The 54,408-nt window shown below is 43.9% G+C and overlaps 6 protein-coding genes across 8 annotated transcripts; 1 reads left to right on the top strand and 5 right to left on the bottom strand.

Annotated features, from left to right (window-relative positions):
* Positions 1-8,381: 8,381 nt before the first annotated feature.
* LOC101766741 (mannose/glucose-specific lectin) lies at positions 8,382-10,849 on the bottom strand. The gene is made up of 7 exons (XM_004960704.1): positions 10,770-10,849; positions 10,468-10,665; positions 10,012-10,377; positions 9,720-9,917; positions 9,262-9,618; positions 8,943-9,140; positions 8,382-8,853 (listed from the first exon to the last, which is right to left on the bottom strand). Exons 1-7 carry the CDS (start codon positions 10,785-10,787, stop codon positions 8,602-8,604), a joined length of 1,587 nt encoding a protein of 528 aa, XP_004960761.1. The 5' UTR covers positions 10,788-10,849; the 3' UTR covers positions 8,382-8,601.
* A 6,349-nt stretch (positions 10,850-17,198) lies between these two features.
* LOC101766328 (mannose/glucose-specific lectin) lies at positions 17,199-19,785 on the bottom strand. Its single transcript, XM_004960703.1, has 7 exons — positions 19,727-19,785; positions 19,380-19,574; positions 18,890-19,159; positions 18,603-18,794; positions 18,167-18,520; positions 17,839-18,042; positions 17,199-17,719 (listed from the first exon to the last, which is right to left on the bottom strand). The coding sequence occupies exons 1-7, from the start codon at positions 19,745-19,747 to the stop codon at positions 17,468-17,470; spliced, it is 1,488 nt and encodes a 495-aa protein (XP_004960760.1). The 5' UTR covers positions 19,748-19,785; the 3' UTR covers positions 17,199-17,467.
* A 1,723-nt stretch (positions 19,786-21,508) lies between these two features.
* LOC101765918 (protein ENHANCED DOWNY MILDEW 2-like) lies at positions 21,509-23,856 on the bottom strand. Its single transcript, XM_004960702.2, has 7 exons — positions 23,650-23,856; positions 23,143-23,189; positions 22,877-23,003; positions 22,671-22,784; positions 22,231-22,478; positions 22,031-22,123; positions 21,509-21,952 (listed from the first exon to the last, which is right to left on the bottom strand). The coding sequence occupies exons 1-7, from the start codon at positions 23,758-23,760 to the stop codon at positions 21,673-21,675; spliced, it is 1,020 nt and encodes a 339-aa protein (XP_004960759.1). The 5' UTR covers positions 23,761-23,856; the 3' UTR covers positions 21,509-21,672.
* A 7,000-nt stretch (positions 23,857-30,856) lies between these two features.
* On the bottom strand, positions 30,857-36,345 carry LOC101765508 (la-related protein 6B). The gene is made up of 10 exons (XM_004960701.3): positions 35,753-36,345; positions 34,927-35,008; positions 34,333-34,427; positions 34,123-34,194; positions 33,961-34,040; positions 33,783-33,879; positions 32,544-32,591; positions 32,396-32,464; positions 31,975-32,115; positions 30,857-31,417 (listed from the first exon to the last, which is right to left on the bottom strand). Exons 1-10 carry the CDS (start codon positions 36,176-36,178, stop codon positions 31,043-31,045), a joined length of 1,485 nt encoding a protein of 494 aa, XP_004960758.1. The 5' UTR covers positions 36,179-36,345; the 3' UTR covers positions 30,857-31,042.
* Positions 36,346-38,669: 2,324 nt separating this feature from the next.
* On the top strand, positions 38,670-44,064 carry LOC101764829 (outer envelope pore protein 37, chloroplastic). Its single transcript, XM_004960700.3, has 6 exons — positions 38,670-39,172; positions 42,477-42,566; positions 42,908-43,078; positions 43,160-43,254; positions 43,503-43,623; positions 43,807-44,064. The coding sequence occupies exons 1-6, from the start codon at positions 38,771-38,773 to the stop codon at positions 43,936-43,938; spliced, it is 1,011 nt and encodes a 336-aa protein (XP_004960757.2). The 5' UTR covers positions 38,670-38,770; the 3' UTR covers positions 43,939-44,064.
* A 4,769-nt stretch (positions 44,065-48,833) lies between these two features.
* Positions 48,834-53,116, bottom strand: LOC101764431 (protein FAR1-RELATED SEQUENCE 5). 3 transcript variants are annotated; one of them, XM_012844694.2, is made up of 6 exons: positions 52,963-53,116; positions 50,477-52,629; positions 49,948-50,148; positions 49,718-49,853; positions 49,467-49,564; positions 48,834-49,195 (listed from the first exon to the last, which is right to left on the bottom strand). In XM_012844694.2, exons 2-3 carry the CDS (start codon positions 52,562-52,564, stop codon positions 50,098-50,100), a joined length of 2,139 nt encoding a protein of 712 aa, XP_012700148.1. In that variant the 5' UTR covers positions 52,565-52,629; positions 52,963-53,116; the 3' UTR covers positions 48,834-49,195; positions 49,467-49,564; positions 49,718-49,853; positions 49,948-50,097. The 3 variants fall into 3 exon arrangements, with proteins under 3 accessions (XP_012700148.1, XP_012700149.1, XP_012700150.1); XM_012844695.2 differs by having other exon boundaries at positions 50,477-52,626; positions 52,963-53,103; XM_012844696.2 differs by lacking the exon at positions 49,467-49,564.
* Between the last annotated feature and the right edge of the window lie 1,292 nt (positions 53,117-54,408).

Genomic DNA, 54,408 nt, shown 5'->3' with positions numbered 1-54,408 from the left:
AATTCAGCAAACCACTTATGTTGGGAAGCGACGCATACCTCCACAATCATGTTGCGGAAAAGCATCCCTCTTCATCTTTGGTTGACATGGCCCCAATGCAATGTATGCCCTTCTAACTGAATCTTGGTCATTGACATCATAGCTTGAGATTGGAGCCCTCAATCCAGGATCATGCTCAATGCCATAATCATTCTTGTCTTCATCACTAGAATCATTTTCTTCCACAGGTATGGATTCACCATCTTCTGTTGTACCGTTCTCTGGAGTTGTACCGTTCTCTGGAGGCTGGTTGGATCTCATTGGTTCATGTGGTACCGTGCTTGTTTCACTACCACTCTGCCCTTGGAATAACACTAGTTGCATTTGGCTTTCATTGCAAGATTGATTTACATTCTTCGGTTCAGGTTGTCTCTTCTTTGCAGCAGCCCTTGCCATGAAAATCCTCAAATCAGTAGCGGCACTACCCTTCCTCTTCATGGTTCAAACCTAAAAGTTACACAATTTCACATTGAACTAAATTCATGAGCATCCACATTTTGCAAGTTGATGTGCTATCCTAATTTGACAAACAATTGAAAATGCTCACCTCAATTTCACAAACAATCAGGAATAGCAGTTCACAAAATCCTCAAATCAGTAGACAGTAGGGGCTCGGCCGACTGGACTTGCGGAGGGCGGAGCCGGCGAGCCGCGGCGCCGAACGGCCAAAGCGTGGCGCACTGGCGCGCCCAGCCGCCCACCAGTAGCGCGCTGCGCCTGCGCACCCACCGCCGCCGGCCCGTGCCCGTCAGCCGCCGCTCGGCTCCAGGCTGTGTGCGCACAGTGCACTGCGCAGGCCGCCGGCCACCCTCGGCCCTCCTAGCCCGCCAGCCGCAGACTACCGCCGAGTGCCGCCACTGCCGGTCCGCCGCCGCCGGCCGCCGCCGCTGCCACCAGCCCGTCGGCCGCCGCGACGCCTCCTGCGCTCGGCTCCAGGCGCAGGCCGCAGGCCCCGCGCCACCTCCTAGCCCGCCAGCCGCGGCCTCTCGCCGGTCCGCCGCCGCGGCCGCCGGACCTGCGCCCTAGGGTTCGCGCGCAGACCTGGAGCCATGGACCGTGGTGCGTGTGAATGTGCTCACGCGTGGGGTGGGCCGGTGGGGGACTGGGGGCAGTCGAGTGGGCATGCACAGGCCGGATGGGTCGGATGGGCCAGTTGGGCCAGTCGAGGGATAAGTGGGCATGCGTAGGCCGGATGGTTTGTGTATTTTTGTTTTTTTCATACATATACCTAAAATACACTATATATATGAAATTTTTTTGCAAAAATAATGGGTATTCAATTGAATACCATTGAATCTAAGTGGGCCCGCCCCTGCGACCCTAGCTTACTGACAAGATCAGCATGTTTTCTCATGTTCCTCCAATGCAATAATATACTATATATTTTTGCGATTAGTAATACATAGCTACTACTTTTAAAAGTTAATTATATTAATAATGGGAGAGGTCCTTCATTTCATAACTGCGCCTCAACCGTACCCATGTATTTGGAACTCCAAGGGGCCAAGGTGGTACAGAGTACATATAGAAGAACACATGTAAAATAAACACTCTTGCAATACATCAATTTTTTTATGTTGTTTTTAGCTATGATTATTAAAAATACAATTCATGAAAGTTTTTTTAAAACAACTCTTATGTTATTATCTCCGCTAATAATAATTAAAATTGTCAGTTCCCTGGCATTGTTGGCAATACCTCATGCATGCATTCGTCGTCTCAACATCTTCCAACATCGTTACGGCTTCGAGACATGCATGGGATGTGCGTGCATCAGCATTATTATTAACCAGCGCGCGCAACCCTCACCAAAAATCTCTAGCGGCAAGAGTGTGATGTCTCAGGGAACGATCTGTCCAAATTAGCAGTAATTTCACAATCTTCACTTTTGAAGTTCTGCTATCTGATGCATGTACTGTCTGTCGACTACTCCCTCCATCCTAAACTCCATCCTAAATTATAACTTATTTTTATTTTAGCTTTTTTAGATTCATAAGTTTTGCTATGCACCTAGATATATAGATTATGTCTAGATGCATAGGTGAAGCGTCCCCACATAAGTAGAGACTAAATGTGACACAAATACCAGTCCTAGGAGGCTGATAACACACTTATTCAACAGATGGTTCATAAACCGTACAGCTCCGAAGGAGCGAGCGGGCAAACCACACCCAAAGGAGAAACAAACCAATAACGATACAGATCCAAGTTACGGTCCAGGCGGACACTGGGGTACAATCGGAACTAAGCAACAGCGGAAGATTCTGCAAAGGCCAACACCACAGACAGTGTTGGGTGCGGAAGCAACCTCCTACTCGAAATCCTCGGCGACAAAATCCGGGTCTTCCTGTGGAGCAACAAAATAAGGGTGAGTACAAAGGTACTCAACAAGTCCAACCCCATCCACAGAGGGGGATACAATCAAGAGTATGCACAGGATATATCAAGGATAAGGTTAAGTTTGATTTGCAATAAAGCTAGATTTTCAACACATGCAAAGGTTCATTTTCCAAAAGAGTTTTCACAAAGCATTTCTTTTAGTAACTGAATCATCAAGTGGGGTTGATCCTATACAAAGGATCCAAATTTTAATGCTATCGGACTCCCCATCCGCAGTAGCTCACGGCACAACTGCCAGACACTTCCAAAATCCAACACACGCTATGAAAATCATCCATCTCCAAGTACTAGTTATGTGACCAAGCTGTAACTCGTCCAATGCTGTGGACACGGCTACCCGGATAGGTTTTAACTTTGCAGAGATTGTACACTTTTTCCACAAGTAGGGTACCGCAGCACGATCACCTTAGTGTCGGTGCAGATCCTATCAAAGCCATTACCCACCTTAGCTAAGCCTGACTATCCAACACGGAAGCGACCAAGGGGTTAATGACCTACCAACGAGGTCTTAACCGGGACCTAAGTGCACACAGTTCTTATTCCTTCTCCATGGTCTCCCATTGCTCACCAGCTCTCCTGATGACTAGCAGACTAGCTAGTGAGATTTATGCTAAGCCGTTGCTGCATACAACGGTCGAGTGGTTGCACGAGGGTTGGGTTAGACAAGATGACACATCAACTTGGTCCTTAATTTGTGACAAGATAGATATCTCCCAACCTTGCTCAACCACGAAGGTACGAGCCCAACTTATTAGCATTTCACACCAGAAACACCCATCCATCTCATCTAAGCATTTCTTTCCTTCATTTCCAAAAAACCCATTTTTCCCTTTTAAAAATACTCACACATTTATTCTTTAATAAAACACATTGTAGTCATGATTGAATCGAGTAACAAGATTCTAAGTATTCTAGCAGTAGTTATCATCCAAACAGAGCAAGTCATATTTAGAGATAATTATAGGATAATTAAGGAATAATCATAACAATCAAGGGGTGGCTATCCAACCATGTTTCAGTGGTAAAACAATATGCAATTTATAAAACAGGTCAATAGGTTGTGTTTGAAAAATTAGGATAAATATGTATCAAAGGGTGAGATGGACTTGCCGTCCTCAAAGCCTTCCAGGAGTTCTTGCTCACGGTGTTGGTCTTCGGGCTCGGGCTCGCGGTCAAACTCCTTCTCGGGTACTCCGCGATCTATGACACACACAATCGGGCACACAATAAATAAAAGAAAAATTAAAGCTTTACCCATTGAGCTCGAACAGAGAACACGAACGGAAAATAGAATGAATGAGTATTTTTATGAAATTTGGAGATGACTCGGCGGAAGTATATTGGAGGATGCCGTGGTCAAATTTGGGATTAATTGGAGGAAGTTTGGCGCAAATGATGAGATAACTGTGTATTAGGGGCTTAAAACAAGGTTTAGGACTAAACTGCGAGAACCAGGGACCTATTTGTGAATATTCCTGGGAGGTGGAAGGGCATACTCGTGAGAGAAATTTGAGAGAGGTGGGAGGGCTGGTTTGTGAATATGGAAGAGGAGGGGGTTAGATCAAAATTGGAGGGAATTTTGCCTTCTTCTTCCCTGGACTGTGACATAGAGATGGGGAGGAGGGGAAACCGGTGGGGGCCGGCCGACCTAGGCTCGCCGGCGGCGAGGATTGGCGGCAGGGGAAGGTAGAGGAGGCCGTGGGGACCCTCACCTTGGCGAATCGGCGACGGGAAGCGAGGGGGCCGGCGCGGGCAGGGGCGGCCGGAGCTTCGGGCGTGGGCGGGCAGCGTGCAGGGGAAGGACGGTGCTTGGGGCGCAGGGGGAGGCGACGCTGGTGGTGTGGGAGGAGGTCGGGCCTTGGACCCCTTTTATAGGCGGCGGGAGGGAGCGGAGCGAGCGGCGCACAGGGACGGCAGGGGCTGGTGTCCAGCGAGGCGTTTTAATGGCGGCCGGAATTCTCGGCCGGTGGCGTGGCGAAGTGGAGCTCCGCGTGGAGGGCGTGGCGGGGCTGGGCTCGGGCGGCGAGGAGGATAGGGCGCATAGGGTGGTGGCTGGCGTGGAAAGGGGTGGCGAGCGGCGGCCGGCGTGCGGTCGGGGGCTGGCGTAGCGTGCAGGAGGGGAGCTGCGGCGCAGAGGGCGAGGCGTGTGGGGTCGGGTGTCGGGCGGCCAGGGAGAGGGGCCGCGCGTGGGCTAGTGGTGCTGGGGCCGGCCAGGGAAGGAGCAGGCGCCAGGGGAGGGGCTGGTGTGCTCTCGGCCAGGAAGAAAGGAGAAAGAGGAAGGAAGAAGAAGAAGGAGGAAGGAAGAAGAAGGAAGAAAGAGAGAAAGAAAAGAAAAAAGGGAAAAGGGAAAAAGAAAGAGGGAGAAGAAAGGAAGAGTTGGCAAAAAATACGGAAAACGGTTGGGCACGCGTGACGGATTTTGACGGGCACACAGTAAAATTTGCGGAGGAAGAAAAAGATTGTTGCCGGCGTTGGGTGCCGGGACGGCGAAGTCACCGGGAAGAAAAGAATTTCCGGGAGCTCAACGGTCAAAAGATTTTGAAGATGAATTTTTAACTAATGATTTGAGTTAGTAAATTTTACGGATGTTACCATAGGACAAGATACGAACATTGAAAACTTAAAACGACCTAAATTAACAAATAATTTAGGATGGAGGGAGTATTTCGCGTCACCATGATATGCTGAAAGTGCTGATGCTATTCCGTTCTGCTCACCAGCACCAAAGGAAAGTGGCACATGAGTTCAGCGGACGTGTTTGTTTGTCCATACAACTACGCCGCCTCAAGAGATGGTCATCGGACATGACGTTTCGTATTTGGTTGCGAATACATAGCCAGATTGATTTGTCTTAGGACTTATGCTTCTCTCCTATTAGTTAGCTTGTATGAAACGACATTGGTGCTACAATGATGTGACCTATCGAAGAGAAAGTGGAGAAATCCTATTGCTACACTAATTAAGATCTTGTTGTTCAGTTCTAGTGCTCATGTTTCCCTCTTCCGTTAAAATTACCTTACTATAACACAATTTCAATATTTCAGATTATTTTAATTCATTTTAACAATATGCTTCCAACCAATTAGAATATATTAAAAAGTCTTGATATAATGCTTCAATAATTGTATGTTGTCGATAGAGTGAAATGCACAAGCAATCATTAAACTTGTCATGGAGTGTCATCTAAGTTATAAACTTTGAAAAAAATGCATACTCATGTCAACAAAATTGTTAAAATGTGTCACCTAGGTCCAAAGTGCCAAAAATATATACCCCTATGATTTTGACTTGTCAATGTGAGATATATATGCTATTGTAAGGGTATTTTGGGAACTAATTGGATCTAGATAACACATTTGACAAGTTTAAGGATCTGAATAAGCATTTTCGAAGTTCATGGACAAGGAGTGCCGATGCATTTAACTCTTGTCGATATCTATCATCTATCAAAATCTGAAATTAATGCACAACTTATAGCATGGATCATTTAGGGTGAACTGATGTGCTTTCAATACATTAGTTGTAAAGAAAGCTGGAAAATAGTTTGCTAGAGTTTTTGGACCATTTTAACTCTTTGGGTGAGAAATATATTTCTCCCCTTCTAAAAATCATAGAGTACATATAGATGAGATGGCGGTGCATGTAGCCTAACCCATCAACTAATTGAGGGAAGGCTTTTTTTGTATAACATATACTAGACCAAACATTTACAGCGGTAGGGATTCATGCAAAATCATAATTTTCAATGCAACACAAAAGGTTATCTTAGGCCCTTTATCACAAAACACTACACTCGTTTTTTTTTTCAAGTAACACTACAATATTTACTGATAGTTTATACGAGTGGCCAACAGCTTTAGTACTTTTACTATTTTTTCTCGAGTGGCCGATGATTACTATTGTAATTTGCACTTTTCCAACATTTTATCAAATCACAAACACTGTAATTCTTGATATACTAGAAATCATTGGCAATTTATATAGAAAATGTTAGGAAAATTAGTAATATTATAGCAAAAATTAGACATCTTGCTTTGTGAGGTGAGTTTGATTGGCTATGGTCATGCGAAGACTTTAAGCTCAGTAAAACACATCAACTTCATGAAACCTATTGTGATTAGACTTATTGAATAGGGTTGTGTAGCACTGTACCACTGTTATTCTCTACTACCTCCATCTGCAGCCGCTATCATAACTTTATCACATACTTCCTCCGTTTCAAATTGTAAGTCATTTTGGCTTTCATAAATACATAGATTTTATTATATACGCGTACTATATATCTACTAGAAAAAGTCAAAATGATCTCACAGCGCAGCCGATCCCAACAGGGAGAGGACCAACCCTTGTGGGAACCCTTTGCGGGTATAGTTGTCCATTCATGCCGCCCGGCCCAGTCCGGCACGGGCCGGCAAGGCACGGTAATTTTCGTGCCGAGCCTTCTTACCTTCTTATCGTCTGGCGCCTTCCTGAAACAACTCCTCAAAGTCATCCCATGCAGCCGATCGCAGCTTGGTACCCTTGTGGACACTGGTGCCCGTTGAGGTAGACGACGTAGACGATGGGGTAGAAGTAGAAGCTGGGGCAGAACTGCCTCCGGTAGCATCACCAGCAGAAGCACCAGTATCCACATTGATGGGAGTAGTAGAGCTACTAAAGATTGCTACAGCTCTGGCAGCCAGGTCGTCCTCATCGTCACCTGGCAGCCTACAAGCCCTGAGGTCATCGTTGATGGTGTAGTTCTCATCCATCACGACGACCTCGTGTGGCAGGTGGCAGCCCTCCGGCGTCGTCGCCTCAGCAGCTCCATCCCTCAATGGCGTGTCACTATCATGTGTACATAAGCCTTAATGATCACAAGGCTCGGCTCCGGAACTCTACCATGGCTTTGCCGCACAGGGACGACCATGGCGGCTAGGGTCTAGCCTAAGCCATCTCCTAGACAACCTCAAAAACTTGCACGGCCTTTAGCTCCCTATGGTGTGTCTCCCATGGTTTCCGTTGGATCCCTGAGCTCGGTGAATTTTTGAGGTATTTATAGTCTGGAGAGCCCGTGGGTTAAATTGGAAGGTGAACGGGCGAAGGAAAGGGGTAGGCCGATCGGCCTGGAGGGGTCCAGGCCCTTTCTTTTACCCCCTCGTGTCTAGCTTCGGCGCCAAGCCTTCTTCAATATTTTGGAACCTTATTTTTGTATGCATGTGGGCCTGGCACGTCGATACCTTCGGAATGAGATTGATCTTCAATAACTTTTCAAATCTCCGCTTGATCTTCTTTGATTCCTCCTTGATCCCGAAGTGATCCTTACCATATCTTCACAAACTTAGCCCTTAAGTTATCTTAGAGGATTGCTTGCGAAAAATGAGCGTTGGTGAAGGCTAGAAGATCCCAGGCCGATCGGCCTGAGGGGTACCAGGCCGATCGTCCTGGGCCCTTTTTTGCCTCATGGTCTTTGTTTTTCTCTGGTCCACTGCTCGTTCATGGCTTTATCAAAAAAATGTATATTTAGCCCAATTTCCTGCGAAAATAGAATATCCTTCAAAATATCTTGCATATGCGAAAACGGGGTTATTTCAGATGCCAAGTGGCGAATTAGTATAAGAATATGCATGAAAACTAGTTAAATTACACTAAAACTGTATCGAGCGTCAACACCAACAAGAAATGATCCGGGATAGAATGGGTCGCGGTGCTTACACGCACTGTCGAGGGCCCAGCCCATATAAATCAAGGGCACAATATCAACCAAGCTTTCCTCCGCCTTCAACAACTTCATCCTCTCCCACACAACAAGAATTACTGTGCCTTGATTTTTTTGCAAATTTTTAGAATTTTTTGCTAGCATGTCTCGTGAAGGTTAGTACGGAGGTAACAAAAGAATTGAAGATTCTAATAACTAGTAACAATTAGATGGATTTTTACAAAAATCTATGAACAATATCAAATTTGCTGCATCCAAAAGAGGCAATCCCATAGAGATTTTATTCCACAACTTAGGTGACAACAAAAGCACTCTCGATCCACAAAAGGTCTCACAAACACACACCATGCTCATGCATGAATGCATGATCATCTTATTACGACCGAAACACTGGAAAGCTGAACTCGCTGAGGATGGAAATCCTGACTTAATTATTTTAGGTGCCTTTTCGGGCGCTGCTCACACTAGTTTGGGATGGAACCATTCATCACGTAAACGCCAATTGCATCAAGAAGGTTGCCAGCACTTCCAAAGAAGCCCACAACGCTAGCGTTCTTAGGGAGGGGAATGCTGAAATGCATGTCCTGCTCTTCTCCATATGGTCCATACTCCCTTAAGTTGGTTTCGATCGCTAGCGACGCTACAACCTGTGATCCAACATAAGTACCAGTTGTTCCGGAGAAACCCTTCACATACTCTGTTGGGGCAAGCTGGATCTGCAGGAAGAAAAATTGCCTGCAGGTTACTAGATCTCTATGCTACTTTTAGTATATGCAAGAGACATACAGCATGCAATGTTATTTACCGTGGTAAGATTCCCACCCTTCCCACCATATGGACCTAGAGTGTGCTTCTGACCAGCTTGATCAATATAGGAAAAGCCAAATGAATCGATGATTTCACCAGCTCGAATCATCACGCTGTCGAGGCGCTTCGGTGGCTCTGTGACATCAAACTCCTCCCCTCCATCCCCACCCCACATTCCAATCATGATAGGAGAGGTCTGTAAATTATAGATGAAGCAGCATTTTTTTCAAAGAGAAAGTTAGTTGCACGTATAAAGCTAAGGTATGAATAGTGAATAGAAATGCAAGGTAGGTAATGACTAGCAAAGGGCACAATACCTGTCCAGTGATGGTGAATGGTGGTGCGGAAGTGGTGTCTTTGTTCTTTGAGGTTTCTTCATCTTTGTTACCTGAGGTTTCTTCAGTTGCATCAATGAGAGGGGATTTGCAATAATATATGTAAACACCAACAGCATCAATGAGCCTCCCTGCACGTCCGAAAAATCCCACGACACTAGTATTCTCTGGCAACGGGATGCTGAATGGATAGTCGTTGTCCTCTTTTCCGTATGGCCCATACTTTTTGACGTTTGTTTCAATCTCTAGCGACGCTACAAATAACATTTCCCCAGAGCCAACAGCTCGCCCAATCGTTCCAGAAAACTTCTTCACATACTCCAATGGTGCGAACTTTATCTGCACGGGGGGGAAAATGTTAGCTGCGTTACTGCATTCTCTGTATAACACAGAACAACATACTAGATTGACTGCAAGAGCCTCGACAGTTAGCTCGGTACCGTTGTAAGTTGCCCACCGGTACCGCCAAATGGACCTTCACTGTGCTTCTTGCCTGCTTCATCAATGTAGGAAAATCCAATTGAATCAATAGAATCTCCTGCGCGAATAGTCATGCTTTGAAGGCGCTTGGGTGGCTCTGTGACATCAAACTCCGTCCCTCCGTCCCCACCCCATGCTCCAATCTTGATGGGAACAGCCTGCAAATTAGACGAAGCAATTAATTAACATGGTTAAAATTAAATAGAAAGGAGAACAAGCAAGGTAGGAAATGAGCTAATAAGTATGCATCACCTCGGCAATGATGATCGGTTCATCCGGGGAACAAGTGTCCAGGTTACTTGTGGTTTCTTCTATTGTGTCTATGTTTGTCGATTTCACATAAACGCCGATGGCTTCAAGATTAGCCCCTGCACGTCCAAAGAATCCCACAATGCTAGTGTCCTCTGGCAGAGGGATGCTAAAAGGAATTTCCTTCCCTGGCGAGGGAACGCCAAAAGGAACCTTCCCTGGCAGAGATAGAAACATGTTCCCTTGGTCATATATCTCGTGTGTTCTTAGGTTTGTTTCAATATTGAGACACGTCACAACCCATGTTCCTTGTGTCGGACCAACGGATCCACCGAATCCCTTCACGTACTCCGTTGGTGCAAACTGGATCTGCATGGGAAAAATGAAAAGAAAAAATAAAACGATAGAATACATGAGAAAAAAGAAAGGCAATACTACACAGTTTAGAGTTTCACTTACCGTAGTAAGCTTCCCACCGTTACCTCCAACTGGGCCAACGGTGTGCTTCTGGCCTGCTAGATCAACATAGGTAAAACCAAATGAATTAATGACAGCGCCAGACCGAACCGTCACGCTTTCGAGACGCTTGGGTTCCTCTGTGATGTCAAATGGATTCGCTTCACTCCCACCCCATGGTCCAACCTTGATGGGAAGGGTCTGCAAATTTGAGAGATTTTGAATTAGAACATTTTACGGTGACCAAACACAACTAATTCAATCGATCAGGATCTGCATATGCTCAGTGTTCAAAGTATATGTACCTCTCTAATTCTATCCATGATGGGTGGTCGCAGGGAAGATCGAAGTAGCTTTTGTCTACTTGGTTTGTTGCGTGGTTGTGCTGTTGTGCCTGCGTGCGGAAGAATGGAAGGAAGCAGGTTGCATTTATAGAGTGGTAGCGAGCTAGTTAGGAAAATGTCACGTGTATATTTAATTATTATAATGGATTAATTTGCACTGGATTACTCTCCTCATGTGGATCAGCGTTGTAGGCATCTCAAGTATCACGAGTAGTATGAACATCTTCAAGAATAAAGTTAGTTTGTTAGCTACTATAGGCTATAGCACGCACAATCGTCTTCAGTTATGCTAACTGAACTATAGCTGTAAGTCTTATCTCAGCATAACGTGTAGATGTGAATGTGATATGGTTATATATGTGTGTGTGTGTGTGTGTGTGTGTGTGGTCGGTCTATTATTTGTCAGCTCATCACTGCGGTTCTTGTAAAAAACCGGCAGTGATACTCATGGGCATCATTGCCGCTTGCTTATTACTGATTACAAACCAGGCTGCATGCGTTATTTCGTGTAGAGGCTTGAACACATTATCTAAGAAATATGATGGGTATATATCATGCAATTATGGAAGAGATCATGAAACAATCTATCATGCATGCTTTTATGCTTTATGTTTAACATCATATCCTTCTCACGTACGTCTTATAATTAAGAGAGGTGATATGTAGCAACTGTCTATAAGAATTGTCACCCCACCTAGCTACTAGACGTGAATTATGTTGAATGAAAAGTGAAGATTCTTTTTTTTTTTTGAAACGAAGAAAGTGAAGATTCTTGACTACGTAGTAATTTTTCTAGTTTCCCTGTTGTCCGTTTGGCATGTATGCATGTGCAGATAGTACTGAAGCTTGCGTGTCTCACTGACACCGTACTCCAGTGAGATGAGCAGGACGACAAAAGGAACACTATTGCTATACAGGTACTTCTATCGAGTACGGTGATCATTGGGTTTTCCGTTATTTCTTCAATGAATAGGCATGTCAAAGTTTGGTGTGAACGAATAATCTCTAAGCTAATTAGCGCATGTGGCTAGCTAGGCATATCACGCATGGCACTGTAGAATGTGTCCCTTGTTTGTTTATGGAGACATGATGGTAAAAGGCGCCACAACTATTCCAACAAGTGACTGCACCAGACTCAGACTCTAAATTTATGAGGTATATTTACGATGCTGGGTGAGAGCGCCACGACTATATGTCGCATATGCGACAGATAACGATCTGTCATATATGAGGGACCCACCTGTCAGCTCTCTCTTCCTCCTCTCCCTCCGTTCGACAGCCAGCCTTTCTCCTCTCCCCCACCTTCTTCCTCTCCCTCCGTCCGACAGCCCTCCACCTTCCTCCTCTCCCCCGCCTCCCTCCTCTCCTGTTAGGGCTTCGGGTCACCGCCGTTGTCGGTGTTAGGACCTCGAGCTTCGGGTTTAGGGCTGTCGGGGGAGCCCTAATCGCCGCTGACCTTAGAAAGGGGGAGTGGGGACCACAGGTAGGCCTGGCGGTAGAGACGGGTTGCGGGGCGATGCGGTGCGGTGGCGGGGACACCGCCGGTTGGGGTCGGCGGCTGGACAATCGGTGGGCTAGGGACGAGCAGGGGCAAGGGTCCCGACGAAGCTAGGTTAGGGCGGCGGTGGCGGATGCGGCGGCGGGAGCCACCTGTTGACGCTCGTTATTTACACACTTTTAGTGCCATTTAACTAGTATTTTCATGCATATGATTATACTAACCCACCACTTGACACTTGAAATAACCCCATTATTGCATGCGTGTTGTATTTTGGAGCATATTGCAAAATCACATGAAATATAACATAATTGAAGGGTTTTTTACAAGTTGGAATTGGGTCCGGACTTTGGATATTGGAAGGCCAAACACGAACATTGAACTGCAGGTCCGCAGGAGGAGCTGAAACTTGCATAGGCCATATCTTTCTCATCCAAACTTTGATTAGGGTAAATTTATAGGAAAAATTGCATGGCTCGAGGAGATCTACAACTTTTGTATGAAGCGCCCGGGCATTGGAGGCCAAAACAAGGCAGGCCGATCAGCCTACAAGGGTCCAAGATGATCAGCCTAGCCTGTTTTTGGCCCTGATCGTCACGCCCTTTCACCAGGAGGTTGCCCACGACATTCCTGGGGTTATTTTTCATAAACTTAGCTTCGAAGGCACCCCAACCGATGCCACCAACTATAAATACCCAAGACTTTCAACAAGGAGGCGGAATCCTGACGAGTTTAGACCTAGCCGCCACTGCCGCCACAAGAGAAGAAATAGAGATTAGATCTGATCAGGAGCTTCATCGTCGAAGGGGACCTCCACAGAAGGGAGGAAACCCCTAGGCCGATCAGCCTAGGGTGGTTCAGGCTTATCGGTCTGAGTCCCTCGCGCCTCCCCTCGTCTTCGTCTTCGGTCAGGGTGTTCTCCAGGTGCTCCTTACCCCCTTTATTTGTCAACATGTGTAAGATCATAGGGTAAAGCCTCTGTTCATCCCTAGGGTTGATATGGTCCTTGATATGTAACTGCTACATGTTCTTTATGTCGATTAATGCATCATAGTCTATGTCGTTGCAATGCTTCGTTTACATATGTGAGATCTCTATCATGTACAACATATGTTCTTAGTAGAGTTTCTGGTAATCGTGGTGATTAGCATAACTCTGCGAAATATAGTGTGTGTGAGCGAGGTGATTAATTATCCCTGCATAGTGACAATATGCAGTGGGGAAAAGACCGAGCGAGCACGTAACCGCTGTGACAGATAGTGAGGGTAGCACCCATCTTTGTAGTAGATGCATATTCTTGTGAACCTAGATTCTAGGAAGGGAACGCTTATATCTATATCTATCTCGTATCTTGTGTCAACCTTTGCTATATTGCCTCAATCTTTGTTATTAGTTTAGTTTGTCTTTCTACACAATACATACACCCAGTTTCGTTAGCAAGATTGGTATAAAGTGTGAGCCAGCAATCCACTTGTTCCACGGATTGATAAACCTTGGGGGAATACTCTAAGGGAGCTACAACTGATCCGTGCGCTTGTGGTTCACGAATTGGCGCGCTAACTGCTGTCAACACCGCCGGAGCTGGAGGAGGAAGGCGGCGGGGGAGTCGCGGCGGAGCCGGGTTAGCGCACGGGGGGAGGGTCGCTGGCGACGATGCAGGAGGGCGGGGCGAGGGCATGCAGGGAGGAAGGTGGTGGTGGCGTGGTTGTGGGCCAGCGGCGGTCCTGGGCCGTGTGCTCGCTGAAGGCGACAATGCGGCGCGTCTGCGACACATAGTCGCGCTCGGGTGAGAGTGAGAGTAAATGGTGAACAACAGTAACGTCTTTGATATTGATGACAGAGTGAGAGTAAACGGTGAACTACAATAAGCCTACTCTCCAATGATTAGAGTGTTAGATGCTAGCTCGTATGTCTAGGAGATGGTATAAGAGATAAGTTTTCCAATAATTTTAGTCAAACAGTACTATCCGCATGAGTAGGGGTTTAGTGGTACGACTTCTACCACATTGTCACATATTGTGTCAAATATTATTCCTAACTTAGTGGGAATTACTCAAGTAGGTGCCATTCCAAAATTTAGTCCGAAACCGTTCTTAACTTGGAAGTTTCCCCACTCAAAAAAATTCATTTGACAAGAAGTGAGAATCTCTTGGTTAATTCCTTTCACCCGCGTGAGTGTCTTACCACTTAGAATCTCTTCGAGTTTTTATTATGACTATGCATGCAATCTTTGCCAAGTTCCATGATTATTGGGTCTGTCAAAGTTAAGCCTTAAACCCGCCTACACCAGTGCCATGTGCCAAAACAGATCGCATCAGACAACGCTGCAGTTTTTTTTTTTTGGGTGGCAATGTGACAAAACCACTACTATTCCAACAAAGGGGCTCATCTATATAGTAGACATTATTGTACGAACCCAAACGTACAATTGGGAGAGAGGCATCTGCTCGGTGTCTTATCCAATTCGGCGAACTGACGCGGGAGAGGCTTAATAATCTGAGCATTTAGGCATATATATTTGCTGATTTTTGAGGTCCTGGCCGAATATTGAGTTCTTACATGAATAGTCGCTATATATGCAGTAGAATTTATTGGACCATTCGGTTTTTTTTGTTTGCATTGAAATGTATTATACGACTTTACTGGCACGAGCATATTTCTCATGCCTTCCTCCAATATATATTTTTGTGGTTATTAGTAATACATTGAGATTGAGCTACTTTTAAAAGTTAATTATATTAATAATGGAGGGGTCATTCCATTTCATTTACTACATTAGCCGTACCCATGTATTTGGAACTCCGAGGGGGTGAGTGGGTACATATAGAAGAACACATGTAAATATGATATTTTTTAATTTTGACATTGTTTTTGCCTATGATTACTAACATATTTCCATAACCTAATAAAAATTCAATTCATGAAAGTGTCTTTAATTAATAAAGCAACTCTTTTGTTATTGTCTCCATTTTCTGATAATTGCCACTTCCCTGGCAGCTGGCATTATCGACAATAGTACCTCATGCATTCGTCAACTCAACATCTTCGAACATCCAAGACATGCATGGAGTATGCATCAGCATTATTAAGCAGCCCTCTTCACGGGTCCCATGCATGCATCATGCATGGCAGCATCAGTGGCCAAAAGCCTCTCCCAGTTCCATCACGCGCATCTCTCACCAAAAATCAATCTCCATTGGCGAGAATGTGATGTCACATGGAACGAGCTGTCCAAATTAGTAGTAACTTGACAATCTTGAGGTTCTGACTATCTGAAGCTTGTACTGTCGTCGTCTGTCGATTATTTTGCATCATTGACCTTCATGCTATTTCGTTCTGCCCACCAGCTAGCACAAAGGAAAGCGGCACATGCACTATGAGTAGAGAGGACATGTGTTTATCCATGCAACTGCACCGCCCCAAATGATCGGCAATAATGGATATGACGTTTCATATACATTATATTTGGCGTAGAATCCATAGCCGAATCGGATTAGTTGGCTTAGCACCCACTCATGTCTGATGCTTCTCTCCTATTAGTTGGCTAGCTTGTATGCGGAAAACAGTAAACGCTACAGCGACACTTGGTAAACAAAGGACATTGGTGCCACAGTGAGGTGACCTATCGAAAAGACAGCGGAGAAATCCTATTGTGGTACTGATTATTTAAGTTTGGATTATCGAAGAATTATTGTCTGGATAGTGTGGATACAGATCATGTTGTTCAGTTCTGATATAATGCACTGGCCTGTTCCTCTCCCTTCCATTAACATTAGCTTATTAACACAATTTCAACATATTCAGATTATTTTAATGCGTTTTGACATTTTCTAGGTTTAAACCTGTATTATATGCTTCCATTGTTTTCAATCATCAGAATATATAATTAAGGAAAAATCTTAATATAATGCTTAAATAATTAGTATGGTGTAGATATCATCTCAGAATCATTTGGGGTGAACTGATCAGCTGGTTTGGATATATCATTGCTAAAAAAGGTTGAAAAAAAATACTTCGATGGATTTTTGGGACCATTTTATTAATTGTTCGGGTAAGAAACATATTATGGCCTTCTAAAAATCATAGAGTATCAAACTTGCATGCACTTTAGTAACTCAATTATTAACTCTATCATATGCACAATACAGACCTAGGTCATGCTGATATACTGGTTGAAATGGTAACTAGCATATATAATATGTAGTATCTTAATAATTTCAAAAGTATAAGCTATTACCACATTAAATAGAAATGGAGGCAAATAGCTAGAAATTGTCACACTACTAAGAGAAAGGAACAGGTGTGTTACAGCTCTTGAACTAAAGGAACCTCTGGTATGTTCAAATCCAATGATCAAAAGTAAAAGGTACCTCCATTGTGGTCATATCTCCTTGGCTCGCCTTGGCTCGCAATCCTTGTGTGGATTGCACATCTCCCTTGATCTCAATGACAGCAGATCTCCTTATAAGGTCTGCCCAAGCCAACAGGGAGTGCCCTGACCTGATTATCAGGCAGATGCGCTTCTGTGTTTTCTTGGATTGGGTTGTCTTTAATTGAGTCAGATTTTAGGTCTCATGCAGGTAGATCGACCTTGCCGCTATGCTCGAAGATCTGGCTAAGCTACTATGGTCATTGTCTTTGGTTTTCGCCTCATGTTCTTTGTTCATGTGCTGATAACGCCTCATACCATTCTCAGGACAGTGATCAACTATGGCATTAATTTAGATACGGATTTAGGGGATTAATTTATTTTCGTAACGGTAGGTGTGTGTAACTATTTAGAAAATAAAATAAATCCAATGGCTATTACTGCAACTGATGAGGTAACAAAACAAGACTCTAATTAATAACAGTAAGATGAACTTTTACAAAAACGTATGAACATTATCAAATTTTCTGCATCCAAAAGAGATAATCCCATAGAAAATTTATTCCACACCATAGGTGACAACATAACCACTCTCATACATGAAGAAAAAACAACACTCGCATTACAATGTTGGCAACAAGGGATTATTAGGACTACCCTTGCAGTGGCAAACGCAGACCACGCTCATGATGATATGATCATCTTATTTTGACTGAAACACACTGGAAAGCTGAACTCGCTGAGGACGAAGGTCCTGGTTTATTTGAGGTGCCTTCTCGGGCCCTGCTCAGACTAGTTTGGGACGCAACCACTCACGTAAACGCCAATTGCATCAAGATGGTTGGTTTCATACATTCCAAAGAATCCCACAACGCAAGCATTCTCGGGGAGGGGAACTCTGAAATGCATGTCCTGCGCTTTTCCATATGGCCCATACACCCGGAAGTTGGTTTCAATAGTTAGGGACGCTACAACCGGATATCCATCCCAAGTACCAGTTGTTCCAGAGACATTCTTCACATACTCTGATGGTTCAAGCTGGATCTGCAGGAAGAAATTAAACATGCCAAAAGTAAGGCAGCTAACCCACAATCCTCACTGGGTTTAGCAGCTTTAATTTCACATATGCAAAGAGAGACCTACAGCCTGCAAAGTTCACTCACCGTGGTAAGACTCCCACCACTCCCACCATATGGACCTCGAGTGAACTTCTCACCAGATTGATCAGTATAGGAAAAGCCAAATGCATCAATGATTTCACCAGCTCGAATCATCACACTGTCGAGGCGCTTAGGTGGCGCTCCGACTGGGACATCAAACCCCGCCGCAAAACCCCCACCCCACATTCCAATCTTGATAGGAGGGGTCTGTAAATTATAGATGAGGCAGCATTTTTTTTCAAAGAGAAAGTTGCACGTATAGAGCTAAGGTATGAACAGTGAATATCGGGCTCTAACAAGGTATGTAATGACGAACAAAGGGGCACAATACCTGTCCAGAGATGGTGGGCTGTAGTGGGTAGGATTCTTCATCTTTGTTACCTGAGGTTTCTTCATCATATGCAATAGGGATGGGTCTCGGGATGACGGATTTTTTCTGACCTATGTAAACACCAATGGCGTCAAGAAGATTCCCAGCACGTCCCCAAAATCCCACGACGCAAAAATTCTCCGGCAACGGGATGCTGAATGGATCGTCGCCGGGGTTCCTTCTTCCGTATGGCCCATACGTTCTGACGTTCGTTCCAATCTGTAGCGATGCCACTAACGATCTTGATTGGGAACCAAAAGACCGACCAATGGTTCCAGAAATGCAATTCACAAACTCCGTTGGTGCGAGCCTGATCTGCATGCAGTTTCGGTAGCTAATTCACATTGCCCATTAAGTTTAGCTAAGATGACTTGAGGGTATTTTAGAGGTTACTCACTGTTGTAAGTTGGCCACCGGTACCACCAGATGGACCTCTGATGTGCCTCCGCCCTGCTTCGTCAACATAGGAAAACCCAAATGCATCAACAGTGTTGCCAGCACGAATAGTCATGCTTTCAAGGCGCAAGGGTGGCGCCGAGACATCAAATGCTTCACCTCCATCCCCACCCCAAGCTCCAAGGGGAACAACCTGCAAATTATATTACAGACGGATATGCAGGGTCTAAATGAGTATGAAATGAACACAGGAACAGATATATCTGGGGGATAAGTGTCTTGGCTTTCCTGTGTTGTGGAATTCACATAAATCCCAATTGAATATACATGTCCTTTAACAATATGTTGACGTCCAAAGAATCCCACAATGGTAGAATTCTCTGGCAGAGGGACTCTAAAAGGGTGTTCCGTATCTGAAGCGTTCGACCCTTTTTCATTTATCTCATATGTTTTTAAGTTTGTTTGAATCCTGAGATACTTCACAGCAGATGTTCCATCGGTGTCAACAATGGTTGATCCAGCGAATTCCGTCACATACTCCGTTGGTGCAAACTTGATCTGCACGGGGAAAAAAGGAAAAAGGAAAGGAAAACTAAGATTATATTGGTTAGTATACCTCTCACAAGATTGAACAAGCATACCAGCTTGCTTGCAAGGTTCCACTGATGCCTCATGTTAAAACATGATGCCGAGCAGGACAAACATTGAAAAACAGGGTAGCAAATTCGCAACACCCACAAATTAAAGACAACCTCTGCAGAATTTAGAGTTCACTTACGTTAGTATTTTTCCCACGGTCACCGCCAACTAAGCCAATAGTGTGCCTCTTGCCTGCTACATCAACACAGGTGAAACCTAATGTCACAATGACTCTACCAGTCTGAAACGCCATGGCTACGAGACGCTTGGGTGTGAATTGAAGTGGAGAATTCACTTCCCTCTCACCCCATGGTCCAACCATGACGGTAGTGGTCTGTAAATTATAGAGAATTTGAGTGAGAACATTTTATGGTGACCAAAAAAATTCACTCAGGACCGCATATGCCCAGTGTTCAGAGTACACCGGATACATTTGGCTGTGAATTGGTGAGCAGCCACTAGAACTGGGAAATGCGCGATGCATACCTCTCCATCCTCTCCAGACATGATGGGTGGTCGCAGGGAAGAAGTGGCTTGTCTACTTGGTTTCTTGTGTGCTGAAGAGTGGAAGGAAGCAGGGCGTATTTATAGAGCGTGATAGCTAGTTAGGCAAAGGTCATAGATATTTAATAATTCATGAATTTGCAATTGGTTACTCTCTCTGTCCATGACCTCGATGAGGAGAAGAAAAAACCATCTTACAATGTTTGTCCAGTTATGATATCAAAATTCAAAAGGGTGTACTTATTGTAATATTTCCACTCACTACCATAATTAAACATTTTGAAATGAAATGGTCGTACCATATAGCCAATCTCAGTTGAGAGTTTTATTTTGTTGTTTACAAGAGTGCCATACTATCTAAAGTGCTTTGAGTTGATAAATGAAACAATCTATGCATCTTGTTGTTCCATGGACTGGCGATAGCATTTAATGCGTGACACATGAAGTCATGAACCGGAGGATTGTTGGATGAAATGAAACTTCTACCCTAATGCCAGTTTTCAATTTTTGGAAAGAATTGCCCATATTTTCATCTAGATGAAGCACTTCTCTTCTCTCTCTTTGTAACTCTAGTGTCATATCATAAAATTTGCATATGTGGTACCTCTTTAATTGAGAAATGAAACCCCTCATTAGGACTGGCTTTATCTATTAGGGTTATGTGTCATTTCATATTGAGTTTTACTTGAAACTAGTGCTTTCTTAGTAGTTGCGTATATTGTGATATAGACAAACGTTATCGTTCTGTGGATAGCGCCCTGGCCTCGCTGCCGCCCAGCACCGTCACGCCGCTCCTTATGAAGACCACTGCCAGTCGGCAACTCCGGCGAGGAGAACGCCCAACGCCTCCAGGACAAGGGAGATGGAGGAGCATCATTTAATGCTCGCAACTACTCGCAGTAAATAGATGCTCGCACAGCGTCTTGACGGACGTTACCACACGCATCTCCAACCAGATAAGCAAACGATGGAGATAGGATAGACGCGCGTATATATGGACGCCAAATCCTCGTTGCTGCACCACGCTCTAAGTTTATATGAGGTGCTAGCCTGCTGGGAGAGTGCGAGGCAGGCATTTGTTGGGTCTCCCATCTCAACTGACGGAGAGAAGCATGATAACCTGGCCGGGCCATGATACCAGAATGTGATGTCTCAGTGAACGATCGAGCCGTCAAATCCATCTCCAGGCTCTTGATCTGTCTTAGCAGTGATGCGTTCTTTCCCGTTAGTTGGCTTGTACTATCTCTACACTAGTCATCTGAGTCTGGCCTATCGAAAAATCATTATGTGGATACAGACCATGTCGTTTGGTTTTAGTGCACATGTTTGTCCTGTCAATTATGCTTAAAATTATTTTGGCATTTGGCTCCCCATTAATTTTGATCAACAATATCCATAGACACTCAACACTCCGAGTCTCAACCATGACGACAAGGGAGCCAAATAATGGCGCACACCTTACTTTCTTATCCTACATATAATAGTACCTTTTCGTAATTATTAGTAAAAAAACTTAGACATTTTCAGCATGATACGATCTCCAATCACTCCTATAATACTGAGCTATAACACAAAGGCCCATCACATCGGTCGGGCGAAGGCATACTGTTAACCAAAACAATAGATTTGTAAAGCCGTTGATTTCAGAGCGAACGGGAGACGGGAGTGAAACAGAAGATAATGATGCATGCTATGTTGCACTGGGCTTGAACTGCCTCCCTGCTAACCACCGGTTGTGTGCATTGTGCAACATGCTATAACAAAATAAAGCCAAATGTTTCATACGACAACAAAAGAATTCAGGTTTTCTCGCATCTAACAGACGCAAGCTGTCGATCTACATCCACTTTAATTTGCAGAGGACGACCAGTAAACTTCTGGTTTATGTCGTCTACAACATACAGAGATCGAGGCTGTCTGGAGAATGGTCAATCATCGATCCAACCGCAAGAGCCTGGATATGGTTGCCTGTACAAAAAGCTTGGAGCGAATGTGAGGGGACTGGAACAGGAGCACTGATTCTGGTTGCTTGCAGCTGGTGGAGGCGGCTGAGTTTGCTCCGAGGAGGGGGGCGGCTCAATTTCCTCAGGCACATCTTGTTCCATGGGTGCACCTTCAAGCGTTTCCGGCACGGGAACTCCATTGGCTTCAGGAAAGATGATATGGTTCCTCTCGGGTGTTCGTAGGTTCCTTACAATCTTATGCTTCCTGCAAAAGATTTTCACGGAATTCAGAGGAAAAACAGGGGTGGACATCTGAGCAACAAAGGAACGAGAATTAACGTACATGCAGAATATTAAAATTCGGTCAGGTAGAATGTCGTCCCACGCCCTTTGGAGCGAGCCATTGGGGCCTCTCCGCGATTTGAAAATGATATCACTGCAAAAAGCAAGTACAAAGATGTCAGGAGAAAAAAGGTCCCAGTTTCGCGGTAGAATATAAAGGAACAGAGTACAGGGGCATCTCCATTATCAAGGAAAACAAACCTTGGCAAGCACTGCCGGTGGTATGCAGTTGGGCAGCGTCTGCACACTGCAAACTGCATGTTCCTGTCATTCTTGTTCTCTACACCCTTGCAAACGATACATTCATGCATAGGACAAGTGAATTTCTCCCTGGCAGCAGCAACTTCGACCTCAAAAAGTGCAGCCTCTTCGCTATCCGGGTATAGCAGTTGAGCAATACATTTAGGGTGGTAAAAGTGCGCACAATTGTCACGCTCACATTGGAACACCTGATGACAAGCAATGCAGGAAATTAGCAAAGGATTAGATCAAGGAAAGGTTTTTTTTTCCTTCTTATTTAACCTTCTGTTTCATCTCTTCAGATGTATATCAAGTTCAAAGGTTTCAACAAAACATGATCAAACTTACATGGAGCCTGATTCAAAATAAAATGACCAAACTTATACATTGTGCTCTCTTACCTCAGGGTGCGATGATGCGTCATCAGAAGACCCCAGCAATCCACAAGCAAAACACTGATGCTGCTTGAACTGGCAGTTCTTGCATATAAAACCTTCTTCCGTACTGATAATCATCTGAATTATCAATGAGAAACATGAAGTGTGTCAATTGATGACATACAAAGTAGAGTTAACTTAAAGAACCTGGCAACTCAAACAGGAGGTACCTTTGCCTGTTCTAAAGTTAGCCCAAGTTTTTCTCTGCAATCATCATGTTCCTCACTGTCGTCATCGTCACTGTCGACTGGGTGGGAAGCCCCTAGGTGGAAAGCCCTTTGACATACACCATCGCAGCTAAAAAGTTATAAAGGAGAAAACAGATTAGTACTAAGCATGGAACTGCGATTTCATTCACACATAGCAGCAGAATATTCTTTTGATCCTAGTAAAGGAGAGGAAACGGATTAGTGAAACCTTAAATGAATACACTTACCAAGTTACAGAACCACCATCATCACAAATCGCACAAACATCATATTCCTACAAGAAGAGCACATTAATATTAATTAGATTTTTCATATTGGATAGCCACACAGAGCAGAAAATGCACAGGAGAATGGTAAAGTATTGTGTTAAAGAAGACAATATAAAAGAAAAAACTGAAAACCGATTTTGAAAGGCACATACTGGTGGTCTAGCCTAGGCGTGCTTCAAGATATGTATACACAGTCAGTAAACAGACTAAGTTTTAGTCGAGATAAAGAAAACATTGAGTAAATCGTACTCCGAAACTCCTCTTTGGGCCACCTATTCTGCAATAAATCAAAAACTGGGTGCAATGCAAGTCTTTAGGGACAATGAGGTGACACAAAGAGGAGTTTTAACAAGAAAGTTTTATCTGCAGGTTTGGACCGAAATTCTGGCGCATATATAGCACAACGCATACCAAAAGAATTTGTTAAAGCTTTAATCTATCTCAAACAACATTGCGGTCCGTTACCTCGGCTGAGTCGTCATCCATTCCTTCCTTGAGCTTGTTTTTCTTTTCCCTGATTTCACGATTCTTCTTCATCCTCCGGAGCTCCCCCGAACTTACCTTTCTCCGAGCCATGGCCTCCTCCAAGAATGGAGCACTCGGGGTTTGGTTGCCAAGAGCAGAGCCTCTGACTTCCTGGTGGGAACTATGCAGCTGCTCTGCCCTAGCTTGATCGGGATTACCTGCAAACAAAGGCAAGAATGTTCAGCTCATCAGTTCGAACAGAGGCATGCACACAGCACCGAAACCAATGGCGGCTCGCCGCATTACGTTGATGCTACTGCTACTGTTAGGTCACCGCGCACCGGCGACAGAAAAAAAAAGGCTAATTGAGCTGAGACAGAACGAGGGATCAACAACAGGTTTGGCAAAGAATGCACTACGAATCATCCGCGACTGATTGATGAAAGGGTTCCGACGTTCCTTACCGGCGAACGAAAGGAGCCAACAAAATCCAGGTAGGCCCGATCTGAACGCCGATTTGGAGCGGCGTGCGGCGGCGAAGACGGCAATCCAAGGCGTGCGGCTGGTGCGGTTTGGAGGCGGCGCGATGGTATATATGAACGGCCTCGCCTCGACAGGTCGAGGCGGCGGCGGCGGGATCGGAGAAACGTTGGTATGGGACCGAAACGGACACGAGCCGGCTACTGATTCGGAGCCGGTGGTGTTAGTATTCGAATAGCTTTCGTTCAGGTGCGTGCGGATAGGATATCAAACTCAGGTGCGCCGTAAGACAATGTATGAACGGGATCCCAAAATTCACTAACACACCTTCTATCCACCTTTTTTTTCCCAATTTAAATTTAGCCCAAGGTTCACCAACTGGGACTAAAACTCAGCCACTGGCGGAAGGCTCACCTGGCGGAGGGCTCATCAACCGGAACTAAAGAGCCCCTTTAGTCCCGGTTGTAAATGCCAGTGGCCTGGAGGGGCCTTTTGTCCCGGTTGGGAAGGTCTCCCTTTTGTCCCGGTTGGAATTCCCAACTGGGACAAAAAAAACCCACCCCACCCGCCACGGCCCCCTCCCTCTTACTTATCTTTCTCTCCGCCTCCTCTCTCCCATTCTTTCAAGCACTTCTCTCCTTATCCTCTTCTTTTTCTCTCCTCCTCATCTCCTTATCCCCTTCCTCTCTTTCTGTCCTCTCCCAGGCGCTTCCAGGCGAGCGGGCGCCGCCGCCCCTCCCCTTCCCTATGCTGCCCCTCCCCTTCCCCCTCTGCTAGCCCCTCACTGGCAATGAGGAGCAGCAGCGGGGTGACAGCGGCCGGCGGCACGGAGCATAGAGGCATCAGCGGTTCGGGCGGAGCGGCGCCAGCGGGCGCGGGCGGAGCAGGCAGTGCGGGGGCGGAGCGGGCGGCATGGGGGAGCGGCGTGGAAGCGGGCAGAGTAGGAGGAGGCACGGAGTAGCCGAGGCCGAGGCGGAGGAAGAGGAGCGAAGGGGGCGCGGGGGGCGGAGCGGGCGGCGCGGGGAAGCGATCGGCGAAGGAGGAGACGCGGGGCGAAGCGGCCGAGGCGGAGGAAGAGGAGCGGAGCGGCGGGCGCGGGGGAGCGGCGCAGGAGCGACCGGCGAAGGAGGAGGCGCGGACCAACGGAGAGGCGTGAGGTGAAGGAGGCCGGGGAAGAGGAGGCATGGGGAAGAGGCCGGGGAAGAGGAGGCGCGGGGAGGAGCGGTGCGGGGCAGCTGGCGAGCGCGGGCGGAGCGGGGTTTTTTTTATTTTTTTCGAAAACATACCAACCAGGACAAAAGGGGGGCCTTTAGTCCTGGGTGGATGACCCGAGACTAAAGGACCTATTTTCATCTCGAAAACTATATCCCAGATGGTTTTTAGAGAGATTTGGCCCCTACCAATCGGGACTAAACCCGAGTTTTCTACCAGTGATAACAAAATGTTTCTATCGAGGAATTTAATATTTTTTATGGAAAATCTATGACATACCTAAATGTTCTAGACAAGACCTGCTCTCAACTTCTTCAACCACCCCTCCCCCCAATGCCATCATCGGCAGGTTTCTAGGCTTCAGGGCTCTATGGATTCCAACAGGCAAAGAGGAAAGCTTACCGCATCCGGTCAGATTGGCGGTGGTGGTGGACATAGTCGTGCAAGGGGGTATCACGATGAAGTCGAGTTTGTGTGGCGGAGGGCATATTCGGTGATAGGATCTACCTACCAAAGACGAGAGGAAGAGTGGGATCAGGGCGAGATATGGTGCTCCAAAAATGGATGGCAAAGGGTAATGGCGAAAGGGATTCAAACTCACCAAAGATGGTTACTTGGTAGCAGAGTTTGCGTGGCGGAGTACAGATCTGGTGACAGGACCTACCAAAGATGAGAAGACAAGCGGGATTAGGGTGAGAATGTTGCGAAAACGGATGGGAAAGGGTGGTGGCAGAAGGGACGAAAACTCACCAAAGATGGCTACCTGGTACTAGAATTTGCACGACGGAGGGCAGATCCGGTGACAGGACCTACCAAAGACAAGAAGAAGAATGGGATCGAGGTGAGGATGCTATGAAAATGGTTGGAAAGGGTAATGGCGGAAGGGGTGAGAACTCACCAAAGATGACTACCTGGTACCAGAATTTGTGCAGCGGAGGCCAGATCCGGCGATAGGACCTACCAAAGATGAGAAGAAGAACGGAATCGGGGTGAGGATGCTGCAAAAATGGATAGGAAAGGGTAAGGCGAAAGGGGCGAAAACTCGTCAAAGATACCTACCCAGTGCCACAGGTGAGCAGCGAGTGTTGGTTCTTCGGCGGCGGTGCAGTTAGGGAAAGGGAGTGCAGTGGCAGGAGGCAAGGTAGGGTTATATATGTGTGGATGGAGTAAACATGAGTCGTACAATCTTGATCCAACGAATCGGATGAATCGGTAGCAAGCATACTAGGGTTGTGTTTTGATTGAGTAAACATGAGCTATCCAATCTTGATCTAATGGATTGGGTGAAGCAGAAGATAGGCTATGGATATATTTCAATGGAATAAACATGAGACGTCCATCCATCCCAATCTAAAAAGTCCAAGTATATCCACGTTGATAATGTACGGAGGCTTCTTTTATAACCATTATGGATGGCAAGTTCTTGAATGTTATCTTCCGCAGAACCTAACAATTTGCCACTTGCACGTTATCATAACTTACAATTTGCCAACTAGATTTTATTATAACTTTGCTATTTCAATTTCGAATAAATTTTCTTTCTTGCTCCCATGCAATGGCAATGCCGACCCACAGCAAGGTCAAAACCTAACATGCAAATCCACATCCACAAATCAGATTACGACACTACATTATACATGCCCTACACATGCAAATCACTCAACTTCTACCAAATTCTAATTAAGCATGGCAGCGCTAACAACCTATACATAATAGTAGCAACCAAGGGAATTTAGGGATCATGTATGTATGATTCCAATCAACACCTAGGAACTTAATGCATCATACTTAGATAAATAATATTGCATACGAAAATTAGAAGTTATGCTCCGGAGCTTGCCTTCCTGAGCGATAGGGTCAATGCCAACTAGGCTTTGGGCCTGGTTATCTTGCACTTCTTCTTGGGCTCCTAGTTGCTGCTCCTTTGCTATGAACTGGTACACCACGTTCTCAATTGTGGGATCTACATGAATCACATGATGCAATGTAAATGAGCATGGATGTTTAATATTTTAAAATACAACAGTGCATTCATTTACCGAGTAAGAGCATAAATGGACTACACAAGGAAATATGGTCAAGATGGTAATCATATTTAAACTTTCATTTCGTCTGAAGTATGAAGTTTAATTTATTTCACCGAAAATACATGTATTGTTTTTCATGCAAGGACATGATTGACATAAGCAAATATGACAAACTAAAAGCAAACTAGTATAAGCAAGTTTTTTATTCAACTTGATTACCAGTTGTTTATATAAATTTTCAGAAACAACTAATGTAAATAAGTTATATAGCTCATTAAACATATTGGATAGAAATTAAGCTAAAAAAGAGTGAAACAAAGCGATGACATGTATAAACATAAAAAAACAAAGGATATTGTTCTAAAGAGTTAATTTTACCATAAAAACATGACCTACATTTTTAGATGGTTTTTAGCAGATTTTTTTGACCGATGTTTTTAGCAGATTTTTAAAAAGCACTTTTGTTAAATGCAACATGTTTGCATGGCAAGATAAAATACAAATATAGATCCTATGATAATAAAATGATGCGAAACTGACGCATGACATTTCTTATTTGTAAACAAGTTTCATAATTTTTCCTCGCAAGAATTATTTTTAACACATTAAAAGCTACATCGTAGAAAAAAAAATCATAACTAAATCCTAGCTATATTTTCTGGACATGAAACATTTACAGAGCTACAAGCATACTAAAAGTAAGATACTGTAAATTTTCATGATTTTCGGAGCGGTAAAAATATTTAAACTACTTGTAAACCTTTTAAACGAGTACATAAATTTAGCAGGTGCAAAATGGTCATTTCACCAGATCTAATATTTTTCGTGTGAACATCTACAAACAACAGAGCTAAAAAAATTGGTTTCGCATTTTTTTCATTTTTTCTAAATTATCTTATGCATTCTCCGAGATTGTGCCGATTTACACATTTTTCAGAAAAATTAATACTCGAAAAACCTCAGTTAAAACTTTTCACACTCGGCCTCTCTCTACCTCATATCTGCCTACGGTTCACCTGGGCCCGCTCTACGTTCCGTGGTCAAGGCCGCGGCTATGGCGGCTTTGACCGGCGGGTACTCGCCGGCGGCGAGCTCGCCGGCGACGAGGTCACAACGGTAATGACCCATAGATACGAGGCGCATCTATAACCATACTTGTCATGCACGGACGCACGACGGAGCATGCCGGCGGCGAGCGGCGGTGCGAGACGGGGAGCGAGCGCACGGGCAATGCGAGGCTACGGGGAGCTTACCTGGTGGTTTGGTTCGGGTGGAGGATGGCCGGAGGGGCGCCGTCGACGGTGGGGTAGCCTGGTAGGTGTGGCGGTGGAGTGAGCACGGCGGCCGCGGGATTTCTGATTCCCGGCGGAGATGAGCTAGGCCGGAGCTTGGGAGGGGTCGTCGGAGTAGCTAAGGGGGTGAAAGAGAACGGGAGCTGGAGATTTGTGGGACGTGGACGGAGCTTGCCGGATTTTGCCGGCGAAGGTGAGGCTCGGCACGGCGTGCGAATGGAGGATGAGAAGAATGGGGGAGGAAGAGAGGCAGGGAACGACCGGTGCTTGGCGCCGATGTATGAGGAGGGCTCCCCGACCACCGCGGGCCGATCTGCACGTCGATAGGCGGCGAGGGGCGGTGGCCCCGCATCGCCGGCCGCGTGGCGCGCGGCGCCTGACGGTGTTGGGGACGGCCGGCCGGTTCAGAGCTCAGCCGAGCCGAGGAAGTCAACGTTTTCACCTCGAAATTACTCGCGATTTCGCATTGAAACGTTCAAAAATTGCAAACTAAAAGTTGTAGAGGGATCAACGATGAATATTTCTTGTATACTCCGGTGAGATTTTACATGGTTTGAGAGTTAGAGAAGCGCAGAATTTGGCAAATTTCAGCCATAACTGAAATTTTCGGAGTTCATGTTCATCTCCAATTTGGTCGACTTTGGCTCGAATTTAAAATTATGTAGGGTTCAAATCTTTGACCCACAACACCACTAATGTGTAGTATAGACATAGGACTATCCATTATCGCTCAAGGTACTGGAGGTTATCATGCAAAAAATATAGATTTAGGGCTTCAAACTTTTGAAAAACTCACAGCAATTAAAGACTTCGGCAGATTTTGGTTTGAGGCTAAAAACATGGGTTTGACTGGAGTTTGACTCAAAGTTTTGAGTAACTAAACTAAGACTTCACACATCAAGATCATATCTACTAGAAAGTATATAGAAAGGACTACAAGTTTTGTATTGACCAAAAGTTGAATGTTTATGAAAAGTAATTTTAAATAGCACTCAAATACAGCTAGTTTTAGAATTTCCAACACTTGGCATTTCCTGTTTTTTATGCATTTAGATTGGAATTCGAGTTTGTTTCTTTTTGTAAAGTTGATCATGGTTCACTAATGATAGTTTGACATTAAAAACAATATTTTAGCCGCAAGGACCATATTTTTCATATTTATACCTTTTTAATTATATTAGCTATTATTGTTAGATGCATTTATGCATGCATGTGATTAGCAATTGATGCACATGATTAACACGCCGAGGAACAAGTAGCCTTCGCCATCTAACTTCAGCATCCATACTCAGCTAGGAGGAAGTCGGAAATCAGTTCCTTCCCTCACTCAAGAAGGGCCGGAGGTATTACAACATAACCATGCCGGGCCAAGCCGTCAGCCCGCCGTCCATCAGCCCATCCCGTCCATCACGTGTTCATCACAAGCTCATCTCATATATACATCACACATCACAAGTTCATTACATTCCCACAAATTTTCATCTCATGTATACATCACATTCGCAAATATGTATATGATATGGACTAGATTTTATATGGGTGGGCTGTAGGGGAAGCTACGGCGGGCCAATCGGGCCAGCCAATTAAACAGGTTCTTCGCCAGCGTGCTTCGATAGTGGCCCAAGCACAGCCTGGCATACCGGGCTTTGTCAGCCCAGGCACGATGGCCCCTGGGCAAGGCCATGCTTGGACCGAGCCAAATCGATCGGGCCTCATGCTGGCCCTTTAGCCAAGCCCATATGACCAGCTATACACTGCATGTCCTTCCCGTTCCCGGTGTGCTTGTACGAAACCACTAGAGCTCACGATGCATAAGCCGGTAATAAGCCATCCTCTACTGCCTCTACAGCTAAAGCTCTTTACAGAACTTCTGTAGTCGAACTTACTCGCATAAAAAAAAAACTTCTGTAGTCGAACTCACCGCCGGAATATCCTAAAGCCGGCTACGGCCATCAAATTACTCCGTCCCAAGGTCGTTTTGACTTTTATGCCTATATAAGTGCATAATAAAATTTATAAATCAACCTATAATTTGGATTTGGATTCGAAACGGAGTAATATTTTATGTTCTCTCGAAGCCTCTTCAAGGACCCTCGAGCATAACCATCGTGAGCAAATCCCCAGGCCCCCCGAAAAACTGAAGTAGATCTTTTTCCCCCCCCCCCCCCCCCCCCCCCCAAAGTGACCAATCAGAGACAACTACAAGGAGATGGCAACTTGTTTAGACGTACATAACACCGACTTCACCGTCCACAAGACTCTGTCCAAACACTAGCGCACGCATCCATCTGGGAACAAATCTTGACACAGAAATCCCCACACCATAATAAGATATACAAACACAAGAGCAGCAATAAGCATGCCTCTCACTCACCACCAACACTAAGCCTCGCCAACCGCGCACAGACCTGGTAGCACAGCTTGAGGCTTCCCTCTGCCCATGGTGAAACCCCGGGTACCATCAGGCATGCGGGGACCCGGAGGAAGCTTGCTGGCCCCAATCGGCAGCTGCTGGTGCTGCTCGGGCTTGCTCATTAGGTTGTGCGGCGGAGTTCCAACCGGGTGGGCGCCGCCGCGGTTGCCACCTTGGTGGTTGTTGCCGTGGTGATTGTAGTGTGGCTGGTGGTTCTGGTGGTGCTGGTTGTTGCTGTGGTGGTAATTGTTGTACTGGTTGTTGCCACGCCCGCGCCCTCTGCCACCGCGACCTCGCCCTTTGCCGCGTTTCGGAACTTCCTTGTCATTGAAGGTCTCGTCAAACTGTAAATTTAAAGTGTCAGGTGAAGTTATTCTCTCTACTATTGTACAAGGATAAAGCATAAAGCGTAAGCATACATGAACTGAGTGGATGAGAGGGTCAATGATGACTAAAAATAGCACAAGATGCTATCAAGGCAAACATTTTTTACAAAAGCAAATGAAGATGTACTATCACCAGTACATCCAAGGGAACTGTAGGCACTAGACAGGCAACCGGAATCTAGTCCATAGAGCAGTTTGATTCATGAAGAAAACCCATGGGAAAAAATCACAAGCAGTTTACTTAAAAAAAATCACAAGCAGCAAAGATTATCTAAATTCAGCATAGGTTTCTCATAACTGTACATGCAGTTCATGTAACTAAGCTAAATAGCCCAAAATTGTCTATAATCTTCATCAGATATATAAAGTGAGAACAAAATCATACTTTGATCCTTCTTTTCATCTACTGGTCATGAGTCGGTCCTACACTTATCAGTACATAATTCGGGCCAAGTTCCTTTTTGTTCTCTGCTGTTTTAGGGTTCAGGAAAAAGAACATAACAATAGGCTCTTACCAAGTGATCTGGCAAGACATCTAACAGTTGAGAGGTTTCTTCAGACTGTCTCTCATTTGATTGGTTCGAAGTGGAGACATCCTCCTCACCATTTCCATCAGTTCCGTGTGTTCCATTTTTCCCTTTGCCTGCCCCCTTTGCCTAAATCCAAGAAAGTCGCATAGATTAAGTGTACCAGAAGTGGAACAGAAGTTTCAAACTTCTTGATAACTGAACAGCAATCCAGGATGCAAATACGGATTTCATGTAGGGCATAAAATCATAAAAGGTTACAAATGGCAAGCTAAGACTCCAATGAGCACGGACAGGAAAGCAGGTCAATCGTCAAGACAACAAATAGTCACTGATTTTAGCTCGTGAGATGCACCAAATGAGAAATGCAAGGAGCCCAATTATCAAAAGAAACTGCTGAACTGGTTACCGAGCAAGTATTCAGCAAGCGGACTCTAAGTCCATTTCTCCAGTTTTCCTCATCACTAAGCGCCACAATCTGCATGAAGCCAACCAAATGTCAGAACTAGGTGTACACTGCTAAGGTACTGCTGCAAGCAATCCAAACTGATACATACTGCCTTCTCAGCATCCTCAGGTGTCTCGTACTCCACAAAAGCATGCAACTGTTTTCAAGGAAAAGATTTAGTAGTTCATTAGTAAACCAACGAGGAAGCGCTAATACAAATATGCATGCAACATAACTATTGAGTACACTCAAAGAGTCGCGATATGAACAGCAAAAAAGAGGAAAAGAATTCCTTCCTATTCCAGAGTCATACCACCATGGAGAGATACCTTACAGACACAAATACTGAACTTCATACAGAAGCTTAAAACTTCCAACTGTAAGTATCAATATTAATTTGTAGAATAATAAATTAACTGAAGAACGAAACAGTGGGAATGGCTAGCATAGAGCCTGGGAGGAAACAAAAAAAAAAGGATTGTAGACGACAGAGTAGTTGGGGATTGGATAACATGTTCATATTTGTAGCCAATGCTAAAATATTTCTTTCAGCAAACATAGTAATAGAAGTTCTCTTTGAGATGAGATTATGATCTTAATCTGGCAAACAAAGTTTCATAATATATAGTAAAATATACGGGCGGTCCCTAAACTTGTCATGGGGTTTCATCTATGTACCTAAACTTTCAAAATGCATTTTCAGGTCCATTAGCTTGTCTCAAGATGCCATCAGGGTCCCTAAACTCTCAAAACACATTTTCAGGTCCCCCAACTTGTCTCAGTGTGTCATCCAAGTCATTAAACTCTCAAAGTGCATTTTGAGATCCCCAATCTAGTGCCAAGCAACAAATGTGTGATCACTAGCATAAGGTGGTTGTGAAGGTAACAAGCAAGAAGGAAGCATTGCCATCAGCGACATGTGACAAGTTTTAAGATTTGAAAATGTATTTTGAGAGTTTAGAGACCCGGATGAAACCCAAGGGCAAGTTTGGGGCCTAAATATGCACTTTGAGAGTTTGTGGACCTAGATAACGCCTTGAGACAAGTTTAGGGACCTGAAAATGCATTTTGAGAATTTAGGGACCCAAATGGTACCACAAGACAAGTTCAGGGACCGCTGGTGTATTTTACTCTAATATAAATATGCCTGATGTTATAAGATTTGAAGGAACAGTTTTTTCTGTCAAAACTAAATCCTTGGGGCTTCAAAGCATAAAACTATGCCAATATAGTATGCTTTGCATGTTACTTTTTGCAGCTGCTGGATACTAGCAATAAGACACAATCAAGGACTATGTAAGATAACTAGTATCCACAGATAGTACTTAAGCAGTGAAATTGCAGTTACCTTGTTACTAAAAAGCATATCTAGCTTGGCAGATCTATTAGTTGCAGGACCAGAGCCATTTGGAGTCTGAGGATAGCAAGTACGGATTGAAATCACACTGGAACATGACAAAACTATTACTTTTTCAATGATCCTGGGAAGGCAAAAAAAAGGTGCTGGCATGTTGCAATGACCATACCTGCCAACAGCTGAAAATATCTTCTTAAGATTCTGGTAGGAAGGATCACCGGGAAGATTTTCTGCAACAACAATTCGGGACTACAAGAGAGGAAACAATGGATCAATGTAAAATCTCAAATTTATGAAATAAAATATACAGTACAGAGAAATCCATTAATACCTTAAGCTCCTGCAAATCAGATTCAGTAAATGGCTCTTGACGTTTGACCCTTTTTCCATCATCACTTACAACCTACAATGCGAAGTATGTAAGCAAATATAAATATGCTTTGCTACAAAATCTAGCAGGTATTAACTATTAAGCACTTAGTTGAAATCAGAAGATCAAGAACAATGGATTCACGGGACAGTTCGGCATGGAGAAACTTACAAGTTTTGATGAGGTTCGGAGAGCTTCTGCAAGCATGAAGTTGTTACGCACAGAAGCTTTTACTTTCTTGAAGCCAGCAATAACTGATATTGGCACTGCAATTTACAAGAAAATTAGTAGTGGGGAAAACATAACATACAATGACTGCTTTAGCTGGAGAGTCAAAACAAGATTCCTACAAACCAAACACGCAGGGGCTGGGACGGGGAGCCTCAGCCTTAGTAACCAGTAAGTACAAGAGCATCACTATTATCACAACAATACCAGGTACTATTTTTCTATTTTTGTGGCTTGCCTATACAAACTATAGAAAAAGTAACATAGTTATGTAGTCATACAATGATAACAAGGACCTTTTCGTCCCAAGCAAGATAGGGTAAGCTAGAGATGAAACCCAACACAAGGCACCAGCAAAAAGGAAAAACTTATAAAAATAAGGAAAGGCATTACGTAAGGTTGTCTTAAATTTAGCTTAAAAAATGTCTGCCCCCGTTTTTAAAAAATGTAGATTAGTGGCACAAACACCAATAGAAACATGCAGATTCAACTATCCAAATATGAAGTTTACTTTTAAAATACAAATATAAAACTCACCGTATCCCTCAGGATCTTTGGTGATGAATCTCATCAAATGTTCTGTGGTAGCCAAGTTTATATCACTAAAATAGTACTCCACCTACAAAAATGCAATACAGAAATTGCACCCGTAGTTAATGAAACATACAAATAAAAACAAAAGGGAAAGAAGGAAAATGCTGTCCTAAAACAAGTAAAGAGCACTATCGCTGCTCCATGTCCTGATCTTTACCACTACAAATAGCTCCATGAGACATACATATTTTTCCTGAAATATTCTGAGACGTACTTGACTATAGTAACAAACAGAGAAGTAGATCAATTTTCTGCAGATAGATGCTAGGAGCGAATGACTCCCTAGACTATAATGTACCTTACAACAAGGAACAGCTGACTTCATAAGTTTACAACCTAATTGATACTGTCTGAAGAAAAATACTGATACACTAAAAAACCAAACGAAATCACTTGCAGTCAAAACTAGCATGAATGTTCAGAGTGCTCAGTTCATTAGCCAAACGCATGATCTCAGATTCTCACACAACTTGGCCAGATGGCCAGTACACCTCAACACTGCAATACCTCGGTTGCTAGTGTTTCCCCCTGGATAAAATTGGAGTATTGACCAAATACACCAACAAATTTCTAGCATGCTCAAATTAGCATAAAGCCATATATATTGCTGGTCCTAAACACAGAATCATTTTAGCACTTGACTAAGTCTTGACCCAAAGACGAATTTTTTTTGGTCAACAGAATGCCAGCCTATGTTTTCAAATCGACGAAATATACTAATAATATTTGCCTTTGATCTAAACATAACAACCGGAAAAACAACACCCACCTGCTTGGTGATCTTGTGCACCACCTCGTCCTCGAGCCCGTCCACCGCCTGTTCCGCCTTCGCCGCGGGAGGGAGCAGCTCCGCATCCGGCTCTGGCTCCGGCACCTGCTGCTCCTTGGTGGTAAATCCGCCGCGTCCCCCCACTGGCGCGTAGTACTCGAACGGCCGGGGCGGGGGCGGCGCGAAGAAGGCCGCGCGCGGCGGCGGTGGAGGCGCGGCGAACACTCGGATCACCTGGGGCGGTGGCGGCACCACAACCGCGGGCGGCGCCGGCGACGGCGGGCCCCGTGGCACGAACTCCGGCGCCTGCGCGTTGAGGCGGCTGGACGAGCCGCTCCTCGGCAGCCCCCCCGGCCGCTCGGCCGCCGAGTCAGCGGTGAACCAGCCGGCGGCGATCTGGTCGGCGGCCCCCTCCATCTGCGGCATCGGGGTTAGGGTTTGGGAACACTGGCACGGCCCGGAGCGGCACGATAGCGACCGCTTGCTGCTGCTAGCTCTCGTTGTAGGCGCGCGGATGGAAGCTCCCTAGCAGCAGCGGCGGCGGGTGGGATACAGGGGAGAGCTTGGGTAGGGGCGGAGAAGGGAGCTCTCAAAGGGTAGGGTTCCGGCGAGGTCGGATATTTATAGCGCTGACCCTTCGCGGGCTTCGACCGGCGGAGACGCGGCGGCGACTCGGGGTGGTGGCTGCGGGTGCGCCCGGTGTACCGTGAGGCGGATACTGTGCCGTCCGATGCGCCTCGAGATGTGTGGTGGTGGTACTGGTGTTTGGGCGTGGTCTACGGAAGCGATGGTGTGAAAGGCTCGCTGGGGAGGAGTGGTTTGCCGGCTGTGTCACTGGAGCATGGGGCCAGGACAACCCGTTAATGATCCTAGGATCGTAAATGGTACTGCCTCTGATCTTAAATACATGCCATCATTATCTCTTTTTTCATTTGACCTTCGTCTTTTCTACGGTATTTGTGCAAATGGATATAGTTTTGATGTTAGATCTAATGAGATGCTCATTTCAACTTACCAAACTAATTAATCAAATAGATATTGTTGTCCAATTTGCATAAAATGCCAATAATATCATGTGTTTAAGGACGGAGGTAGCTCCAATATTATTTCTGGAATCTTCTCAAAAATCAACTGAGTTAAGATGAACAAATGAACTTATCAAAATCTTGCAGAACAAATGAACAAATTCAACATCAACTGAGTTAAGATGACCAAAAATCTTATCCCTCCTAACGTAACCTTGCAACTTCTTTAAATTGATGTAAACTCTCAATACATGTTGTAACTATTCTAACACCCGTATAAATAAGTTTTGGAATATTTACAAACCTTAAAAATTGTCTAGCAACAAATATGTGTTTCATCCTCGTGAAAAAGAAAGCACCAACTAGCAACCGTCTAGTCATCAAATTTGAGCATAGCTACTTTTATAACTTTGTTGGTGGATATGAATCCAAACATGTAGTTGGCAGTCTTGGACCTGGATTGATGTGGATCCAAATATGCAGTTGGTGGCCTTGGACTTTCACTTCAACTTAGAAAACAATCGAACACGTGAAATGTGTTTGTTTCTCTTCAAGTCATTGTCGCATTACTGACATTTGCAGTGGCTTTAATAATAAAGAGCTACCAACTATCCCTACATGGATCTCTAAAATACCATGCCAGAAATATTCAAATAAACAAATATATAGAGGATATACCAAGGGAATATACCTTCGGGCATCCTTCCTCATCTTTTGACCAAGAGGATGTGTAGGAATAGCGTAATAGGACTATATGACTAGAGGTGTTTGGTTCACCGCCACGTCCAGCCAAGCCTAACATGCGGCGGCTCCGCAAAACTTGTAGACGGTGCTTGGTTTCTGATGAGGATGTGGTGACGATAGCTTTTCTTAGTTGTTTCTCGCCAAAAACTGTGGCGCCCAAATCCAACGTCTAACTTGTGGCGCGCCGCACATGCGGCGTGACCAGGATGCAAACACACTCTAGATTGAAGTCCTATACCTATTTTTGGTAGGGTCTTCCTGAAGCTTCACCCCTATCTTTACAATCATCAGCCACTTCGTATTTCCCTCTTATGGTCTTGTCTTTCAAACAATCATCTACCCTCTAAAGTCCTCATTCAGTCAAAAGTTCTCATCCAGTCTTGAGTGTAGCGGCTAGAGCGTCTAGTTGGGTGTCGTCTTAGTAGTTTTTTCGTCATTTTGCATTGACCACCAATCTATTATGTGACTTATTTTGTCAATGGGTCATTCCACCAACATAACTTCAAATTTTGACTAGATTGGATTGACATATGGGTCTTTACACACTTGGCAAAGTGACCCTCTTTGGTAACCACATCCTAATGTTATCTTAATATAATAGCTAAAAGCACCCTCATTTCTTTTATACATGCCTCATCCTATGCCAACTACTGCAAATACCACCATAAAATATGACATTATCTTTGTGCCTAGATCCCCTGAAACCAAAGGAACACTACAATCTTGTCATCAATATGAAAAAAACTTGGTTTGAGTGTATAGAAACCTAGATGTTTGATTCGGACTAGGATCAAGTCAAAATGTCATTTAAACAATTTAGTAATTATTAAGCTTATGCATATTATTTGGTTGAATGATATAGATTCAACATGCAAATGACTACGGTTATGATGTTCTGGCGAAGAACAATACAAGTTACCAGTGATATAGAATGGGAAGAGTATATAAGAATTTTTGATTTTAAAAGAGTTTGAAAAATAAAAGGGAACAATTTTGTGTCAAACTAATTAAATATTTTCAAGTGATATGAGCCGATAGTTTCTGGAGAAATCAAATGCACTTTAAAAGTTTATTGAAGAGAATTGCAATTTCGAAAAGAAAAGGGGTCTACAAAATTCTATCGCATCCTTCGATGCTTCCTCCTCCACTCCTTCCTCTTCATTCTATCGCATCCTCATGCAACGGACACCACGTGTCCCCTTCACTCCTTCTCGCCACCCCATCTCTCTTACCCACCTCGGCGCATCGCATGGCGGCGCCCGCACTCCTCCCTCCCCCTCCGATGGACGGAGACGGCGCCGCCCCGCCCGTCCCCGCGACCCCGGACCCGGCCTCGCCCCCGCCGGCGCCGGAGCCGAAGCCCCCACTTCTGCGCCGGCGTCCGCCCGTCCGGGTGACCTCGGAGTTCGACAGCGAGCGGCGGCTCTTCTCGCACCGCTTCTCCTGCCGCGTCCTCGACGGCCTCGCCAAGCTCCGCCTCCGCGTCAGCCACGGTGCAGGGGGAGGAGGGATCGCCTGGGGCCCGCCCGATGTGGCCCTCCTGGCGCGGAACTTCTCCGTCGTCGTCGACCCCGCGTCCCGCGGCGCCGTGCTGCGGGGCGCCGCCGACCTCGCCGGCTCTCTGCGCCTGCGCGCTTCGCACAACACGAAGGTGCGGCCTCTGATTGATTGCGCGCCTTTTCCACCCGAATTTTGTTGCTGCCTCTGATCCTAGCTCTGTCGTGATTAATTGCGAATGATACGATAGGTGATAAAATTAATTTTACTACTATTAGCTTTCCAGCATTTGGAAGTGAAAGGGAACTGATAGGATTTTGTAATTCTGAAATATGTAAACGGAACCCAAATGTTTCTGGAAATGAAATGTAACCGAAATACTCACTGTGGACAGTTCACTTTGTCAGCTATGACTGAAATGGGATACTAGAGTTAGGTGCTAGTAAGAGTTTTGCTTGTACAAAATGTGCACTTTAAAGTGTGGGGGATTACTCTGGGACTGGGAATACCAGAAAATGCTAAGACTAGACATTCTTGCTTTGTTTGGGGAAGGAAGAACAAAAGGGCATCCCAGGTCTGCTTTCATTCTTTGCTGGATGGGTCTGCTTTGTGAGATGACACAGCATGTCTTCCTCTAGAAGTATGTTGCTATGAGGTAGGGTTCAGTTCTAATGCATGTAGGTTGGACCTTGCTTTTGTGGTGTGTCTGTCACCCAGGGTTGTCTTAACTTGTGGCATGGCTGCACGAATTGTATGTTGACAACTGTTTTCTTGATGACCCCATATCATGTAGGATAGGGCACTGTAAACAAAGTTGCTGTTGGATCATATGTTCAGTTGAGAATATCAGTGTCTGTCATTGAAAGTGTACTAGCTTATGTTGAAATAGTTAAGCTTGTACATATCAATGAGCATGTCCTACTCAAACTAGGTTGAATGGATTGGAGAGCTCCTGCTCTTAAGTAGGACATGTAGTGGAAATAGTTTGTGTAAGCTTTAGTATAATGATCAAAGTTTTGTGTTTTTCAAATAATCATGCAATGCTAAACAAGTTGAGTTATTCTTTAAAGAACTGATCCAGGCATATAGGAACAAATAAGCACATGGTAGGGACAAGAACCAGTCACTACATAATATCTCACATAATGTAAGATCTTTGATTCATGCAAACATGGAGTTTTGCTAGGACTGGTTCCAAAATCTTAGAACTGCATCCTGTTTTGTTACCTTGAGGAACTAGTGTTAGAATATTGTAGTCAATGTCAGATACTTTGCTATTCTAACAAGTATGATCTTTGATTAATTTGAATATGTGATTTTGTTAAGGATGTGCATATACCTAACATGTCTTAGTGCAGCTTAGCACCATCAAATGCCTGTTGTCTGTTTTAAGTGCATAGTCATGTGGATGAAGCATTTGGTAGCCTGTATTCTATCCTTTCTGTAATTTTTCCTGAATATAGAGACATCTTAGATCTGTGGCGGAAGAAGTTGTTTTCCATGTATTATGTCTATCTTCTGCTCAAAATTGTTGTTTTTCATGATTGGAACTCTTAAGTCAGAAGCGATGCATGTTGTTTGTATATAGCTCTATAGCAGTACTGTGTGACTCTGAAACTGGCTTGTGTTTCAGAATTGCCAGAGTGGAGAACAATCATATATTCATGTCGGCTGTTCAGCACACTGTTTATCTGTGTCTTGCAACTATGAATATGACAAATCTATTGTTTCTTGCATTCACTTGGATAGGTGCTTTCAGTTCAAGTACCACAGTAGCAAGGTTTGTTCTGTTCAATTGAGATGTTTTGATAACTGCGTCATGTTTCCTGTGATGAACTTTTGGGGAGTATTCTCTTTGAGTTTATCCATGCATTCTATGTCTTGCGAATTTTGTCTTCACTTGGTTTCAAGTGCTTTTCTTCCTCGTGTATCCTTATCAAAACTAAAGTTAAACTATGGTAAAGAATTCATATTGAAAGAAGGCTTTTCATCTGAACTAACATACATTAATTATCTATTTGACTTGCACCGTGGAGTTAACTTTGATAAAGTGAAACTTCAAATCATGCCTATTTGTGAGTTGTGAAGAGATGATATTTTGGTTGTTATTGAGCGGTTGGTTATCATGAAGCTCATGTTAATCCTCGAAAAAAATTAAGCTCATGTTGTAATTGCTACATCTTTAAAATATTCAGTTGAAAGATTGTTTTTTTACTGAGGTTGAGGCAATTGGGAATCACCTCATTCTTTTTGAAAGGACTACTACATGCATTAGAATGATTGTGATTTTCTTATACCAAAAACTGTTTTTTTCTCTTTTCTATTTGGATGCTCTTGGATGTGCTCTGAAATGAAGAATGACTTGACAGTTTGTGTCATACCAATGCAAAAAAAAAAACTCGAGCATCTAATTTGTATTTAAAGAGTTCCATTTTAACTTCTTCGATGGATGCACTGTTCATTTGTCTTGATATGCAATATGCTTTTGTTCAGATTACAACTTGCAAAGTTATTCTTTTTTGTTCTCCTATAATGCTGAAGAATAATTGCTAATAATCAGTATATCTACAAATAATTTATTCAAAGTGGTTATTTGAAAAGCACACCAATTACTGAAGTTTTATCATCCATGTCCAGTCGTGGGACATGTTACTAATAGTACATCAATGCAGTTGGACCTCATGGTCTGGAGCAGTGGAATGTTTTGTCTTTCCTATCTAGTTGTTCTAAATGAAACAAGAATTGGTTTCCAGGATTTTTTGGAGTAACCACTCTATAGTATGTATGTGTTTTAGACCATCCCAGCAATTATCTCTCCTTTCATGGCCTAAAAAAAAATCATATCTCCTTCCCTTGCCTCTCTTCCCTTCCTGTTGTCACCATCAGGCCTTGCCTATGTTTCGCACAAGTTGAGTATTTGCCTTTGAGTGATTAATCGCTTAACAATCATTTAATAATGATCAACGAGAGGAGCATGTGTTGGTGCTTAATTTGATCTTCTTTCATAAATCATCAGCTGATGAATTTTACTGATGATAAGGACACTTTTGAATCTGCCAGAAAAACTTTTCCGTGTTTTCTCCACTTTGCTTAGATGCTACTCATTCAAGGTTGGCTTTCTGAGCTTACACATAGACCAATATTAGTAAATACCATCATGCAATGATTACAGGATGCAGTCTATACTTTGTTTTGTTTTCTATGTCAATCTGCTAGCTAAGTCTATAAGACTAAATATTACCACTAGAAATGGCAAATATGCTGCTGAATCTTATATGTTATTCATTGTGTTCTCACGCAAAAATGAAATTGCACATCTTAGTCAGCATGACACAAGCATTTGCATTGTTGTATCTTTCTTTTTGTTTTGTCCAAAGGTTAGAAACTGTATTACATTTACATTACTGCATAGTATTGATTAGGGTTACCCTATTGATTACTGCATTTTGTTCTCTCAGGAGCAACAAGGAGAAGTGTCAGTTACTGCAAATTTGGGAGATTCACCATGCAAGATTGAATTATCATCTCTGGTTCCTCCTAATGGACCGGTCAGTGTTTCACAAATTGGAGGAATAAAAGAAATATACAAATGTTAATCTTGAAGTTAGCCTATAAATGATGGCGTTATTCTTTTGAAAATTATGTAAATAACTATGAAATTTTCTCCATTAATGAATGTATCAGCAGAAATAAAAGAAAGCTATACAGTTGTAATCCTGAAGATGGCCTATAAATGGCGAAATTATGCTTTTGAAATTATTTAAACATCTATGAATTTGTGCAATTAATGGTCATACACATACTATAACCTTGCTAAGCCTAAGTTCATTGGTAAAATGCATGGGTTGATCACACTAAAAGAAAATAAATATGCATTTCTTTCTTGTAGCCAAGAGCAACTTTCTTCTTTCCAAATGGTGAAGTTTCAATAAAAGAGAAGATATTGGATGAGGGTAACAGAATTTTGTCAGTAAACGGCCTAGTGAAGTCACGTGTTTTGAAAGGAGTTTGCACAACTGCGTACAACGATAATGCAATGAACATTAAATACCGCTACAAGGTAAGGCTTGTCTCAGCTGGTTTTCTTTCATTTATATTTACTATATGCAACTGACAGTGGTTCATTGATCATATTTTTTAGGATGATGAGATATCATTTATCCCCAGCATCTCGCTACCATCCAATTCACTAGCATTCGCATTCAAGCGCCAATTAACGCCATCGGACAAGCTGAGGTAACTACAATGACATGAATTTGGCGCACAATGTCTTGAACTTCAAACAGTTATATGGTTGCATAAACATATCTAAAAGTAGGGGTGAGGTTGACAAATGATAGAAGCACCATATAATTATGTCTCAGATGCACGTGAAAGTTGCACAATATTTGGGCCTGGACATTAGAATGCATGTGGAGCTTGAAGGATGCTGTTTATAAGTCAAGTGACCCCATTGAACTTATGGAACTTCTTCTTGTTGCCAGCTATTGGTACAATTTCGACACAAATTACTGGGGTGCCATCTACAAGCACAAGGAAAATAAGCATCTCAAGTGGAAAGCTGGTTATGAGTCAGACAACAGGCTTGGATGGGCATCACTTTGGGTAAGGCATTCGTCCACATTTAATTAACCGACAACTTTTCTTTTCATGTCTGCAAGGTGCGAATACCTTTTCTTCTTTTCCTAGCATTTCTTGGCCAAGAGAGTTTCTCAATTATGATTCGAATGACAGTTTTGCCTTTCTACTGAAATACTGGAATCAACTGATATAAAATCTGGCATGCAGGTTGGAGATGCTGGCGGCAGTACAAAGGAGGTGCCTTTGAAGGCCAAAGCCCATTTCACGCTTAAAGTCCCCCAGGGCAATATAAAGAATTCTGTCGTAGTGTTTCATGTGAAAAAAAGATGGGATTTTTAGCTTCTAGCGCACAGCTAAAAGAGAGAACCAACAAGAAAACTGGAATGCATGTAAATTTGTAACCTGTCCAGCTAATTTGTTATGCACAGATGCCATGAATAAATTATGTGATGTTTTTTGCAGTCACATTCGCGGCGGTGTCCAACAGGGAATATTTTCACTGAAGCACAAAATACAATCGTTTGCTTGTAACCACACTAGATGCCCCTTTGGAGTTATCAAGGACCGAACTAGAAATCTCCACGTCTCAGTTATCGATAACATTGATGCGTTTTGTCCTGGCATACTTCCTTGCAGCTGCTGCTACATTATCATCACAGGTCCTTGCCTTGCCTGCACCTGGCATACTTCCTTGCAGCTGCTTCTACTCATCACAGGTCCTTACCTTGCCTGCACCGGAACTCAGTTTGTCATTGAGGGGGTGTCTGAGAGAAGGGGGTTAAATTTTAGCCTCGTCACATCGAATGTTTGACACTAATTAGGAGTATTAAACCTAGACTAATTACAAAACTAATTACACAACCTCTAGGCTAAATCACGAGACGAATCTATTAAGCCTAATTAGTCCATGATTTGACAATGTGATGCTACAATAACCATTCACTAATGATGGATTAATTAGGCTTAATAGATTCATCTCGCGATTTAGCTTAGGAATTCTGCAATTAATTTTGTAATTAGCTTATGTTTAGTCCTCCTAATTAGTATCCGAACATCTGATGTGACAGGGCTAAAGTTTAGCCCCTGGTATCCAAACGCCCCTGAGCTTTTGTCCCAAGTTGGACAGAATGTGGCTTGATGCCACCCAGCACATCTTTGTCAGGGTGAGGTAATATTGGCTTTCTGGATAGAGTCCTGGAGCCAATGATACACGTCAACCCCCAGGAAGAAGGTTGACTCTTGGCTTTTCTTTTATCGAATTCATCAGACCCCAGTTACATGCGATGTTCAAAACTTCAAACCCCATGTTGCCATGCCATCCTGTGAAGCATCACGATATACTCAGCAGGATGCAATGGATCAAGCTCCGACATAGATACAATATATATTGCAAATTTTTAGAAAACATTCATCAGGACAACAAGTCTCTAGCAACTCCCACTTTATTAAAAAATGGTTTGGCAACATGGTTAGTAAATAAAGATATAAAAAGTGCATCAACAAGACCAATGCCACGTTTTCCTCTTCAGAGCCACTTTGACAAAGCAGGTAACACAGAAAGCAAGAACTTACCTGCCTCTAATATGTGCCCATGAAGACAATCTTTCTTAAACAATGACAACATATAAAAACAAATACAATCTCTTTGAGAAGTATCCTGCCCCTTTACCAAAATTATTATTAGTCTTTGGTTTCACCTTTGCAACTTTTGATCAAAGGCTAGTGAAAATTATGTGTGTTTCGTATGCAAAGTTGTATCAAAAGAGAAATTAAATGTCAAATCTACTTTTGAAGATTTCTTCTTACAAAAATACACCTCAATAATGGAAAGAGAGAGTGATAGGGTAAGTGAGCCATTTTGCATTTATCCAAAAAAATCTATTGAAGGTCGTCCGTTTCGTATAGCAGTCTAATATCTGCTCCTCCCCTACAGACTGGTTAGCTCCAGTTGTCAAAAACACACAAACCATGTCCTTAGACCACTATAGATAGAACAAACACATGCTTAGGTTGCTTATTACCTGATTAAGCCTAAGTACCACCCCTTCGTGATTCGTGAAGGGTGAGCGGCCACAACAAATGTTTAAGGTCCTTCATGGACTGCTTACCACTTATGCCACATACATGCTGCTTAAATGCATGTTTTTTTTCGTTCTCCATGTGGTGTTCACTTTGCCCTCACAAAAGCTAGCTCCTGTTGCTGGTACTACTTGATACTCAGTACACAAATGTAAATGAAGTTGTCACATGTCAAAGGTATATTTGCGAACCACATTTTACTCAACAAAGCTAGGACATTATTTTTCTTTCATATGTTGGACAAATATACAGGTTGATTATCGTTATTAAGTTGTGTACTTATTATCCTTCTACCTGTGTATTCTGTATTGTGCATATACCATTCACGTGTTGCTTTGTTGCCCTGATCTGTTGGGGTTAGGGGAGGAATAAAGTGTAACTGACATGTGGGTGCAAGTTGATGTTAACATGGCTGACAGTGCCGTTTGGACATGTGGGTGCAATGCCCCGTCGCTTGGACTGCATCATGCAGACCACGGGAACTGGGAGGCCTTGGTATAACAGATCTTAGGATTGCTTCCTATGCCCTGAGACTGAGGTGGTTGTGGTTAAAAAGAACCGACCCTGACAGACCTTGGAGAAACCTCGCTCTGCAGTTTGATAATGACAACGTGCTTCAGAAAATGTTTCAGGCCTCGATTCAAGTACAACTGGGGGACAGCAACCTAGCTTTATTTTGGATTGACAGGTGGAATGGTGATTCATCGCCATGCTCCATCGCTCCTGATCTTTGCAACACTGTCAAGTCCAGAGTCAGAAACAGGCGCCTAGTGTCTGAAGCTTTGCAAGACAAGAAATGGATTTCCGACGTTGTTGGACGGCTAACAGTGCCGGCCATCCATCAGTATGTACTTTTCTGGCACCAACTGCAGCGCGTTCAGCTAAGGCCAGGTTCCGAAGATGTTATCACTTGGAAATGGGAGCCTTCGGGGGTTTATTCAACAAGGTCTGCGTACCGGACGTTCTTCATCGGATCACAAACATCTCCTGCAGGCTCATTGATCTGGAAAGCCTAGGCGCCGATGAAGGTGCGCTTCTTCATGCGGCTAGCCTGCAGAGATCGCTTGTGGACAGCAGCCAGACGCCATCGTCGTGGCTTACAGGACAGCACCGCCTGCGCCTTGTGTGATCAAGAACTAGAAGACTCCAACCATCTGTTCGCTCGCTGCTCATACACTCAACAGCTATGGCACCTCATCAGGTCCATCCTGCACTCTACCGTTCCCGGTCCGGTGCCGGATGGGAGCTTAACTGAATGGTGGCTCCAAATGAGACATGGCTTGAACGCTACACAGAAGAAAGGTATTGACTCCAGCATAATGCTTATATCCTGGATGATCTGGAGAGAGCGCAACAACAGGATGTTTGGCGGAGCCACCCCCTTGCAGCCGATGCAGCTGTTACAGTAGCTCATCGATGCAGCCGTTCTCTGATCAGCAGCGGGCGCCAAACATTTGGCCACCATCGGCTGGCCGGCAGCAACAGAAGCTCAAGCAACGGGATAGTATCATACTGAGCTTCGTCTCATTCTAAAACGGTTGTTAATCTCGCATGTAATAGACAATAAACTGTTAACCGTGTGCGTGCGCCCGGACGGCCCGCATTGTACTAATCCTTTTTACAACATCTTCTTAATACAAAGATACGAAGTTCTCCTGCGTATTCACGAAAAAAAACATGGCTGACAGATCACTCAAAAACACCCATAAAACCAGCCTTGTTATGTAATTCTGCACTGGTTTTGACATTTTTTTGGGATATATCAGCCATGATCCCAGATTGGCACCGTGCAAAAGGACATATGATAATTTTTTTTTCGAGAATATGTAGGAGAGATGCATATCTTTTCATTAAGAAAAAAAATGAATATAGTTCTTACAATGCGGGTCTTCCCGGGCGCACGCACACGGTTGTGTTACATGTTGTGAAATTACATTGCGAAACCAAAACAACTTAGAAAAGAGCACAGGCAGCATCAGGGAGCTAAAGTGCTAAGTGCTGAAGCTCGTTCAGCTGCAGCTGGCCATCCTAAAACTGACATCAGAGAAGCACCGGCTTCTATCCAGAGCTGTGTTTACTGGGTGATGGCCGCGGTGATCTGAGCAGCTGACTGCGCTGTCGATCGTCCAAAGACTGTCATTCCATTCCCGCCAAATGGTCCAAGAGATTAACATGAAAGAGGAGTCGAGGCCCTTTCGTTTGTGCCTGTTAAAACCCAGACACATCTGCATCCACCAGTCGACCAGCGACCCTGTCGGAATAGGAGTTTGGATGTTGAGTAGTCTGCTGACTGCATACCAAACCTCCTTGGTGTAGCAGCAATCCATGAAGAGGTGATCAGTGGTCTCCGCTCCTTGGTCACAAAGTGCACAATTTGAATTATCTTGGAGACCTCGTTTGTGCCTCCTTGCTGCAGTCCACAACCTATTTTTTGATTGCTAGCCATATGAAGAACTTGATTTTCAATGGTGCCCAAGTCTTCCAGATCGCATTGGCTGCAGGGAAAGTCGTGGCTCCGAGGAATAGGAATCTATATGCTGATTTGGCCGAGTAAGTGCCTGTTGCTTCCCATTTCCAGGACACAATATCCTCAACCCCCAGCTGAAGGGCGACTGAATCGACCGAGTGCCATAACTGAATATACTGAAACAAAACTTCTACTGTTGGCTGTCCGACAACATCAGACACCCAACGTCTGTCCATCAAAGCTTCAGCAACCGTTTGCGATTTGACGATCCTCGGCCTTACCAATCTACAGAGATCAGGTGCGATGTCGCATGGGGAAGCATCTCCATTCCATCTATCTTTCCAGAACAGCTCTAGGTTGCCATCTCCCAGTCGCACAGTGATCGACGCCCGGAACATCTGACGGAGGAGCGGATCGTCTGCAAACTGAACTTGCAGATATTTCCATGGTCGGTTGGCGTCAGTGCGTTACCTAGCGACGTGAAAGTAAACAGAGGGTACCACAAGGGCAGCAGTTACAGTAATTTTCCATCCCCCGTCATCACAACCATGCAGACCCATGACAGTATCAAGTCCACGAACGAGATCAAATGGCATGCCAAAATTTGAAGAGATGCAAGAACGGCGAGTCACTGACAAGGAACAAGCTAATGATAATGTAATTCGCCCCGTTTTTCAATAGATGATGCTAATAATTAGTAAAGTATTTATAGCAACGCGAGTACGTAGTATAATCAGATAGTACGTGAACGTGAGATGTCAGAAGCAACATGAACATTTCATCCCAGTAGCAGGATTCCACAAAACACATGCTTCAACCATTCAGTGCAACCAGGAAGTGGGCACACATGCTAACATTTGACAGACACCCCAGAGAAGGGTACAGAAGGTTTCTAACGTTTCGTCTTTACATCGTCTCATTAGCTTGAACTGAACGCGTTATCCTGACATCCTCCCTGAATATATTTGCTTCGCAGCTGCCTGAGAGCTTCCACCTGATCAGCTGATGCTTTTCCAGCAAGGAGTACTTGATCCCATATCTTCCTCAGTTCTGGTGAAAAAACAATTGTGCAAGCATCGATTAGAAGAGTTTACCAAAATATGCTGTGCAACTATTGGACACTAAGAAACAAATAATCTTCATGAGCTTTTATCATCCCCCACAAAAACAACACAAGCATATTAAATTATTTCCCAGTCCCCAGTTTACTTATTTACCCGTTCCTCTTATGGTTTACCAGTCTTTGAACCGTAGAGTCTAAGAGATTGCTAGCCAACCATGATGGGAAAGAAAGGAATTTACGGGCACAAGTTCAACTAACCAGATTTGTGCATGGATGAAAGGCACATTATTATCAAGTCAATGCGTGGAACTTTTGCCAGATTCTCCAAAATGCTAACAGCTAACGCTGCATCATCCCTGAGTATGTAATAGGTACAAATGTAAGGAATATCTTTATGAGTGATGACCAGACGGAAACAAAACCATAGGAGTTGAGGGACCACCACAAATGTACATTTTACTAACGAAATAAAACCTGAGTAGCAAATAATTTGATGTTTGCATGCTCACCTTCAGTAGCTTCAGACATACAGGCAGAACCATACAGAGCTTCTATTGAAGCAACAAAGACTTCAGCATGTTCAGAAATCATCTGGCATCTTCAAACAAAATTGTCCTGTTTCCCAACAGTCAAGTGGAGGACATTCTGAAAATCAGAACACTATCATTGCTCAGGGGAAACGTATCATGGTACATTAATATTGTACAGTGCTAATACCCTAATAATTATTTCCATTTACCTTCTCAAGGAAATTCATATCAAGTTGAAAAGTCCACATGCTGTTTTCCACTAGCCAATTCAAAAAAGAAAATTGCATGCCAATGATGACAGCTAATAATGCTGCTAAATTGCATTTTTTTTCATCTCCAAAGATATGACAAGAAAAATATCAGACTGGAGACCAAGAGGAATCAAGAAACTGGCCTAGTAGATTAGTCACCTGAAAAGGCAAACAGAAATGTATCATTCTTTGCGTAGCTTTTAATACAGAAAATTGATATATGTAGATCAGAAAGGTCTATCATTTAGTTAGCACTAGGAGTGAAACAAAATGAAAATATATAGTAAGTTTGAATGAGACATTCTTCTCATCTCAGCAGGTTCAACATGCAATGCAACTTCTGTTTACATGCTTTTCAATTAGAAAGGACCATTTTCAGCAATTAAGTCAGAAATCATCAGTACCATCTACTGAACTTGCATAAATAGCACTGAATAATGATTAGAAGAATTCTCCTGATTAATTTATAGTATAATATTAAGTGTACCTTCCGTCCAGAATCTGGCATAGATTGATCATTCATCGTGTCATCTATTGTGACATCCTCATTGATGTTTATGTCGTCCCTTTGGGAACCCCGACCAGGATTTCTTTCATAAGCAATAATCTCTTCATACGCCTTCTGTAAGATATCTTTTGCTGCTTTGTAGACTGCTTCTGATCCAGCTCCTTTCTCAGCACATTTAATGGCATCAACACATAGGACATTGTAACGGCTAGTAATGGACTGAGAAGGATCCTCATCATGATAATTGTTGTTTTCTTCTAACACAGCATTATCATCTCTGGCTTTCCTTGTCCATCTTTTCAAAAAGTAATCAGGAGGTAGTGTACGCGGATCGACTATTATGTATACTCCAAGAATATGACGGCACAAAATACCTGAGAACTCAAAGTATTTGCAACTACAGTTTGCCATCTTATTCGAAGCACTATAAGTCACATAGAATGTTTCGGATGGATCTTCATCTTTTGTGATGCTGTATTTGCTTATAGAACCATCTTCAATTTTCTGAATGACAAACCCCAGAGACTCTGTGAATTCCTCCTGAAATTTACTGAAGACTGCTTTGGTATAAGTGCTTGCCGCCTGTTTTTCTATTAGGGATGCAGTTTTTGTAGTTGCCTTATTTACGTAGGTGTCCATATCAGCTTTTGCTTCATCATCGTATTGGCTTGCCATGCTCAAGTTGAACTGATTCAGAAAAACTTCCAGTGTTGTTTTTGTATTAAAATATTTCTTGTAGAAATCATTCATGGTTTCCAATTTCCATGCTGGGGAAACTTCTGCAAAGAATGTATCCATCAAGTACAAAGGAACCCACTTTTGGCGGATGTTGTAGATTGCTTGAAGCCATGAATTCTTTCTCAAGTCATATTTATCAATGATTGACATCCAAGCTGTTTCAAATGTGGCAATAGTTTCAGACTCAAGAATACAGCTTTCAAGCTCATCTCTTAGGGTTGGATGCTCTGTGTATACATGGGTCAGCTTTTGTTTGGTCCTACTCAAAATATTCCACTTACAGAAACGGTGATATGAATTTGGAAAAACCTTCCCAATTGCAGCCTTCATGGCCCTGTTTTGGTCAGTGACTAATGAACACGGCGCCTTCCCTCCCATTGCTGCTAGCCATGTTTCAAATAGCCAAACAAACGAGAACTCAGTCTCCTCCATAAGCAATGCACATCCAAAAATAACAGGCTGCAGATGATGGTTGACTCCTGAGAAAGTAACAAAGGGCATCATATACTTGTTCTTCTTGTACGAAGTGTCGAAAGTGACAGCATCCCCAAAATGCCGATAAGCTGCTTTAGCCCTAGAATCAGCCCAGAAAACATTCACCACGCAGCCATTCTTGTCAACCTGTATGGCATGCGAGAAAGCGGGGTCATTGGCTTGTGTCTTCTTGAGATAATCAATAAGGCCCTGAGCATCTCCTCCTTCCCCAAGAACATTCTGCCTGAGAAATGCCATCTCGTCAGGCCCCACCATAGTGACCTTATCAGAGCTACCAAGCAGACCTCTAGCACGAAGATAACCAACGTTGGTACTACAAGTGCCCAGGTCATGATTGTGAGCCTTCTCAAGCTTGGAGACAACCCAATGATCCGACTCCCTAACCACCTCCATCATAGCATTGCAACCTTCCCGCATCGACATCCTCTCACGCTTCCTTGTAGCCTCATCCGGTGACTTGTGTTTCTTCTTGTACATCCCTTCCCTGGAGCAAACAAACCTCTTCATGACGACTACCTCCTCTGTACCCTTGGAGCGCCGAGACCTGCCGACACGGAAGGGGAAACCAAGCCGCCTTGCGTACTCATTGTAGAACGCCTTTGCAGCCTCATCAGACTCGAATGTCATCCCGAGCACAGGCTCCTTGGGGTCCTCAGCTGAAGCAAAATCTCTCATGGCATCCGGCTCCATTCCGCCTCCAACCGCCCCTTCCACAACAGGGGCACCGAGAATGAGGCCATCGCTCGGGCCGGGCCGAGCGTTGGTATCCAGAGACATGAGGCAATCGACATAATCGTCAATCAGCTCATCACCTTCGGTCCGTTCTCCCTCCATCACTGCCGGCACGTATCAAGAACTCACCATCCAGCACAAGCATCCATCGCCGCGGTTCGCTGCTGCTATAACCAGGGGCGGACACAAACTCGAAATTAGTAGGTATCGCATATGTATGTATACTGAGGGGCGTACTTAGGAATTGGCTAGGACAGGGGCTAATCCCAGCTTACTAGAAGCTCATGTTTTTTTTTCCCCTTTGATACTTATCTAAATTTTACTAGACTTCCATTTGTTTTTTGACCTTGGACCCGGGCTGCAGCCTGGGCAGCCCGGGTCGTAGATCCGCTACCGTGTATACTTGTAATTGGGTCAGATCCGGGTAGAAATTGCTTATGCTAGGGTCTGGGGTGCTCGGTTTCGGACATCAAGGAGGGAAGTGAGGGGGGCGGGCATACCTGGTGGGTGTTCTTCGCCTGTGAAGGGCCCGAGGGAGACATGGCGAACGGCGGCCGGCAGCGCCTCTCGCCCAGTAGTCGCAGCCGGGAAAGAAAGGCGAGAGTGAGACACAGAACTGAACGGGAGAAAGAAACAGGAGGGGGATTTTCAGTTTCAGACAGTGCGGCCTGGTGGAGAACTGGTGAGGCCCAGCCCAGGTATGGACCATGTCCAGTGTTTTGGTTTCCTTTTTTTTCTTTTGTTTTATTTTTGTTCTACTAGTATTCCTTTACTGTTCTTCTACGACAACATGACAAGTTGAGTCTAGTTCTAATTCACCCTTTTATTTCCTTTTATTAATTATGTAGATTTTCTTATGTTTTCCTTTCTTTTCTTTCCTTCTCCTTTCCATTTATTTTTTGGTAATACTAATGTGTCGAGCGGAAATGACAGCCTGTACGAAATGGGATGTCTTCCATATTTTGTTTTAAGCTGGGAAGGATCAAGGGACCATTTGTTGCAGAACAATTTCCTTTCAAATAAAGAGGGAGTGGCAAATGGCTCGTCAATAAAAAAAAGGTGTAATAATACATGGGTTGAAAGCAGATTTTAATCCGACCATTTAAACACTCTTAATCACTGCACCTAAAAGAATATGGATGAACTGAACTGTAACCTGTATATCAAAATCTTTTTTGCGGGATGTATATCAATTTTAGTACAAACTGAAACCATGGCAAGTCCAGGGAACAGAGCTAGATGAAATATTGGCACCAAGCTTATATATACTTTCCTTTGATACATATATAACACGTTGGATTATACTATCATTTTCACAAATGATCTGATCAGAAAATCTAGGGGGGCAAGCAAGTTCTGCTACCGAAAATTACACAAATTCAAAAAATATTGAGACTTAAACTGCAGGCCGAAAGGTTAAACAAATTGCACAAATATACATCAAAGCCAGAGAGGGAATAGTCCGTATTTCCCATGTCTGATCTTAGCTTCTTCTTTTTCGCATTTTTTCATGCACCAAGTATCAGGTCCCACACTGAAGGATGTTTGAGAGGAAGCCTTCTTGTCACACCTGTAATTGAAGTTTATGCTTGAGCATACCAGAAAGATGAATATATCACCAAACAACTTTTGGAAGATCTTACAGACATTATCAGCTCTGCTTTTTCCCGGTCTTCAGATTGCAGACTGATTCATCATCTCTCAACTAGAAGGTTTGATGCAACTACCATGAGAACAAGGGAAAGGGCCTTACGGCGATGATTCAGGATCTAGGACTGCCGTGCCCATCTTTAAGTAAATGCTGCATCTTGCAGTCAATTTTCAAATGGTGATGAAGAAGAAAAGAACAATCACTAAACACTTCTCAAACATAAAAAGAAAAGAAGGGATCGACCCATTTCACTAGGCAGTTAACGCACTCTTTTAGTTGTCTTTCTTACCTTCTA

Source organism: Setaria italica, chromosome III (genome assembly GCF_000263155.2).
Source record: "Setaria italica strain Yugu1 chromosome III, Setaria_italica_v2.0, whole genome shotgun sequence".
NCBI lineage: Eukaryota > Viridiplantae > Streptophyta > Magnoliopsida > Poales > Poaceae > Setaria > Setaria italica.
Note: the sequence above shows the minus strand (reverse complement) of the source record. Positions and strands in the feature narration are given on the sequence as shown.

Excerpts from the sequence above, each read along its gene's own strand:
- LOC101765508 (XM_004960701.3), bottom strand. The coding sequence starts at position 36,178 with ATGCCGCAGATGGAGGGGGCCGCCGACCAGATCGCCGCCGGCTGGTTC. Across the intron at positions 35,009-35,752 it reads TGCACAAGATCACCAAGCAG|GTGGAGTACTATTTTAGTGA; the intron begins GTGGGTGTTGTT and ends GCATTTTTGTAG. Across the intron at positions 32,465-32,543 it reads CTGAGGATGCTGAGAAGGCA|ATTGTGGCGCTTAGTGATGA; the intron begins GTATGTATCAGT and ends GGCTTCATGCAG.
- LOC101766741 (XM_004960704.1), bottom strand. Across the intron at positions 10,378-10,467 it reads ACGGTGGGAAGCTTACTACG|ATCCAGTTTGCACCAACGGA; the intron begins GTAAGTGAAACT and ends TTTCCCATGCAG. Across the intron at positions 9,918-10,011 it reads AACCGATCATCATTGCCGAG|GCTGTTCCCATCAAGATTGG; the intron begins GTGATGCATACT and ends TCTAATTTGCAG.
- LOC101764829 (XM_004960700.3), top strand. The coding sequence starts at position 38,771 with ATGGCGGCGCCCGCACTCCTCCCTCCCCCTCCGATGGACGGAGACGGC. Across the intron at positions 39,173-42,476 it reads GCGCTTCGCACAACACGAAG|GAGCAACAAGGAGAAGTGTC; the intron begins GTGCGGCCTCTG and ends TTGTTCTCTCAG. Across the intron at positions 43,255-43,502 it reads ACGCCATCGGACAAGCTGAG|CTATTGGTACAATTTCGACA; the intron begins GTAACTACAATG and ends TCTTGTTGCCAG.
- LOC101764431 (XM_012844694.2), bottom strand. The coding sequence starts at position 52,564 with ATGGAGGGAGAACGGACCGAAGGTGATGAGCTGATTGACGATTATGTC. Across the intron at positions 50,149-50,476 it reads TGCCAGATTCTGGACGGAAG|GTGACTAATCTACTAGGCCA; the intron begins GTACACTTAATA and ends TTGCCTTTTCAG.
- LOC101766328 (XM_004960703.1), bottom strand. The coding sequence starts at position 19,747 with ATGTCTGGAGAGGATGGAGAG. Across the intron at positions 18,521-18,602 it reads CCGGTGGCCAACTTACAACA|ATCAGGCTCGCACCAACGGA; the intron begins GTGAGTAACCTC and ends AACTGCATGCAG. Across the intron at positions 18,043-18,166 it reads AGCCCACCATCTCTGGACAG|ACCCCTCCTATCAAGATTGG; the intron begins GTATTGTGCCCC and ends TATAATTTACAG.
- LOC101765918 (XM_004960702.2), bottom strand. The coding sequence starts at position 23,760 with ATGGCTCGGAGAAAGGTAAGTTCGGGGGAGCTCCGGAGGATGAAGAAG. Across the intron at positions 23,004-23,142 it reads GATGGTGGTTCTGTAACTTG|CTGCGATGGTGTATGTCAAA; the intron begins GTAAGTGTATTC and ends ATAACTTTTTAG. Across the intron at positions 22,785-22,876 it reads TAACTTTAGAACAGGCAAAG|ATGATTATCAGTACGGAAGA; the intron begins GTACCTCCTGTT and ends TTGATAATTCAG.